This window comes from Dermochelys coriacea, chromosome 2 (assembly GCF_009764565.3).
Source record: "Dermochelys coriacea isolate rDerCor1 chromosome 2, rDerCor1.pri.v4, whole genome shotgun sequence".
NCBI classification, from domain to species: domain Eukaryota; kingdom Metazoa; phylum Chordata; order Testudines; family Dermochelyidae; genus Dermochelys; species Dermochelys coriacea.
In genome coordinates, this window is record NC_050069.1 from 187495558 (window position 1) to 187567646 (window position 72089).

At 41.4% G+C, this 72089-nt stretch overlaps 1 protein-coding gene across 1 annotated transcript; it reads right to left on the minus strand.

Annotated features, from left to right (window-relative positions):
• Positions 1–2803: 2803 nt before the first annotated feature.
• Positions 2804–58591, minus strand: TMC2 (transmembrane channel like 2). The gene is made up of 19 exons (XM_038391424.2): positions 58584–58591; positions 57456–57854; positions 55273–55428; positions 53148–53238; positions 52050–52131; positions 51809–51915; positions 46464–46562; positions 41171–41313; positions 39355–39502; positions 34628–34816; positions 29291–29470; positions 22833–22985; positions 20388–20516; positions 15831–15898; positions 14558–14797; positions 11277–11402; positions 7338–7416; positions 6077–6197; positions 2804–3352 (listed from the first exon to the last, which is right to left on the minus strand). Exons 1-19 carry the CDS (start codon positions 58589–58591, stop codon positions 3123–3125), a joined length of 2748 nt encoding a protein of 915 aa, XP_038247352.2. The 3' UTR covers positions 2804–3122.
• Positions 58592–72089: the final 13498 nt, after the last annotated feature.

Sequence of the window (72089 nt, forward strand, 5' to 3'; positions counted from 1 at the left end):
TCAGTCATAGTTGGCAACCCTAATTACATGAGATTGGTGGCAGGTTGTGCTGATATTTCCTTCATCCCCTCTTTATGCTGTCTCATGGGTATTTTTCAAGTGATAGTAGAGATGATCGGGGTATCGTGTAAGAAAAATTTTGTTTTTGGCAGTAGGGCAGCAAAGTTGTGTCATCTTATAGAACATTACCTGTGATTATATTGTATCCTGTGAAGCCTGGTAGGGGTGGTACCAAGTGGAGCATATAGCCCTATGAGAAGGTTTCGGGGGGGGGGGGACGGCCCCCCACCCTTGTGCCATAGCAAATGACACCGCTGGAGCTGATATTCCTGTGTGTGCAATAGACCCATCCACTGGGATCAGGTAGAATATAGTCCCTGAACAGAAGTGCAAGGGAGATGTTACTGTAACTTCCCTGAACCTCACAAATGATTCAGGTCAGCTCTTATTTTAATCATGTTGGCATTCCTGGTTCCAATATGAACAGCCCTCACCTGGGAGAAAACACTTTAATAGCCAGCACACCAGCACCTCTTACATCCTTATGTCCTGAGCTTCTGAGAGCCACAGGACACCCATTGTGCCCAGCATCTCTGGATGCTTGCCAGTAGTCAAGTAGCTCTGCATTCTGCACCTTTCACAGGAACTGGATAGCATTTTGTATGACAAACGTGATTTATCTGCCCTTCCCAATCTCTTTGCCCTGGTTACTTTTAAACCACTGTAGAATGACAGAAGCATTCAACATTGTGTCTAATCACCTCTTCTTTCCTTAGCTATTGCCCCCTTTGGTGACTGGTCAGCTGGGGGGGTATGGGCTGGACTTCAGCAGAGCTTGCAGAAATTGAAAATGCCTGCTGAGACCAAAAGCACTGCCTTTTGGGCTGGACTGTAAGGTGCCCATCCAGCCCTGTGTGTTTGTACGGGACCTAGAGCAGGGGGGACCTACTTTCTGTTGGCTGTGGCTATGATATAAACAATATCCCTCATAGTTCTAAAGTTAATTTAAAAAAAAAAGGGGGGAGGGAATCTTTAAAAGATTCTTGCCCTCCTCTCCTCAATCTTTCAGATTTTCCTTATACATCAAAGGAGGCTTCTACTAAAGAGGGAGTGAGACATTAATCCATCTTTTTCCCTTTGTGGGTCACTTGTATTGAGAATTGAGGCCACCCAAGAGGAACTCAGCCTGATTTTCAGTCCAAAACCTAACATCACCCCTAAAACGTCCTAATTCGGATTAACAGGGCTGATTGCATGTCTGCTAAATGCACCTTGAAAAATGTGACCGATTCCTCCTGTGGGACTTTGGTGGAAACCAGATTAGGTCCAAAAGATTCAGAATTCAGTTTTGTTTTGTTCTTAACTGGGGCATTTGTGAGAGTTTTAGAGGCATTTAAGGTGTTCATGACTGAGCCTTTTTTCTTCTGACTGTTGCAGCTGCTCTTTAGGCAGTTGAAAGGCATTTTCTTTTGGCTCTCTTCTGAACTTAGCTAATTGGGAATCTCTGCAGACTTTGTGCAGTAGTAAAGGCTCACCATGCTGCTTTGCGACTGGTGGTGTTGACAATGGGGTGAGAGAAGATTTTTCATCAACATTGTGTGTAAGAGCAACTTGCCTCAAAGAGCATCGAGCGAGTTACAGAGACGTTTTTCAGCAAACAGCCTCCCAATTCCTAGGAAAAGGCACAGTGCTGTTGGGAGACTGTAATCTGTCCACCATCACAATGTATTTGGGGAAGGCAAAACTTACTCACTTGCTTTTTGCTACTCTTTGCCTTAGATAATCACCATTTCTGAAAAATAATGGATTTGCTATTCCGTCTGGAGACTGCCCCGGCCCATGGAGCAAGACTGCCAGGAGATGCACCCCAAGGCACTCGCTTGCCACTGCACTGGTGGCCCTGGCGCTGCTGCTGTTCCTCAGCCTAGAGGCGATACATGGGGCGGTCACCTGCCTCCCCACTATCAAGAGTTACTCGTCTCTGGGCTGAGTAGCAGCAGCAGAGCCAGAGAGAAGGGGTGTAGGGGGAGGCCTTTGAGCCTGAGCCTCTCAGCTGATTCAAGTATAAAACTTATAGCAAGAAATTTAGGATTCTATTGTTACTCAGAAGCATGGATTCATTTTCTACAGGATTTAAACAACAATGCACAGAGCGCCCTCTTTGCACGGCTAGACTGCCTGAATTGCAGGCTGGGATGGGATTCTGTAAGCCCAGTGGCAGCACAGCAGTATGACAATGACCCAGAAAGGTTTGATATCTCAACCACCAAATCTAGGGAACTCCTAGCATCTAGCTCTGGTGGATCATGGTCTAGCTGACCCCGAAATGGCTACTGGCATTTCTGATTAAACAAAAGATAAAGCTGACTCTTTTTGAGACAGGCCAGGTCACTTCCAGTCTCCCAAACATCTTGGGCTACCCCACCTTTCCTCCCCGTGAGAAGTGAACCTGCCTATTTGCAGTTGCAAACTGCAAGCGCAGAGTGTGACACGAATGTGAAAAGAGGGACAGAGAGGGAATGGTGGTGGTGGGAAATAGGGTGTAAACTGAGCAGAGAGCTGGAAGAGCCAAAACCAAAAGGAGTAGAGGGGGGAGTAGAGGGAGGAGGGGCCAGGGTGGGAGATGGGGAGAAACTGTACTGGATAAAATACTGTACACAGGACACCTTTTTGTGCCAATCTGACTTTTTTGCAAGATTCTTCTTTCCCTAACATGGACTTCTCTATAGTTAGAAAGACATTGTTCTTTTTTTTTATTTCAGAACTGAACTGCTCTGGGGGAGGGGAAATTTTGATTTAAATAACAAAGGGGAGAAGTTAAAACCTCTACGGGGTCTACAAACTGAAAGTCTTTCAAGAGACTAGCAAATATCAAACACCAAAAGAGGTACTCACAATGCAGGTGATATTGGCCCTGGGGATAGGTACGCAAGAATTATCAATACTTTCACTGCCTCAAATGTGCTACCTGATTATTAAATAAAGCTGTTTGGAGACAGAGCCAACATTTAATGATCAATGTGCAATAATTTCTTAATAAGACTAGAATTGTTTGAATAACGTGCTAGATACAATGGAAATAAACAATATGCCTATTCCCAAACAAAACTACATTTGATGTTTTAATGCGGCTGCCCCCTGCCCATTCCAGGGTACGGTCCCTGCTGGTAAGCCCCAGGTTTTGATTGTCTATGGTGAGATGCCCTTAAACTAGGCTTCGGTGGTCGTGTTATCACACAAGGTGATGGTGCAAGTATTTCTCCTCTCCCAGAGCTGGTGTGGTTGCTGTTTCTTGCTGTACTTCCTCGTTTCTCTGCAGGGCTGTTTCTTCTGGTAGAGTCTGATTTGTTCTCTTGTATCAGGAAAAAAATAGATTTTAAAAACAGGAGCCAAGGTGATTAAAATTATTTAATTTAAAACAAACACTCCTTCCTCACCTCCCTCCATAGTTGGTCCTGCCATCACCCTGTTTATACACAATAACCCTATCTGTATGTGTGTTCTTGTAGAAGTCCACACTAAGAAACCAAAAGTATAGATGTTAGCACCCGTATTCTGGCCAACATCCAGTTTAGAATCTACAGCCTGTCTGCCTAAGTTCCCTTTGCAGTTTTATTTTGACAGATATAAAAGGCAATAGTTCCGATGTCCTTCCTTCATCATAAATAATACACCTCTATCTTTGTGCTTATTATGCATTTGTAATATTGGTTTTTATTATATATTTTCATTAACAGCCACAATGTGCAATGTACTTTCCTAACCTAAATAAAGGCACGATCCCTACTATAAGGAAGGATGTATCACAAACTGATTTGAGAAATTTCAAATTCAGTAGGACAGAAGGGGGAAGATCCAAGAGATGCTAATGTGTTTAACTGTAACCACCAGCTAAAATTAAAATGATAAATAGCATCAACCTTCTTTATTCACTGTCGCTTCGTTCAGTTTCATCAAGAGTTACTCAGCTTGGCACAGGGCCTTTTTTAGCAGTTTTAAAACATGTTTCCACTTCAAATTCTTGATACTACCTAGCCCAGAATTCACTGGTTTTTTTCAGAATATTCTTGAGGCAATATCACCTGACACGATAAATAGAGATTGGGCCTGAATCGAAACCCTAGATGCAAACTCTCCAAAATGTTGGGCAACTTCAGATCAAAGCATTGCACAGGCCCATTTGTTCTTCTCCTGAATGAGCTGTGTTACGGCATGTGTAGGAATAGCTGGCTGTATGCATAGGCTTAAGGATGGCTTAACGTACTCTGCTAGCACACCTCCAGGCAATGTGTTGGAGATTGGATGCTCTTCTAAAAGATATGCTCTAATTCAATGAGGAATTAATTCAAGGAATTCCTGTGGCCTGTGTTATACAGGAGGTCAGACTATATGGTCATAATGGTCCCTTCTGGTCTTATGATCTATATGTTTTAAGTCCTGAATAAGTAATATTGCATTCAGTGGTTCTATTACAGAGAAATAACTTCTTTTGCCAACAACCCACATTTGGATGATTGTTTTGTTTTTTTAAAAAAAAAAAACCTGTTCTCACCCGTCCAGATTTGATTCCTAATTCTGCTTTTACTCCCCAGTCTGAGAGGAGTTGGGGTTGCTGTTGAGTCAACAAACTGCTGCCCCATGGAAATATCTTGTATCAGTAGCATCTCCTATAATAATTCCCTTGGGAAGCTGTGTTGAAAGGATTCCTCTCCAGTTCTCCCCAGGCACTGGGTAAGGTGAGGGATACCAAGACCTTTGCTAAGGCTTTCTCTACACTACCACTTTTGTCAGGAAAACTTGTGTCGCTCATGGATGTGAAAAAACACACCACAGCCAACACAAGTTCCACCGGCAAAAGCGCTCGTGTAGACAGCGCTATGTTGGCAGAAGAGCCTCTCCTGCTGACATAGCTACCGCCGCTTGTTCGGGGGTGGTTTAATTATGCCAACAGGACAGTTCTCTCCTGCTGGCATAGAGCGGCTACATGGGAGACCTTTCAGCAGCACAGCTGTAGCAATACAGCTGTGCCGCTGTAAGGTCTGTAGTGTAGACATAGTCTAAGGTTGCACAGAATATGTCCCTTAAAAATAGACTTCTTGATTTCTCCAGTATTACAGGGAAACTTAGTGAGACAAAATCTGCCCTTAGTTATGCTCATCCAATCCCCTTGTACTAGTGTGTCCGAGGACAGAATTCAGCTCAATTTCTTTATGTCCACAGCCATTCCATGGTAAAAACTGAGACCGATGTCAATTTCTAGCAATATCCTGGACAAATGTCACTGAATTAAGTTTAAGTATTTTAGGAGTCCATTTTATTAAAAATTACATGATGTGGCGTTGTAGGGTTCTGTGTAATGTTTCGAGGACACTGACGAATATAAACCTTGGGGAAATGTTAGGGACAATACGTGTGAAGTAGAATTCCTAGGAAGTACTGGGGAGGAAGGGATTGCAACCTCCCACCAACTATCTCAGCCTTTGCAGCTTTACTCTCAGCCTTTGCAGCTGAGGGGTGACATTTTGTCTGCTGATCACTTGTTAGAGGAGGACAGTTCAAAAAGACAAACTAGATTCTCCAGGCCCCAACAGACACAGGAAGGACATTTGAATCAATAGCCTGAGTTTAAACTAACACAGGACCGGCCCCAATCCTTAGGGAGGGGTTGGAAGGACTGATGGAGATTGCGGGGGAGGGAGGCGATTTCTAGTACGGTGTGGTGTTTTTTCTTTTTCTTTAATATTTTCTCTGTAATGCACCTATCTTTGCAATGCTTCTACCTTGCTTAGAAAAAGCTGTGTGATAGCTTAACTGTGCACAGTTACACTATCAGTCTCTGAAGAGAAAGCAAGCGGGTCTGCTTAGGCAGTCTGTCTTTTGCTGGGAATAACACAGTGCAGGTAGCGAACGGTTCATCTTGGAGATACCTGGTCACGAGGGGAGAGAGACGCGTGTCTCGCTCAAGAGAGGCAGCAGCCAGGGGAGCCTGAGAGTGGGTATTCTTGCTGGACCACTGAGGGGAAATACAGGTGCAGTTGCCCTGAACTGTGACAAAAATCTCTCTAATATGTTTTACCTTCTGCTGGTTTGGGCTGACTCACGCTCTTTGCACTTGGAACCAGCAAGTCGTCTAAGTCTTGCATTGCAGAACTAGTTTTAGCTTTGTAGTTCCTCTTGTGTTTCTCCTCGTCACGTTGCTGCACAAATTAATACTGTTAGATTTCATTTGCAATTGGAGACATGATTTGTGAAATAGCGGCTTGGTGTCGTGTTTTCTGAGGGGGTGTTACCTATGCACGAAGAGTCACAACATTTGATGAGGTCTCTGTCTCTGAGTAGCAATGTCTTCTCTTTCATGGCCCCTTTCTGTACTGATTCATGATCACTTGTGTCGCTATGGAATTGATTTGTGTAGCTTTAAAGAGCTCATGTGCCTCTAAAGGCCACATACAGTGGATCTAAGGTTTGGTCCATATCATATTTGAGAAGTTATATAGACACACACAGCTCATATTTTAAGCTATTGGCAGAGCTGAAGTTGACATTTAGCCTTAATTTTTGGAGGCTGCTAATTCCTGAGTGCTCATTTTCTCACCCTTAATGTTACATCAATCCCTAGGTATATTTCATGGAATGTATTTTATGTGGCATCAATTTTTTTTATTCTTCTAAGATTCTGTGTCATACCAGTAAAATGGCAGATACAGCCTCTTGCAGGGCTAGACTCTCAAGAGACCTGGGGTCTATTCCTAGCTCTGCTCCTGGCCTGCTGGGTGACCATGGGCAAGTCACTTCACTGCTCTGTACTTCAGTTTACCTTTATGTAAAATGGAGATAATGATACTGACCTCCTTTGTAAAGTGCTTGGAGAGCAACTGGTCAAAGATGCTATATAACAAAGACCTAGGTGTCATTGTTCTTGTTAGCAAGTCTGTTTGCTTTGTAATTTTTATAAAGCCTACATGTTTCGTTGATAGCATTTTATCAACCCTGGTGAATCTCGGCCTCCTTTTGGCATTCACTATACTAACATTAATCACACTGAATTATTTGGGCATGGAATTTGTTATGTAGGTATAAAATGCAGTTCTAGGGAAATTTCATTTTAATTTTAGCATGAGTTAATATCCACTTATTAGGAAGCGTTACTTAACAGTATTGTAATTAGATACTGAACACTGCCCAAGTGAAATGCACAATAAAGAAAATTCACTTTTTTATCATGCAGTTCCATAACATGGTCTAAAATGAAAAGCTATTTAAAAATAATACTCTAGGTCAAAATGCAAGTGCATAGTATTTTAGAAACATCTGTACTGGATAAATCACATACATACCATTTTCATTTTCTTCTTCAGTTCTGTGTTGGCGTGCTGATATGCTTCAGCCCCAGCATTCAGATAGTAGATGGCTAGGCTACAAATATTTAAAAAAAAAAAAAGATATACTGACAGGATAGTGGAGACATAGGCCCATCTTGGAAGGGAGGTGAGCAGAGAACTCCTCCTGCTACTGCATGTGCATGGATCAAGGGATGTGATCAAGTTAAAAAAACACTGAAAATTTTTTCAAAGGGGCTGAATTACACAGAGAACCTCCCAAATAAGCTGCATGGGTTTGCTCTCATTTGACATGTTGCTTGCCAATTTTGGAAAATATAAGAGTTGTGTTAGAATCGGGCTGCTGTCTGATGCAAAGCACAAGCAGCAGGACCAGTGGGAAATCTGGCATTATCTGTGAACTCATAGAATGCTCATGGCCAAGTCACTACTGTGTGTTTTGTGGTTGGGTGGGAGTGGGGAGGAGGCACTTACTAGATAGTGTTTCTCCAGTTAAAAATCTTTAAAGTTATCCCTGGCTATGAATAGGATTTTGGGGAGGCACAAAGCCTAACTCACTGGCAGCACCCTAAGTCTCAGAAACCCTTCCTCCCTATTCTACCTTCCACAAATGACCTTCAATCTATTTTCCCCCAACTCGCTCCATCATCCCTTCCCCAGTCACTGCACTCAGATGGGAGTTAAATTGGAGACGATTATACAAATTGCCTCTTCCCCCATGCAATAAAGGAAGTCTCCCTGTCACAGACTGTGTGGGTTCCAAAAGCCTGCAGCTCTGTTTGTAAGCTTATTGTGCAAAAGTGATGGTGGGCCAGTGAAGACTGGGAAGATGATACTGAAGTTATCTAGTGATAAAGACTAACCCCCAAAGGCTACATTTAAAGAGCCAAAGGACTCTCTGGTGTAGCTCTGCTAAGTTCATGAGAGTCACACTAGGGATGAACATGGCCTGTTTTGAGCAGTCATTACTCTCACAGCAGCCCCACACATACTGTAAGAGAGAACAACAGCGTGCTGATGTGGATATTTGTATGGCTTCTTTCACTGTAGTGCCTGAGCACCTCACAATCTTTAACATCCCCATGAGCTAGGGCAGTGCAGTTATCCCCATTTTACAGATGGGGAACAGAGACACAGAGAGGCTAAGTAACTTGTCCAAGCTCACAGGAAGTCTGTGGCAGAGCAGGGAATTGAGCCAAGCTCTTCCAAGTTGAGGCTAATGACCTAGCCACTGAAGAGTCTTGCTTCTTCTACAGGGTACCGCTCCAGTCCACAGCCTGCAACTGAACTGTTACTTATAGGCAAAGGTTGGGAAACCAGTGTAAATCAGAGCCAGTTTTGAGTGGAGTTGTGGGCTTTGGGCTTGATTCTTTTTCTCACAAAGAGGACAAGCCCCCAAAAATAAAATAAAAGGTAGGAGCCACACTAGAGGGAATCAAAAGCCAAAGGCATCAGAGGAGATGTACTGGCAGTGTCAGGCAGCCTTTGGCTCACAGAGAGGTACATATTTTAAAACATGCTAAAGTGTCTGGGACTGTCTCATCCCCACTGCTGCCAGCCAGCCAGTAATATTTTGGTTGTCAAAAGTGTCTCCTCCTGCTTTTGCAGAATGATTTTATTCCTTTAAAATCCAAACATCATCTGCTCAGTGACTCCAGACCATTCCTGGAAAAGCACCATCAATTTGCTGCTACTGCTTTAAAAAAAAAAAATCTAGTATAGAACAAGTAATATTGGAACACCAAAGCTTACTGCCAGTTCATAATTTGGCTGTGTAGCTATGGCTCAGATTCAGTGAGCTGGAAACCAAGTTAGAAGGCTGTTTGTAGGGTAGATTTAAAAAGAGTGAATCCAAACACTGCTAGACAGGGCAAGTCTGTCGAGGATGACTAGTTTCTTTTGAAATCTTTTTTTAAATCTGTTGCTTTTGGTTCTAAGGCCCTCCCTGCATGTCTGGTTTTGACCTGACTGCACTTAATTGCCTGAAGGAACCATGTTTTTGAAAATATTACTGGGATCTACTCCTTCAAAGCCCTTGTGGTCTTCACTGGCTCTCTGTTTTCTCTGTCCCTTATTCTCCAGATCTTTGAGTTACTCTGAGTAAATCAATTTTCCTTTTTGCAGATTCCAGTTTCCTTTTCAGTCCTGTGGCATCCCTTCATTAATAGTGGTAACCATCTTCAAATCTTGGAACTTCTCCCCATTTAGCAATTTATTTAACAGATGAATCAATAAATGTGAATTTGGTTAAATATTTTTCCCATCAGGGCATTAATGCATTCCCACACTACTTGTGGCATTTTGTCAGCCTGTGTTTCCTCTCTCGCATATTTGTTGCAGTTGTTCTGGATTTGCTCCATTTCCTCACTGCACCTTATGGCTCTGAGTGAAATTACTGTGCGCATTTTAGGACTGATCTGCTCAGACAGCTTTTGATCCTCACTTAAGGGGACTTGATGGAGGGAAGAAGAGGAGGGGGAATAACATGAAAAAGGGTGGTGGAGAGGGCTTTCTGAGCAGCTGCATCTTACACATTATCATGTGATTCATCCCCCAGTTGATTTTTGTGACAATGTAAGTAACTTGCACTTAGGCGTGTGTGGACTGCTGTCCCAGGCTAGTGGCTGGTCCACATACGAGGTTTGAGTTTGCTACTGCTTTCCATAAGGTGGTGAGTTCTTTAACTCCAGCAGTAAAGGTCAGATTTTTCAGCTCTGTAGGTCCTGATTTCAAATTCTACTATTGGCACAAGTGAGGGTGGGTTACCTATCCATAAACCTTGTTTAAGTAAAATAGCTTTCCCCAGAAAAATGAGGCAACTAGAAGTAGAGAGGAAACCGAGACAAAACAATTTCACTTAAAGTGTAATATCTACAATGTACTCTCTGGCAATTGAGGCAAAGAGTATAAATGAATTGGAGACATCTCAAATTGTTTCTGGAAAAGGAAGGGGGAATTGTGAGAGTGGGTGGAGGGGGAACAAACTAATTCAGTTCTTAAGAAGGGAGAGCACATTTTATGAGTGGCTGCCTGCCACTGAAACCAAGCTAATATAAATTTATGATTCACCCGCCACATTTTGCAGAGGTTATTTGTTGTATTAAGGTTGCATTGCAGGTTGCCTTATCTGCTTTATTTAGGAGGGAGAGATGAAGTATCTTTCAGAGCTAAGTGAAATGCTGGCAGCTGCATTTTCTCTTTTTAATCTTGTTATAAATTGGAGCAGGATCAATGTAAAGGACTGGACCCAGTTTGGATCTATCTAACTGTATGTACAATAGCAGGGGTGGTGCTAGCAACTAATGGATTATAAGGAGGGAGGCAGGAAATCAAGGACTATAAATGATTCAAAGCTACCTAATTATTCCTGGAGAAAGAAGTGGATAAGGCATAAAACCAAGGCTGTGGCCACTTGCAGCCATTAATTATGGCACAATCAACGGCGGTGGTAGTTTTAGCTATGTAGATGCTTGATCACGCTACCCCTACTGAAAAATTTTCAGATGGTAGTTATGTCTCTGAAAATCTGATAAATTGAAAGGCACAGTTGTCTTATCTGCCACTTTAGTTGGCTCAGAAAAACACCAAAGAAATAAAGCAACAAAAAATAGACAAGTTAAAGCAGTGAGAGGGGTTCTTAGTTCCAGGCTACTTCATTCCTAAATCCAACTGCAGCCAACTCGGGCTGCTTTCAAGCAGTAAATCTTTTGAACTCTGCCATGCAGAATGTTCCAGACATTAAAAATGTAGAAACCACAAATAATTACAATAGTCCTTAAAGCTACATGGATTAATCACAGCAGTGACTTTTAATCACTGCTAATCTAGACTATCTAGTTGCAATCTAGAGATAAAAGGCTGTGTATCTCATTAAAACCTCATGATCTCTCAAGTCTCCCTTCCCTCCAAACCTGTATTATTGCAAATATAACTTACACCATAAGCAGAACTGCAGGTATAATCAGTCCTGGATTTGCCACATAACTGAAGATCTTGGCTATAAAAAGTGGAAAATCCTGCTTGATGGTCTCTTGGATGACATCATACATTCTTTTCTTTCCACTGGAAAGATAAAATGACCAATTACACACTGTAGCTGGTTACTGAAAGGCCATAGTAGTGCCTTGTTAAACAACTTTAAAAGATTTTTATAAAGAACAATAAAATTATTTCATTGTCTGTCAACATTTGTTTGCTACTAAGACTTTAGATATTAAAATACTGTTGAAGTGACTTACTTACAAATATCTTTCAGTCCATCCACTCTTTCTTGAGTTCTAATGATCTGTCTTTAGTGGTATTGATTATGTGAATGACCTCTACAAAGGTAACTTGCTTCAAGCACTAATATATATGTGTATGTTACCACTCCTAGTTACTTCATGAGCTCTACTTATTTATTTCCCTTGAATCCACACAAATCCTACAGACTTTAAAAAAAATAATCAGAGATTTGTGACTTTCATATCACATTGAAGATGGTCTTTTTGTTGTGGAGATAGCTCTGCTTCTGCAAATCAATGCTTTCTTAACTAATGAGCCAACTTCAAGAACAGCTAAGTAAGATCAAAAATAGCAAGCTGTGATTATCACTTAATAGGAAGCCCACTGAAGGAGTACTTTTAAACTAGACTGAATAAAGCATTAGAGAATATGCTGTGTGCAAATGAAGTAATCATACACAAGAAAGGGGACAAGCTAGATAAGCTAGGAGGTTTCTTTCATAGCATCCAACACTTACAGTTCAGTGTTGGATTCAAAGACTGACCATTTCTGTGGGTAGTATTAGCCATACTCATAATCCTTAGACTCACTGTATTTTTGGTTATTTAGGATCTAAAATAATTATTCTGGACTCCAATTTGGAAGAAGTCACAGTCCATCCTCATGACAAAGGTCAACAGAGACAGACAGAGGCTGAACCAGTGCCACAATTTCACTCATCTTCATTAGTCAAGTATGGTACATTACTAGCCAAATCCTCAACCTTATAGTGGGAGCTGGGCTGAGAGGGTTGAACAAGGCAGATAAGAGTGGATTTTGAGAAAGAGGCTTCAAGGTTTGAAATAATTCTTTAATGCTTCAGACAATGCTTGGGGATTGTTGTGAATTGATTTGTGGACTTTGAAAATCTCTTATGGTTCAGGTACACCACTCACATATGCCTATATACAGATTCTGTCGTTGAGAGTAGTGCATGACTGTGTGCAAGTACCATAGTTGGTGGTATTGGGCTTTTTACTTTCATGTGTCCACGGCTGGTCTTATAGTTGATTGCGCTCAGTGCCAACTTTCATAGATGCCAACTCGGGGGAGGGGAGGGGGAGAGGAGTGCTGCTCATGGGACATGATAAATGTTTTCTACCTTGGGCAGCAAAAAACCAAGGGCCAGCCCTGCATGTGACTGTAATGTCTGTGAAAGGTGTTGGCTCAGTGGCTCTGGAGATTGAAGTACTTGTGTCTTATAAACCAGGTACAGCATGAAGAATGAAATGTTTCCTGCATTGTTCCACTAACATCAATCAATCTAGGATGGGGTGGCCAACCTGTGGCTCCGGAGCCACATGCGGCTCTTCAGAAGTTAATATGCGGCTCCTCGTACAGGCACTGACTCCGGGGCTGGAGCTACAGGGGCCAACTTTCCAATGTGCTACACTATGCTCACTGCTCAACTCCTGGCTCTGCCCCAGGCCCTAGCTCCACTACACTCCTTCTCCCCTAAGGCCCCCACCCCTTCCCCTGAGTCTGCTGCATGCTTGCTCTTCCTCCCCCACCCCCAGCCTCCTGCACACCACAAAACAGCTGATGGTGGCAGGCGGGAGGCGCAGGGATGGAGGGTTAGGTGCTGATCAGCGGTGCTGCTGGTGGGTGGGGCAGAGCTGATGTGAGGGGGCAGCACTGCTAACGTTTTACTGTGGCTCTTTGCCAATGCACATTGGTAAATTCTGGCTCTTCTCAGGTGCAGGTTGGCCACCCCTGACCTAGGAAATGGAGGGCCCACTTCAGGGGCGGCGGGTGGAGGAAAAAGGGGGAAAGTAGTTCAGTCATCTCTCCTGATCTGCCAAAAAGTTTCCAGATAGTCTGGTAACTTTTGTGATATAGAATCCTGCAGTGGAAGGAGATTGCTAACTAATTTCAACATAACCACTCAACAATCATCAGATGGTAACAAGGCACAGTTGCTGGTTCCCTATGCTAGACTGAACTGGCAACCTCAGCATGAAAGGTTCTGTATCTCCTCACTAGTTCCCCTGAGCCACCTATTAGCTGATGATATACAAGTTACATAATAATGGGTGTTTGTGTATGTGAGGGCAGGATTGAGTACACAGGGCTGGATATTGTGATGTACTTTTAAAGGGCAAGATAATTAAATCCTGCTAGTATGGTCTATAAATGAAGAACATCTTGGTATTTCCTCCCATTCTCCAACTCTCCACAGATTTCTACTGACATTCTCCATTAGCAATTGAAAAACCTAAAACAGTGCAACTAAAGAAACAATTTGTTCCAATCTGGCTCCTTGCTGAGTCAGACTCTCTGTGCACCAGGAAATAATGTTACTAAATCAAATCAGAGCTCATGGGCATATTAATCCAGTCCCTTGAACACTTTGTGTGGTGCTAGTTTGGAAACACAGGGAGAAATAGCATTAATAAAGTAGCAATAGAGAAGCTCAGAACAATCTGGTTTCTGTTATTCCTCCACCAAATACTAAAACGATCACATGTTGTGGTAGCTATTGACTATAGAGAAGCCCTTGAAAGATGGCTTTGGGACTCCTCTTTGTTTGTATAACATTGAAATGTGTGTCCGAGAATTTTTGTTCTAGAGCACCATAATCAGACACACATCCATCCTCCATGGATCTGCTCCAAAATCCTCTGTTGGTTCCTACTGCACTTTTTCAGGAGGAACGACAGGAATAGGTGTAGGGGTTTTATGGGATACTTTGGTTTTGGAGATGGCAGGAGACTCAGTGAATTCTGTTATCTGGAAGATAGCAGACGTGAACTAGGAGTAGGTTCGTCACCCCAGATGACAGTTTGTTTGCAACACAGTATTGGTCATGATGCACTGGTGCATGTTCTAAAGAAGAATGTAACTAGACCAGAATAAAAGTATTATACAGTCCTTGTTGGGCAACATGCCTAACTTATTACAATATTTTGTGCATACAAGCAGAAGAAGAATTCAGGCTTGTGGTCATTTCATACCTGAATGGTCCACAGTCAAAGGAAGGAGGGAGGGACATTATGGTGTAGGCCACTGGCAGTAGGCTTAGGAACAGGATCAACAGCAAGAGTCCCATGTAAAAATTATTGGATTTGGATGCTTTGAACACGCGTTCATGAGGGACATTGCTACTCATAACCGCCCAGCACTGAAAATACATGGAGGTTAGTATGCGCAGCACGTTTATGCCAATCAGTCCAGGTGCATAAAAGGATCCCATCCTAAAAAAAACAAAACAAAAACCAGGAACACTATTTACCTAGACTAGGGTTTTACTTCAGGATCAGCAAATACATTAGCATAGCTGATGGGTATACATGGAAATGATTCCGGCTAGGTCAGTTTATGCTACTCTCCTTTCCCTTCCACCCTCCACATGAACACCGTTGAGGAGAAAATGACCACTCCTGAAAGAGCATCCACCCACCGCCGGATTAAGGTGCACGAGGCACATGTGTAGAGACATGAGTGCATCAGAATCTAACCTTTCATTTAAAACAAAGTTTCTAGCCTCCATGGTTGGGAAAGAAAAGCATGAAAATGTGAACTGAGTATATCTAGTACAGAAACATCTGCCTAAGTCTGCAGACTGCCTCCAGCAGACGGGGCAGTAGTAACCACTAGAGCCAGCTATTGATCACCAGAGCAGACTAGGTTCCTGCTGCTTTGAGAGGACACCTGTCACTGCTCCCAACACTATGGATGCAGAAAGGGGCCACTGCTGGGTGATGGCTGTGCAGGTCCCCATGTTGGGCTGTGCCTCTGGCCCCTGATTGCCTTATTCCAGCCCAATCTCCCACTCAATTGATGCATCTGTTAATGGTCAAACTTGTACCACCTGGTAACACGCTCAAAGCATGCAGATCTCCCTCCCCAACAGAAAAATCAAAAAGGCTTATAGTGTCATCCTGAAGAGATTTATAATCTGGGGGGAAAGGTCAATTTTATCATCCAAAAATCATCCTATAAAAGGAGTAGGTCAGGGTCTGCAGTACTAATTTCCATTTAAAATCAGCCAGATATTTTTGTGTGGATGAGGAATGGGCTGGGTTTTTTGTTTTGTTTTTAATAGCAAGGAACATTAGAAGTCAAACTTTTTTAAAACAAAACAAGTCCCCCCATGCAAATCAGTCCATCCAGTTTGGAAAGTCTAGGTGCATTACCAATCTCTTGAATTCTTAGTGCTATTAAGGACTTTTCCATTCTAAGGGTCGGGGAGCAGGGGGAGAGAGTGGAAAAGCAAAGATATCTTACCAGATCATTCCTTGATTGAAGATCAAGCCCAACACGTTACCACTAATATCAAACTCTGCATAAGAAGGCTATATGAAATGAGAGGGGAAAATAATTTATGTATAAAGTATCTGCTGTTGCTTGGTCTGCCAAGGTATAAAGGTGCTCATTAAGTGTTAAGGGATTCCAAGTACAGCCTAGATTCCCTGTCTATTGAGTAGGTAACCTGTGCAGCTATGAAAACAAAGGGGCAGCTATGCACTGTGGGACACCTCTCCTCTCTTGGCTTGCTGAAAGCTGGAAAGGCCTCTGGTGGTGGTTACCAAGTGTTTGGAGTTGCTTTGCTCTTGTTTTGAATCTTTGAATAATACAGTCAGCTATGAGGAAAAGGTCTACAGCGTGCAGGTTTATTTTACTTCTCCAGCTGCTGTATCGGCCCACTGGCCTAGTTACATCTTGGCAAGATGTTTAATGTTTGAGTAGTTATAACAAGGTTGAGAGTGAAAAATATGACAAGCACTTGCTTAGATTTTCCAGAAGCAGGCTGTGATGTGGGGGCTGGGGAGGGGGTAGTTCTGAGAGGACTTGTGGCTTGTCCAATATGTGGTATCATTTTGTACTGAACTACCTAAATACCAAAGTTGTCTGTAGTTGGTCGCAGAATATGAGAGACACAAGGCGGGTGAGGTAATGTCTTTTATTGGACCAACTTCTTTGGCAAAAGAGTAAAGCTTTCAAGCTCCACTGAGCTCTTCTTCAGGTCTTTCACAAACAGAAGTTGGTCCATTAGAAGATATTATGCCTTATCCATCCTCTCTCTCTCTAAATACCAAAGGGCAGAATTGCCTTGTGTGAAACTGAGTCTCTTGATGTTGTAGGAGTTGATAGTGCTGTAGTATTCCTATAGTATAGATATATATTTGATCTACTGGATGGTGGCATTCAACTCCAAGGGGAAATGGTGAAAGCCTGATTGCCTGGGATATTAAACTGGACAGAAGAAACAATAGAGGAATATGCTCCAGAGTACAATTCTGCCCTGGATTCAGAAAAGGGTTCTGGTAAAACAAACTAGACAAGCTAAAAGGTCTTTTCTCTCTCTCTCTCTCTCTCTCTCTCTCTCTCTCTCTCTCTCTCTAATGTTTGTGATTCTGTAAATTGTGTGTGTGTGTGAGAGATTTTTATCTATTAAAATGCTACAGGCAGGTCAGACATGATGCATAATTTTGTTTTGTTCAGTAGAAATGCTGATCCCTGAGAGAACAGCATCTTGTTTTTGTGAGGCTGCCAAGGGAACAGTAGTCCTACAACAAAGTGTAATTCAAAATGCTTAGTCTAATGCCATGTCTAACTACAAAGTTTTTGCCAACACAAGTTACGTTGACATGCAGCTGCTGCAGTTAGTACACTACTTGTGTGTGTGCATACATGACTCCTTGCATTGGTGTAGCATGTACTCACCAGCAGTGTTTGTGTTGATTCACAGTTGTGTTCACAGAGCGGTGTAACCTGGACAGGTATCCAAGCATGCAACTTGCCACTGTTCATCACACTCTCTTCTGGGTAGTTTTGGCAATGCATAGTGGGTCAGAAATGACTCACTCAGTGGTGAGTGGGGGGTGAGGGGGTCAACTTCCCATAATGCAATGTTCTCCATCCATAATTTCATCTCTGTCCCATAATTTTAATGCCTATTTTAAATTTCCTCATGAACCTGCGCAGTGCTTGTCACTGTCTGCCCTCTCTGACAGAAACATGGAGCCTGCATGGCTCTGCTCTGTTGTCATGAGTGTTGCAAGCACAGGGTGCACGATCCTTCAGTATTTGTAGAACTGCAAGAACAACCATGGGGAACATGATGACTTCTAGGTAGTCAGTTTGCTGTGGGACATAGTGATAACTAATTGAAGGCTGTTGGCAGTGTTCATGTTCCTTTTAATTATAGTGGAATACCTCTCAATGGCTATGGCTAACAAACTAAAAGTAGGTTTCAGAGTAGTAGCCATGTCCACAAAAAGAAAAGGAGGACTTGTGGCACCTGAAACCTGTCATTATGCAAGGCACTGAATTTAGCTGTATAGAGCGGAAATCTATCAATTTCATGAAAAAACTCGTACAGATACAGACAGACATCATCTTCCTTTCCAAATGCAAACAGATGGACATCATACCAAAAGGACTGAAGGTAAAAAATCCATTACAATCTACATACCACACAGACTATGCTGACAGCTTGTGCCACACACTCTCAAAGAAACTGCGGAACCACCTGATCAACATCCTCTACAGCAAACAGAGAAAGATTAAGAATGAGCTCTCAAAGCTGGATACTCTCCTAAAACAACAACCTTCCACACAAACTTCCTCATGACTGGACTAAACTAAAAGTAGAAGCTCCTAAGGCAACAAACATACGGTCTTCCCTAGGAAACCAAATTGTGTAGGACAGGCTTAAAATTCTCTTTGCAGACATAAGAACATTTACTTTGTAAACTATTCCAGCTAACAAATCACAAAGCGTTAGATTGCTGCCTTTAAAAAAAACAACAACCCATATACATATGGTTGTGAGATTTGTTATTTTTCCAACGGGCTCCCAATACCATCAAGTTCTTGGAGGCTACACCAGTGCTACTCAAACTGGTGGTCCGCGGACTAGTGCCGGTCTGCGAGCACATTGGGGAAAAATATTTGCCGGTCCCCCACATCAGATAGCTTGAGAAGCATTGGGCTACACCGCTACATATGAACAGAAATGCAATACTGGGGAAGTCTATGTGCCCAGTTGTCTGTATAATTATAATGTAGCACTCACAGAGAATCAGCCTCTTCATTTCCTTGAGGGGTAAAATTAGGTACTTCCATCTTTACTCATCAGACCTGATCGAATAGTTCATCCTCTGTCATACAACAATTGCATGGTACTTTCTTTAGCCAATAGTTTGGGGCCAGCACTTCACAAGCCCATTAGCCTCCCTCCCTAGGTAAGGAGACGCTTCTGTCTGTGTCACAGTAGGATGAGGGGTGGGGGGGGGGGGAAGAGGAGAGATGCTGTCAAAATGGAAGTAGGTTGCACCCTTTGTTTTGTATTATTCTTGTTGTTAGGTTAGTTTGTCATCAACAAAAGGCATCTGGACAGCCTATTCCTCTAAAAAAGGAGGAATATAGGCAGTACAGTATCTGGGCCATTGCAAAGTAGCCTAGAACCCCTCTTAAATCATGCCCTCTTCTACTTCAGTTGTGCCTTTTAAATTCCCCACAGGCCCTCTGCATTAGGGTGTTAGTCATCATGACACCTCTAATTTCAGTAATTTCTGAGGTATCTCATCTACTAGCTTGTATTTAACACTGTAAAGCATCTAGGGTTACAGCTTGTATACAAATAAAATATAAATTGTTGTATAAAAACAGAAAAGTAATTCTCTACGGCCCCTGGAATGTAATGATAAACAGATTTCTGCCTTCCATTAAGCACATAGGCTTTAGGGTACACCCCACAGTTTTAAAACCCTGGCTCCTGGCAGGAGGCGATTGTATCGGAAGCTGGTGGGAGTTGCCCAGGCTGCTTGGGCGCCTGACTCTCCATGCTGTGGGAGCTGGAGTGTTGGCTGGCTGCTCCCTGTGCTGGGCCACCTCTGCATGGCCAGGCATCCTCCAGGCAGGGTGGGCGCTACAGCTCTGAGCTGTGATCCTGATGCCCTCTTGCCTTTCCCGAAGGAGTCAGCTCCTGCCCGCAGAGCCCGACTGCCATGAGATGCTCCCACGGCACTTGGTCACCACTGTGGAGCAGCAGCAGAGCCATGAGCACCAAGGCAGCAGTGAGCAAACACTTTGGGGAGCATCTCATGGCAGTCGGGCTCTGCGGGTAGGGGGTGTCACCAGCCGGTGCCAGGCTCCTTCAGGGAAGAGGCAAGAGGGAGTCAGAGGTGCAGCTTGGAGTTGCCTGGGGAGTGCCTGGCTGTGCAGAGGCAGCTGGCTTGGGGAGGGTAGGGAGGGTGGATATAAGTGGTGTGCATTATACTCCTCCATGTTGCCTGAGGTGAATTCTTGTACTTACTGTTTGTTCAGCCTGCATGCATACATACAGCACAAGGAATACTGTATTCAAGGGCAGATAATATTGCATAGAATTCATATCGTTACTTAAGGTATCCTGCCTCATCCATAGTGGGCACTATAAATAGGGAGGTCCTGGGGCTTGAGAAGGAGACCTAAATGTGGAAGACTTGAAGGTTCAGCTAAGTGAATTTCAATCTGCAAGTGAACACATAATTGATTCCTTGTGAATTCAGTTGCATGGTTTAGTTCATGAACAGCAAAATGGACTGAATCTTGCAGGGTTCAGTCAGTCCTTATCTTAGTAGGACTAGAGCAAGGTGGGTTTTTCTTAAGTTTTTGTTTTGTTTTTTTAAGGTGAGCTTTATTGACCTGCAGAGAAATGTTGCATGGACACACTTCATGAATTAAAATATCAAATTAGATTGTAATAAGGCTTGATGCATTAAAAAAACTATTATCAAATGTAAATAAATGGCTAAAAATTGCTTATATCCTTTCAGCTTTAGAGCACTGACTTACAAATCCAGCCTCAAGGTCCCAGCACCAGCAGTAGTTCATAAATCTGACAAAGCAAGCACGCATAAAATCTCCCACCAGGATGGTTACGTAGGTCACCAGAATATCAGACACTGTGAGTCTTACAAATTCCTGCAATTGAACACAAGGAAAGAGCAATTAGCTACTGTAATTTAAGTGGTGCATCATAAGACTGTATCCTCCCTTAATCTGTCTCTCACCACGAGTACCCTGTAGAAGTTGGCTCTTTTCCCTGTCTTCTGACTTTTGGTAATGCTCACTAGCTGTGTGTTTCAAGAAGCACAGGCTGCATTACAGCCACCAACTATCAATTGCTGGCTGGCCTTCTTGATCTAATTTTGATTATTTAGGGCTAATTTCAGTTGTTTTGTTCTCATTTTGGTTGTTTGGCTTTAGAGTGCAGATGCTGGGCGCTATTGGCGGGATATGATATACAGGAGGTCCGACTAAGGCCAGAAGGGACCACCAGATCATCTAAATTCTATGGCAGTGTTGTTGTAACTGTGTTTGGCCCAGGATATGAGAGAGAAAATTTGGGTGAGGTATTATCTTTTTAATGGGACAACTTCTGCTGGTGAAGGATACAAACTTTCAAGCTGCCCAGATCCTCTTCTGGAAGTCTGGGAAAGTTAATCAGATTGTCAGAATTTAATACAAGGTGGTATTGATTGTTAAGCATAAGGAGTTAACACACATTGCAAGAAACCATTCAAAATGAAGTGGGCAGGTAACACCTGTGCAGTCATAGCACAAAGGAGAGTTAGTGGATTACAGATTGTTGTAATGAGACATAAAATCAGTGTCTCTATTGAGTCCATTTTTTGTGTCTAGCAGAGTGTGGTGTTTTTTTTTGTTATGAATTTGGGCTCTCTAGCTTTTTTTTTTTTTTTTTTTTTTTAAAGGTGTTGTGCAGTTTCCTTTGAGGATGAGGACTGAAAGGTCCAATATAGAGTGATTGTTTTGTGAAAGGTGTTCACCCACAGGTGACATTCTGGTTTTGTCTTGCATTATTTTTCTGTGTGAGTTCATTTGAGAGTGCAGTGATTGTCTCATTTCACCTACATAGTTGTTGGGGCATTTGATGCACTGGATGAGGTACACTATATATTGTGATAGGCTTGTGTAGGACCCATGAATCTTGAAAGGTGTGTTGTGGGGGGTGGGTATTGATCATCATAGCAATGGAAATATGTCTGCAGGTTTTGCATGTGGTGTTATGACAAGGGCTGGTGGCAGTTTGAATTGGTGGGTCCTGGTCTATGGAGAGTTTGCTTCAGATGATGAGGTTGGGTGCTTGTTTTGAAGTCCAGGAGAGGAAGTTCAGGAAAAATTTCTTTCAGGATGTGGTCCCCATCAAGTATGCGTTGTAATTGTTCAATATCTTGTCTGGGCTCCAGTGTGGGGTGGGGGTTGATAACTAGGGATGTATGGTCAGTGGCTTTTTTGCTGTATTGAAGTAGGGTCTGTGAGGAATTAGAGTGCTCTGTTCCATGATGTGATCTACTTTTCTGGTGTACTGTCCTTGTTTTGGTGAAGGTGGTTTTAAGCCAATAGAAGTTGGTCCAATAAATATATTACCTCACCCACTTTGTCTCCCTTATACATTGTGATCCCAGGAAATAGGAGCAAGTCCAGTGCTAATTTAAAACATACACATGCTGAGGTGTTTTTTTCTGATTTACCATATAGCATTCTGCAAATATGCTCACAGAAAACTCTCTGAATTAATGTGGCTTACCCCATAAACTATTCTATTATGAATTTCATTTTTCTGAACAAGTTGTGCTAAAACTTCCTTACAATTTGTTGGTTGGTTTCAGAACCTCCCTTTGCATATCACACTTTATCTACTCTTTATATTAGATACTGGGTGAAAGGTGAAACATAGTGATTAATAATAAAATAGAAATTACTCTTTAATGTATGACCAAACAGATAATACAGTCTACATTACCAATTGCAATAGCTTTCAGTTCTGGCTGCTCAGTGTTTCTGAAAACCAACCTTTTTGAAAGTATCCCAAGTTGGATACTTGGTGGCCACTCTTGAAAATTTTGCCCCAGCTGTTCAGAGCAAAACATTCAGTTGGGAACTGAGCCAGGAATAGAGCCTGGTCTCATGACAGCCAATGCTCTGCCCACAAGATCAACCTCCTTTCATAGAGCTTCATCTGTGAGGGGAGGAATGCCTGTAATTTCCTCTGTCAGTGGTAGTTTGAGTGCTTCCATCAGCTATGAGGAGGTAGTTGGCTCTTTGCAGGCCCCTATGCTGTACAGCAGTGCTACTGCTTGGAAGTTTTTTAAAGCACCCCATATTGGTCATTTGGGCAGAAAACTTCAGACTTTGGTAAAATTAAAAACAACCAAAAAAGTATCCACTAAGAAACTTCTACATATTATCATTGCTGAGGTCCCCAAAACTGCTTACAATGCCCACAGTTGTCTCCCAGCAAGGACCTCTAGGCATGTCTGCGGGATCAATAGGAGGTGGAGTAACCGCACTGTCATTCATTGCAGATGAGTTATAGTAGCTAAGCAGGGTCCAGTGTGTGATGTTCTTTATCACTACTTCTTCAGTCAGCTAAAACAGAAGAGACACATGCCACTGAAAACCTCTAGTGTTGGGCCTAAACTAACATACCAGATCAGAGCACACCTACACCTAGGGCAAATTCAGGCTCCAACTTAAATCCAGATAGATTAAAAACTGTACAGCTTGGGCCTATCTAATGTGGCCACCACCATGATATGTAGGTAGTGACCTACAACAAAATGTAGCCTCTGGGTTCCAACACTAGCACTAGTTCACACAGCAAACAATAATAGCAGCTGGGCTTATCTATGTAGAGACCTAGTGTGCAATAAGCCAAGCTGTGAATTTACAGCACACTAACATGCACTAATTGGTTGTGTGGACCCTGCTACTGCACATACAATTTTGTAGGGCATTTGAAATGAGAGTACTAGATGAGTCCTAGGGAACTCATTCTGCTTCCTTTTTTAACAGGATGGATAGCAGTTTGATGATTAATAGAGATGGTTCCAGTCTCCTCTGCCGTATAGAACCACTGACGCTCAGGATATAACTAATTTTGTTCAGCACAATAATTGAAAAGTTCATACTAGGGCTTAAGTGGGGCATAAACCTTGTGTTCTTCTGTGGAAGGGTAGATTTTGCTTTCACTGAAAGCACTTTTTAAACAGGCCATGTGTGAATGGAGAAAGCTGGAAATAAGGTTTGAATGAATAAAAAGTTGCCTTTGCAAAGCCTGCTGCTGGCAGTGCTCATACTGGGCCAGATTCTGTTCCCCTTGGTCATGTTAACTAGCACCATATCCATGGGCAGCTCTCTGGTTGTGAACAGGATTTCTTATGTGGTAAGATTTTATGCAGGGTGAGTAAAGGCACCAGAATCTGGCCATTGCTAACAGAAAAATGATACGGTTGTGGATAGAAGAAAAGGAGTACTGGTGGCACCTTAGAGACTAACAAATTTATTAGAGCATAAGCTTTCGTGAGCTACAGCTCACTTCATCGGATGCATTTGGTGGAAAAAACAGAGGAGAGATTTATATACACACACACAGAGAACATGAAACAATGGGTTTATCATACACACTGTAAGGAGAGTGATCACTTAAGATAAGCCATCACCAGCAGCAGGGGGGGGAAAGGAGGAAAACCTTTCATGGTGACAAGCAAGGTAGGCTAATTCCAGCAGTTAACAAGAATATCAGAGGAACAGTGGGGGGTGGGGTGGGAGGGAGAAATACCATGGGGAAATAGTTTTACTTTGTGTAATGACTCATCCATTCCCAGTCTCTATTCAAGCCTAAGTTAATTGTATCCAGTTTGCAAATTAATTCCAATTCAGCAGTCTCTCATTGGAGTCTGTTTTTGAAGCTTTTTGTTGAAGTATAGCCACTCTTAGGTCTGTGATCAAGTGACCAGAGAGATTGAAGTGTTCTCCAACTGGTTTTTGAATGTTATAATTCTTGACGTCTGATTTGTGTCCATTCATTCTTTTACGTAGAGACTGTCCAGTTTGACCAATGTACATAGCAGAGGGGCATTGCTGGCACATGATGGCATATATCACATTGGTAGATGCGCAGGTGAACGAGCCTCTGATAGTGTGGCTGATGTGATTAGGCCCTATGATGGTATCCCCTGAATAGATATGTGGACAGAGTTGGCAACGGGCTTTGTTGCAAGGATAGGTTCCTGGGTTAGTGGTTCTGTTGTGTGGTGTGTGGTTGCTGGTGAGTATTTGCTTCAGATTGGGGGGCTGTCTGTAAGCAAGGACTGGTCTGTCTCCCAAGATCTGTGAGAGTGATGGGTCGTCCTTCAGGATAGGTTGTAGATCCTTGATGATGCGTTGGAGAGGTTTTAGTTGGGGGCTGAAGGTGATGGCTAGTGGCGTTCCGTTGTTTTCTTTGTCGGGCCTGTCCTGTAGTAGGTGACTTCTGGGTACTCTTCTGGCTCCCAGAAGTCACCTACTACAGGACAGGCCCGACAAAGAAAACAACGGAACGCCACTAGCCATCACCTTCAGCCCCCAACTAAAACCTCTCCAACGCATCATCAAGGATCTACAACCTATCCTGAAGGACGACCCATCACTCTCACAGATCTTGGGAGACAGACCAGTCCTTGCTTACAGACAGCCCCCCAATCTGAAGCAAATACTCACCAGCAACCACACACCACACAACAGAACCACTAACCCAGGAACCTATCCTTGCAACAAAGCCCGTTGCCAACTCTGTCCACATATCTATTCAGGGGATACCATCATAGGGCCTAATCACATCAGCCACACTATCAGAGGCTCGTTCACCTGCGCATCTACCAATGTGATATATGCCATCATGTGCCAGCAATGCCCCTCTGCCATGTACATTGGCCAAACTGGACAGTCTCTACGTAAAAGAATGAATGGACATAAATCAGACGTCAAGAATTATAACATTCAAAAACCAGTTGGAGAACACTTCAATCTCTCTGGTCACTCGATCACAGACCTAAGAGTGGCTATACTTCAACAAAAAAGCTTCAAAAACAGACTCCAATGAGAGACTGCTGAATTGGAATTAATTTGCAAACTGGATACAATTAACTTAGGCTTGAATAGAGACTGGGAATGGATGAGTCATTACACAAAGTAAAACTATTTCCCCATGGTATTTCTCCCTCCCACCCCACCCCCCCACTGTTCCTCTGATATTCTTGTTAACTGCTGGAATTAGCCTACCTTGCTTGTCACCATGAAAGGTTTTCCTCCTTTCCCCCCCCTGCTGCTGGTGATGGCTTATCTTAAGTGATCGCTCTCCTTACAGTGTGTATGATAAACCCATTGTTTCATGTTCTCTGTGTGTGTGTATATAAATCTCTCCTCTGTTTTTTCCACCAAATGCATCCGATGAAGTGAGCTGTAGCTCACGAAAGCTTATGCTCTAATAAATTTGTTAGTCTCTAAGGTGCCACCAGTACTCCTTTTCTTTTTGCGAATACAGACTAACACGGCTGCTACTGTGAAACGGTTGTGGATGTTTTTCACAAGGATTCAAGGGAGTCTTTACTGATTTCTTTCACAGTTATGATTGCTCACTTTATCATTCTCAGGGCAGAATAAACTTTCTGGATTCCTTTTATTGTTCTCACTTTAAAGTGTTTTTCAGTGGATCATTTTTAGACACTTATCCCCTTCTATGCTCTTTATCAGCCATCAACACACTAATTGGATAACATTAAAGATAGATGTAAAAACTATAACTGAGGTGGTGCATTAATAGAAACTGCAAACAGTGTCAGATAAAAATATTCAAGTTGTCCTAATGTTCAGCAATTACAGAAGATAATCTCTCCGTTCTCATGCATAATAGAAGTTTGTGCATCTCTGATAGCCTAGATTGGCTCAGTAGGGTTACTCAAGTTACTAATTTCTGAGAATGGTAATATAGAATTCTATTTCCAAACTGTGGTTTAAAACTTTCATTTTGAATAATGAATGAAAAACTGGAATTCATGCATGAAAGTCTTAATTGAATGGCAACTCCAACCAGTTGTTCAGAGGGGTTGATTGTGAAATACCTTTTATGTACATATGAATGGAAAAAAATCAGTAATATCCTATAGCAAGGGAGCCTTTTGTTCATGTTAGCTTTAAGAATTATGATCACACATGTTGGATTCTAGAGCATATTATGGGTCTTTTTTTCTCTTTCATTGTCGTGCTGCTTACCTTTTCATTGTCAGTAAAAAAGAAAGTTATGCCATTGTCTACGCTCTGGAAAAGCTACGCCCATACTTTTGGGGACAGCGTTTCCACCTGTAAACCGACCATGCTGCACTACAGTGACTTCATACTGCCACGGGAAATAACAAACTTATTCGGTGGTCACCAAGATTTTACTTTTGACATACAACACATCTCAGGAGCTTCTAACAAAGTGGCTGATGCACTCTCCCGTGACAGTTTCCCAGAATCAACTGGTTAAAATTGTCCTTGAGATGTGGAAAATATTGTTAGTCTTTATATACTTGGTAATATATTTAGAGGTGCATGTGTCTTATAAACTGTTTTCTCCTAGAGCTCCAGGAAGAAATACCAGCCAGCGTTTCACCCTATCTGTGATTTGGGGGGGGGGGCGTGCCATAAATATAAAGGGAAGGCTAACCACCTTTAAATCCCTCCTGGCCAGAGGAAAAACCCTTTCACTTGTAAAGGGTTAAAAAGCTAAGACTACTTCGCTGGCACCTGACCAAAATGACCAATGAGAAGACAAGATACTTTCAAAGCTGGAGAGTGGGGGGAACAAAGGATACTCTTTGTGTGTGTGTTGCTTTTGCCAGGACCAGAGTAGAAATGCAGGTCAGAACTCCTGTAAAACGTCAGTAAGCAATCTAGTTAGATATGCATTAGATTCTGTTTTGGTTAAATGGCTGATAAAATAAGTTGTGCTGAATGGAATGTATATTCCTGTTTTTGTGTCTTTTTGTAACTTAAGGTTTTGCCTAGAGGGATTCTCCGTTTTGAATCTGATTACCCTGTAAGGTATTTACCATCCTGATTTTACAGAGGTGATTCTTTTACTTTTTCTTCAATTACAATTCTTCTTTTAAGAACCTGATTGCTTTTTCCTTGTTCTTAAGATCCAAGGGTTTGGGTCTGTGTTCACCTATGCAAATTGGTGAGGATTTTTATCAAGCCTTCCCCAGGAAAGGGAGTGTAGGGCTTGGGGGGGATTTTGAGGGGAAAGATGTTTCCAAGTGGGCTCTTTCCCTGTTATATATTTGTTAGACGCTTGGTGGTGGCAGCAATAAAGTCCAGGGACAAAAGGTAAAATAGTTTGTACCTTGGGGAAGTTTTAACCTAAGCTGGTAAAAATAAGCTTAGGGGGTTTATCATGCAGGTCCCCACATCTGTACCCTAAAGTTCAGAGTGGAGAAGGAACCTTGACATGGTGGCAGAGCGGTGGAATTAACTTGAAATCATTTTGAGATCAATTTGAGATTTGTTGAACCAGAAGCACAGATTTTTAAAAAGGAAATTCTTTTTTTTCCTTTGGGCTGCTGGAAAGCAGGTTTTCAGCTGAAAGCAGTTAGGGTTTTTTTTTTTGTCTCTGCTTGGGGGCCAGAGCAGAGACAAAAGGGAATTGTCTTTTGTGAGCTGGAGTTTTCTCTACCTAAAGGCAGGGTAATTAACCTCCTGCAGGGAAATTCACAAGTCTTCACAGACCTGAAGAGGTTTTTTTTAGCTAAGAGCAACTAGAGAGGTTTTCTGTCCATTTGCTTCTGTTCACCAGATCTCAGATTGATCTCAAAATGATTTCAAGTTAATTCCACCGCTCTGCCACCATGTCAAGGTTCCTTCTCCACTCTGAACTTTAGGGTACAGATGTGGGGACCTGCATGATAAACCCCCTAAGCTTATTTTTACCAGCTTAGGTTAAAACTTCCCCAAGGTACAAACTATTTTACCTTTTGTCCCTGGACTTTATTGCTGCCACCACCAAGCGTCTAACAAATATGTAACAGGGAAAGAGCCCACTTGGAAACATCTTTCCCCTCAAAATCCCCCCCAAGCCCTACACTCCCTTTCCTGGGGAAGGCTTGATAAAAATCCTCACCAATTTGCATAGGTGAACACAGACCCAAACCCTTGGATCTTAAGAACAAGGAAAAAGCAATCAGGTTCTTAAAAGAAGAATTGTAATTGAAGAAAAAGTAAAAGAATCACCTCTGTAAAATCAGGATGGTAAATACCTTACAGGGTAATCAGATTCAAAACGGAGAATCCCTCTAGGCAAAACCTTAAGTTACAAAAAGACACAAAAACAGGAATATACATTCCATTCAGCACAACTTATTTTATCAGCCATTTAACCAAAACAGAATCTAATGCATATCTAACTAGATTGCTTACTGACGTTTTACTGGCGTTCTGAACTGCATTCCTGCTCTGGTCCTGGCAAAAGCCACAAACACACACAGAGTATCCTTTGTTCCCCCCACCCTCCAGCTTTGAAAGTATCTTGTCTTCTCATTGGTCATTTTGGTCAGGTGCCAGCGAAGTAGTCTTAGCTTCTTAACCCTTTACAAGTGAAAGGGTTTTTCCTCTGGCCAGGAGGGATTTAAAGGTGTTTACCCTTCCTCTTACATTTATGACAACAGGCGAAAGGGTTTTTCCTCTGGCCAGGAGGGATTTAAAGGTGGTTAGCGTTCCCTTTATATTTATGACAGTACATATGAATGGAAAAAAATCAGTAATATCCTATAGCAAGAGACCCTTTTGTTCATGTTAGCTTTAAGAATTATGATCACACGTTGGATTCTAGAACATATTATGTGTCTTGTTTTCTCTTTCATTGTAGTGCTGCTTACCTTTTCATTGACATCATCCATTAGGGCCAATAAAAAGGTATATAGGTTTCCGAGAAACAGAGCAAAGATACGTCCCAGCTGCCATTTCAATCCAATGCGAGGATGATACTCCTCTAAGGCAGCAATGGTTTCAAACAGTGGAGGACAAAACATTCCTAGCAAGGACATAACAATTTCAACCTGCCAAATGAGGATACTGCTGTTAATAATAACAATAATGATGTTATTTTCAGCACTTATCAAAAGTAGGTCATACAGTAGTTCGTATATGAAGGCCGCTTCACTTCCTATGAAGAGGAAGCTGACATCTCTTTTCAGAGTCTGCAATTTTCCATTAACGCAGGTCAGGAAATGTATTGTGATAAAGTTTCTCCTCTACATTGGTGGGTCCTGTGCTTATTGGTGGATTTGGTCGCCTCAGAGATCACAGTAGCCCTCAGTTTGGCCACTTTCATGGCTCAAATCTGCCGTTCACTCAGATAACCTCATCACTGGCCAGCATGGGGAAAAAAGAGTAAGAACAACACCCACAGTCTCTGCTGATCCACCATGTGGATCGGGGAACAGCCTAGAGACCTTCCCCTCCAGTGGAGCCTCCTGTGTTGGATCAGGAGTTGGAAGGTTTGGGGGGAACCCGGGCCCGCCCTCTACCCTGGGTTCCAGCCCAGGGCCCTGTGGACTGCAGCTGTGCAGAGTGCATTCTGGAATAGCTGTGTGACAGCTACAATTCCCTGGGCTACTTCCCCATGGCCTCCTCCCAACATCGTCTTTGTCCTCACCACAGGACCTTCCTCCTGATATCTGTTAAAGCTTGTACTCCTCAGTCCTCCAGCAGCATGTCCTCTCGCTCCCAGCTCCTTACTCACCTCTCACTATCTGGAGTTAAACCCAGTTGCCCTGATTAGCCTGCCTTAATTAATTCTGGCAGCTTCTTAATTGGCTGCAGGTGTTCTAATCGGCCTGTCTGCCTTAATTGTTTCCAGAAAGTTCCTGATTGTTCTGGAACCTTCTCTGTTACCTTACCCAGGGAAAAGGGACCTACTTAACCTGGGGTTAATATATCTGCCTTCTATCACTCTCCTGTAGCCATCTGGCCTGACCCTGTCACATATCTTTCCCCATCACCCACTAAACACCACGGGGTTGGGCAACTTGGGACGTCAGGCAGTGTACCCATGACAAGCCATCTGCATTGCCATGGTGGCTTCCAGCCTGGTGTTGTATGGTGAACTGGAAAAGTTGTAGGGACAGGAACCATCTGGTCACTCTTGCGTTCTTCTCTTTATTTCGCTGCATCCACTGAAGGGATGCATGGTCAGTCACAAGGGTAAACCATCATCCCAGAAGGTAATAACGTAGTGTTTCCATGGCCCATTTCACAGCTAAGCACTCTTTTTCAACCATGGCATACTTCTGCTCTCTCGGGAGGAGTTTCTTGCAGAGGTAGAGGATTGGGTGTTCTCCATCTCTGACCATCTGTGATAAGACAGCTCCCTATCCTACTTCAGATGCATCTGTCTGTAAAATGAATTCTTTGTTGAAGTCTGGGGCTATAAGCACAGGGTTACTGCAGAGGGCTGTCCGTAGATCCATGAATGCTTTCTCTGCGGCATCTGTCCACTTCACCATGTCCGGACCTCGGGCTTTTATCAGGTCTGTCAGGGGACTTGCTCTGGTAGCAAAATGGGGAATAAATCGTTGGTAGTACCCCACCACACCCAGGAATGCCCGGACTTCCTTTTTCTGATTCGGCCGGGGCCAATTTTGGATAGCCTCTAGTTTGTTTTGTTGGGGCTTGACCATGCCCCTTCCTACAATGTAGCCAAGGTATTTAGCCTTGGCTAGCCCTAGAACACTCTTGGCTGGGTTGGCTGTGAAGCCAGCCCGTCTTAGCATGTCCAGAACCGCTTCCACCTTTTCCAAGTGGGTTTCCCAGTTGGGGGGTGTGAAGAATCCAGGTATGCCGCTGCATAACTGGTATGGGGCCATAGGAGCTTGTCCATAAATGCTGGAAGGTGGTAGGTGCCCCATGCAGTCCAAAAGGAAGAACAGTATATTGAAACAGACACTCTGGGGTAGAGAATGCCGTCTTTTCTTTCTCATCTTTGGCAAGGGGAATCTGCCAGTATCCCTTTGTTAAATCAAGGGTGGTCAAAAATCGGGCATTGCCCAGGCGGTCAACTAACTCATCGATATGGGATATGCATCGAATTTGGATATCTCATTCAGTTGGTGAAAGTCATTACAAAACCCATTCGGTTTGGGCACCAACACAATCAGGCTTGACCACTGACTGTGGGACTCTTCGATGACTCCCAGCTCCAACATCCTTTTTACCTCTGCCTTGATCTCCTCCCTTTTTGCTGCTGGGACCCGATAGGGCCTTAAAGTTACCTTTGCCCCAGGGTCTGTGATAATGTGGTGATATGCTTCGGCGGTCTGACCTGGTTTGGTTGAAAACACATCCTGGTATCGGCTGATCATCTCAGTTATCTCTTTCTTCTGGTTTGGTGTCAGATCAGTGGATATCCTGATCCACTCCTGCATGTTATTTCCCTGGATCGGGGTGTCTTGGGCCACTACACATGCCTCTCGTTGGTGCCAAGGCTTTAAGAGGTTAATGTGATAAATTTGTTCTTGTTTCCGGCATCCTGGTTGCCGCACCTTGTAGGTTACTTCCCCCACCTCATAGGGCCCCTGCCATTGGGCCAAAAGCTTGCTTTCTGCCGTGGGTACCAACACCATCACCCGATCCGCTGGTTGGAACTGTCAGACTTTTGCCTGGCAATTGTAATGGGTTCGTTGGGCCTCCTGTGCCTTTTCCAAATGTTCCCGTACAATAGGGGTGACCCGGGCTCTCCGTTCTCGCATCTGCAACACCATGGTCAATTATATTTCTCCCCTCATTGGGTTCCTCTTCCCAGATTTCTTTTGCGATATCTACCATGCCACGGGGGGGGGGGGGCGTCCATATAATAAGTCAAAGGGGGAAAACCCAGCTGAGGTACTCCCGGATTGCAAAATGACTTCAGTTCCTGGCATATCTAATTACTATACCTCCTACAGTCCCAAAGTCTGAATGACCTGGGATGATTTGTGCATTTTGCCAGAACACTTACGTTGTTATCAGAGAGATGAGGTCAACAGAAGATGCTCCTGTGACCCCAGAGCTTACTAACCACTACTCCCATTTACTTTAAAGAGAGCAGAGGCCTTTCAGAATGAGGTCCAATGCTATTTTAATGTAGCAAGAATATCATAGAAACTAAGCTGTCAGCCTGTGCATAAAATAATCTTTATTTTTTAAAAAAATGAGTGTCTCCTTCACACTTTTAAGAATATGTTGCTGACTAGGATAGAAACATACGTGGAACTCAGTTTTCTTATGAACCCAGCAATGATGCACAGTTTTTGACCTTGGTCACACAAGTACAATGCCCACTGACTTTAGGGGGAGTTGCACTTGTGTAGTCCCTGGTAGAATGTGTAGGTTTTTCTAGTACCTACCTTAGTGAGAGAGGGAATGCTGGCCAGAAGTTGGACATCAGGAATATCCCTTTTTCTTTTCGGAAAAATGCCCTGATTTCTTAAAATATCATCAGAAAAGCCTCAGAGGTTACAGCTAGTTAAAAGTGTTCCCTCAGAAAAATTTCCTGTTGGAAAATGCTGATTCGACTAAATTGAAATGTTTTGCAGGAATGTATCAATTTTGTCAAAATTCTCACAGGAAATTATCTAAACATTTAGTTTGGATTTCATCATATAAACTTTTATATATTCTAAATATAACAAAAGTTGAAATGATAAAGTTGAAATGAAACATTTTGAGAAGGTCAAAACAAAACACATTCAGGAATACATCATTCTTTGAAAGAGTCCAAGATTTAAACTTTTTGCCTCAAAATGTAACAAAACCAAATGTCAAAATCTCGGCATTTCCCACAGGGTGGAGATTCTATTTTTCAACCAGCTCTATCAGCAGCGGATAGAAGGGAGCTCAGTTTAACCTTTTATCTGAGGGAAGGGCACCTCTAACAGTCAAGGGATCCTTCTTGTACAATATTGCATCTCAAAACCAAGTTTGAGACTTGGGGTAAAATTTTCCAAAGCACCTAAATCACATAAGCCCCACTGAAAATTAATGGGACTTAAAGCTTGGCTATACTTGTGAGTTACAGCACAATAAAGGAGCCCCAGGTGCACGAGCTCACTACCCGTCCACACTGGCAAGGCACGTAGAGTGCTCTGACTCCACAGCTACAGTGCTGCTAGTACTCCATCTTGGCGAGCGGAATAAAATTTGCTGTGCCCTCATGGAGCGCTGCAGCGCCAGTGTGAACGAGGTGTTGCATTACTGTGCTCTGATCAGCCTCCGGAAACGTCCCATAATCCCCTTAAGTCAAGTGGCCACTCTTGTCATTGTTTTTGAATCTCTGCAGGAATGCAGATATGCCCTTTGAAAGCTCCGTTTCTGACAGCTGGCTGCTCATCTGCTCTGAGACAAAGCAACCACTTGTGTGGAATGCTGTGTGTGAGAGAAAGAGAGGCACGGGAGGAGTGGGGGGGTCTGCTGCTGTCTGAACTTACAAGACAGCATGCTGACGTGCTCTCAGCCCCCCAAAAACCCACTCTCTCCTCCACCCCCCCGCTCCATTTGGAAAGCATGTTGCAGATACTTGCATACTAGGATAGGTGTCCATAATACACTGCTTCCAATGCTGCTGCAAGTGACACAAATGTGGCCACGCCAGTGTGCTTGAAGCTGTCAGTGTGGACAGTCTGCAGCGCCTTCTCTACTGTGCTCTCCGGAGGCTGGTTTAACTCAAAGCGCTCTACATCTGCAAGTTTAGCCATGCCCTTAGTTACTTAAGTCACTTCAGCTATGTCTACACTGGAGGTGGGGGGAGGGAACAATCCTTGTGAGAGAAAGTCTCAGAGCCTGGGTCAACTGACTCAGGCCTGTGTGGCTCAGGCTCTGGAGCTAAAAAAACTGCAGTGTAGACGTTCCCACTTGGGCTGGAATCTGGGCTCTGAAATCTGGCAAGGTGGGTGGGTCTCAGTACCTGGGCTCCAGCCCAAGCAGGAATGTCTACATAGCTATTTTTAGCCCTGTACCACAAGCCCAAGTTAGTTGATCCAAACTCTGAGACTCACTCCCCCTGCCCCGCCCCGTGTTAGATGTACACTTTGGTGCTTTTTAACATCTTAACCTTAATCCTGATGTGGGACTTGAACCCACAATCTTTTGTCCTAGCAGCTATCTTCATGCTAACAATTATTACACTTTTTTCCAAGGAAAGTTAATATTACAGAAAATCAGAAACAAACTCTTCTTACCTCATTTCTTTCATACCATCCAATGCTTTGCATTTTTGAAAAAGTCTGGGACCGTTTAACCACAAAATAAATGAGGTAGCCACTTCCACACAAGCAACATATGATAAGCACATTTGCCAGAACCCGAAGGAATCTTCTTAGATGGATGTTCTCATCCTTGTTACTTTCTTGCTCATCCACAATAGACTCCTTTATAAGTAGATACATTTAAAGAATTGTAGCAGATACATAGATTCATAGTTTAAAACCAGAAGGGACCATTAGATCATCTACTCTAATTTCCTGTATATAACCGGCTATAGAATTTAATCCAGTTACACCATGCTGTTATTAAGGACAATGCCTTGTGCTTGACTAAAACATATCTTCCCAGAAAGGTATCCCATCTTCATTTGAAGACATCCGGAGACGGAGACTCTTTACTTCCCTGGGAAGTTTGTTCCAATATTCCAGAAGATAATAATTACCCTTACTGTTAAACATTTATGCCTTCATCTTCCTGCCATTGGTTCTCATTATGCCTTTCTCTGCTAGATTAAAGAGCTGTTTAGTACCCTTTTCTCCCCATAAAGAAGGTACTTGTACCCTGTAATCAAGCCACTTCTCAATCTGTTTTTTGAGAGCTATGACTGTGAAATCATGGCTTTTGGGACATCTAATAAACTCTTTTTAAAGCATTCCCCCAATTTTCATTCACGTTTTATGTTTAAAGATTTCCTCTCAATTTCACTCAGTGTTTTCCTCAGCTTTGGGAAAAATTTGGACACTGTGAGTCTTACAAATTCCTGCAATTGAACACAAGGAAAGAGCAATTAGCTACTGTAATTTAAGTGGTGCATCGTAAGACTATATCCTCCCTTAATCTGTCTCTCACCACGAGTACCCTGTAGAAGTTGGCTCTTTTCCCTGTCTTCTGACTTTTGGTAATGCTCACTAGCTGTGTGTTTCAAGAAGCACAGGCTGCATTACAGCCACCAACTATCAATTGCTGGCTGGCCTTCTTGATCTAATTTTGATTATTTAGGGCTAATTTCAGTTGTTTTGTTCTCATTTTGGTTGTTTGGCTTTAGAGTGCAGATGCTGGGCGCTGTTGGTGGGATATGATATACAGGAGGTCCGACTAAGGCCAGAAGGGACCACCAGATCATCTAAATTCTATGGCAGTGTTGTTGTAACTGTGTTTGGCCCAGGATATGAGAGAGAAAATTTGGGTGAGGTATTATCTTTTTAATGGGACAACTTCTGCTGGTGAAGGATACAAACTTACGAGCTGCCCAGATCCTCTTCTGGAAGTCTGGGAAAGTTAATCAGATTGTCAGAACTTAATACAAGGTAGTATTGATTGTTAAGCATAAGGAGTTAACACACATTGCAAGAAACCATTCAAAATGAAGTGGACTTTTTGAAGCATATATTTATTTCTGGTGGGGTTGCCTGGATTGACTACTAATCAGATCGTGATTAGTAGTCTCTAGGCAACCACCAACTTCCAGTCCAGGAATGAAATTGTCTTTCTTTGTTATAGTGAGGTCCATAATTAAGTTTCTTCATGTTTGGGTACAATACTATCTGCATTGGAAAATTTTCTTATATATACAATTTTTTAGAAACTCTAAAAACCTCTACTATTGGTCACACGGAACCTCCAGCATACATATCCCATAACACAATTTTTCTTTTCACACATGATAGCTGGGTGTTCAGGAGTAACTCATCCTGTTCTCTGGTTTGATTTGGTGGTCTGTAACAGGTCCCCACCAGTACCAACTCCTGTCCTCTGTTAATTAGTTAGCATATTAATCCAAATGCATTTAAGATCCTGTCCTTCTGAGTTATTAACTAAAAAGGTGTCATTAATGTAGAGTGCTACCCACTTTTACCCACTTTTACTTTCTAAACAGATTGTAACCAGTGATTTTAACATTCCAGTTGTATCAAATTTCTTCTCATCAATGAGAAATTCCAATTCCTCTTGCTTGTTGTCCAGACTCCTAGCATTAGTATCTAAGCAACTGAAAAATGTTTTTCCTTCAGATTCTTTGTCACATTAGTTCAGCTTGTTGTCCACACTGTGAATTTGAGTTTGAAGCACATTTGCCTTCTTAGCACCCTTCCCTTGCCTTGTTCATTTATTGCAATGTTTGCATGGGTACTTATCAGACCACTTGTGGAACAAATTTGTGCTTTCAAAACCAGGGAGATTTCTGTCCAAGATGTTTGTTTAGATTACAGCTGAGTAAAATCATTGTTTCAAAGCATTACAAGGGATTTTACCCACACTCAATCTTTTTATAAAAGCCATTTACCCCGACTTGATGTCGCATTTTTCTGAATTGTTAGGATCCTACATCTTCCCTACCTACCTGCTTACCCATACAATAAAGGAAATGGTCCAGGCTTTTCAGGATTGAGCCAAAAGAAATTAAAAACAAGAAAACCCACTACTTTGGCAGCCTGAGCCAGTAATTTTCTCTGGAGAGTTCTCAAAGGTTTACCAGCTTCAAGGATGAACTTTTCAACAGCAAATATTAAAATAGAGAGGACTAAAATGACTAATGCAAGCATTCCAGATGCTGTTTGCCTGCTGTTAGACATTATACGCCCTAAATCTAATACACCTTTAAAATTGGCTCTTCTGTTGTAGCATAGATCCTTTTTGTTTTTATCTATGCTTGATGCACATGTGACCTCCCTCGTTCTCCAAGGTCTGCTTTGAGTGTGACTAATGCAGAGGATTAAGTTCAAGAAATTCAAGGACTTTGTGATGTAGGATTCAGCTCAAGAATTTGTATCTTAGGAAATTGAACATAACCTTTAATTATTGACTTCTCCTTCCACAATAATCTATGCATTTGGTTTTCTGTGTGTGTAAAACCATTTCAGATATGCTGATACCTAAATTGCTCTTTGCTCCTCTCAAGAATTCTAGAAATATTTTACCCAATCCATTTTATATTGGCTCTTCTATGCACAGAGTTCATCTCAGCTGGTTGACTTTTTAATTGAAACTTGTTTTTAATGAAGAAACGGCTTTTTGACCAAAATGTTAATGGAAATTTTCCATAACTCCAAAACTGAATGGGGGGAGGGGAGAACAATGTAAAGTTAAAAAATAATCATTTTTGTTTGGTTTTCAGTTAAAATGTTCAGTGTTTGCTTTTCAAAACAAAAGATTGTTAGCAAAACCTGATTTCTTTTAAAATTGAAAATAGTTTTGAAAAATTAATAACTTTTTTCAATTTTTGGCTTATGGATTTTTATTGAAAATCGAAAATTTTTCATGGGATATTTAATTTTTTTTCTGCAAATAATTGCCATTTTTCAACCAGCTCCACAATGGATTTTCTCAATAATTGCTTTCTCCATAATAATTTTCTTTGGAATTAATACAATATGGGCCAACCTTTTGTTCTCAACTAGAGCAGTATAAATTCACAATGACTCCATTAACATCAGTAGCGTTATTGTGATTCACACCAGTATAAAGCAGGTGTGAAGTATGAAGCAGAATTTGACTGCTATTGCATAACATGGTAGTCAAGACCCAAATGCAAATGTTCACACACTCCTTGTCTATCCCCTCTTTTACATAAACATGTAATAAGCTAAACAAAGAATTTTTGGCAAAGAGACCCCCCCCCGCCAAAATCCCCTTCATTCAAATTCAGCTTCTATACTGGCAGATTGTGAGAGTTCTATTAGAAATAAAAACAAACACAACCTCTATATTGGAATTAGAGCTGGACTCCATACCAGATCCTTGGATCTGAATCCCATTGTATTTAGGAAAGTTCATATTAATGCATCATGGCTAAGGCTAATCTCTCTAATGAGCTCTGTGATAGAGTATCAGGACTTAGTACTTTGTGAACTAAATTCCACAGACTCTCTTTGGCAGCCAGAGCAGCTGGATCTCATTTTATCTCAGGAAGATAAGCCCTTTGATTGGAGGTGAGAGAGAGAGCAAGGAGGAGAGACAAGAAGCCCTGTAGACAAAAGCCCTGAGGATCACCATAGGTGCTGGAATTAAGGGTGCTGCTGCACCCCCAGCTTAAAGTGATTTTCATCATATGCAGGGTTTACAGTTTGGTTCAATGGTTCTCACCATTCCCACTATACAAATTGTTCCAGCACTCCTCGGGATAACCAGCCTATGAAGGAGCTTGGATTAAGTTCAGTATAGAACTGTTTATAAGCAAAATCCTATTTCTTAAGCTGGGTCTCCAAGGCAGCAAACTAAAGCAAATGCCAGCAAGGGCATGAGTTTGGACAAGAATCTATCGTGTGCATGCTGTGTTGGGAAGGAGTGGAGGATCCCATATTGTTCTTGAACTTGGGGAAAATTAGCATGTGGATCCAAATTTCTCAGCTCTGCTGCATCTCTAACTGAAACACACGAGAGGGCATACTGGAAAGATCAAGCTCCACAAGAGTATCTCAGTCCCTTGCAATTGAAAGCCACTCACTTATTCCTCACTGATATTCCCTACTCCATTCCCCAGAGGAAAGTAAAACAGCTATAGTCTTCCTAACCTAAATATAGAGCTCAGTTCAGCACAGAACGTATGAACTAGAATCACCATGGTTAATCATTTTATTCCTGGGGACCCCTCAGGATGCTATATAGGTTTCCAGGCTATTGTCTAATTTTCCCCTTGAAATGCTACTAAGGTGGATTCTGATAGCATCTCCAGAGGCAGAGAAATTGTATGTCATTTGGATATTACCTTGAAGCTGGTTGTAATAGATGCAAATTTGTTGTCTGCAGTTTCCGGGTTGCCAATGAGGTAATCCCAGCTAGTGAACATTTTCCAGCTGAAAGTGAAATTGTTGTCATCCCCATCTCCTGTGTTTTCGTTGGCATTTCTGGCCATCCTGTGTGATGACACAAATGGCAATTTTCAGAGTAACAGCCGTGTTAGTCTGTATTCGCAAAAAGAAAAGGAGTACTTGTGGCACCTTAGAGACTAACAAATTTATTAAGCTTTCGTGAGCTACAGCTCACTTCATGAAATGCATCCGATGAAGTGAGCTGTAGCTCACGAAAGCTTAATAAATTTGTTAGTCTCTAAGGTGCCACACCTTTTTACAAATGGCAATGTGTTTACTTGCAGTATATTGTTCAGCCACTAGAATCCCCTGTGTGCTATATAGAAATTCAGACAAGTTGTGATTCCTGGTAAATAAGGTAAACAAAGCTGGGACTCAAGTTATGTGGCAGTATCTGGTTTGTGTCTGGTTGTAGCTGTTTTCTTTAAATAAATACCTCTGGTTTAAGGAGGACTGAGTCCATATATCATGATGCAGATCCACTATTCATTACAAAATGATAGCTATATTGGAGGATTTTTAATAACAGTAACATCAATTAAATTTAGGGGATTCATAAATAGACCAGGAGCAGAATTATTTGTATAGTGCCTAGGACAAATAGTGCCATGCCTAGGCACTATGGCAATACAAATAAATACCACCATCATCATCAAACTATATCTGTACTATTTTGCATGCTATTTAGATTAAGGAAAACAAGTTTATTGTGCTGTCAGATATACCAGCTACAGCATGATGTTCCAAAGAGATTTCAATGGTTACACAATGCTGGAATAGTGTACTTGCAGTAAACCAATATGTGTGTGTGTGGGGGGGGGAAAGCATACTTGTTAATCAACACAGGAGCAGATACATCTTCTATTGTTTCTTCTCTTTTATTTGATCCCTGAAATATTTTGTAATTCCTATTAGAGTTTCCAGCATAAATCCCTCCAGTACAGATGAGACAACAGATGTTGAGATTTTATGGTAATATTGTAAATGTACAGTACATCTGAGTGTCTGGATATATTTCTGTGCCTCATTCCAACAAAGGACTCAAGATTTTGTGTGCACTGAATAACAACATGCCTGTTTCAATAAACATAAAAATCCATTTGGCTTACACTTTCCTATAGGAAGGAAGGATAGTCTTGTGGTTAACTCTCATGATGTGGAGTCAGCAAATAGTCTGTGCAAAAGCAGGAATAGAACTTCTTTCTGTGTGACCACAGGTAAGTCACTTAACTCTGTATTTAAGCCTGTATTTCTCCATCTGTGAAATGAGGTCAGTAACATCTATCTCCAGTGTTTTGGAAGGCTAAATTAAATCTTTCTGAGATTCTGGACTAGAAGGTGATAGATTAGTGCAAAACATTATTATTCTGCCCAGTGCAGATTGATTTGGGTATGCATCTGCTTTGCTCATTAGAGTTTGGATCTAATGTGTACTCATTATGAACACCACACAGCTCCTATTGGCATCAGTGTGAGGTTTTGGGGGTGCAAGGAATGCAAGTGTAGGCTCTTTGGTGAAGTAGGTCCTAAAAGTCTTCTGAAATTGTCACATGAATTCCAATCACCTGGGAACTGGACTGAAAGTGCCATGCCACGTCCCTAAATCTGCTATTTTAACAATAAGTGGTGGAGAAAGGTGAAATGCAATAGAGATTAGTTTGAATTTCAGAGAAGGGGGGGGAAATAACACTAAACCCAAAGAACTATACTTACGATCTTATAACAACCATCAGGCTGTAGCCAAATACACTAACTCCAACCATGAAATATGCCATTGGTAGCCTGTATTTCAACCAGCCGATTGTCCGTTGATTATTGTAGTAGCCATAAAAAAGAGCAGAATATTTGATATAACCCTAAAGAAAAACAAAACAAAAAAAACCCACCAATAAGTTTGATTCCTTGTCTGTTACATGGATTTCTCCTACAAGAATGAAGGCCATTGCATTGTTTTAACCTTTCTTGTAAATGTTGCAAGTTAAAATAGAGTCATTTTAAGATGAAGTTTTTTAGTTCTACTTTTTTGGGTTAATCTTTGCTTTTTAGCGACTAGCTTCTGAAACACCACTCCATTGCTATCCTTATCAAATGCCTGTGATACATACACTCTGCCCCTCTACTGACCAGAAGAACCTGTCTAGGTGAGTGGAAGCAAGTCAGAGGGTGAAATTTGAGGTCTGAGCTGAACCTGTCTACCACTGAGGCCTCGTTCTCCCCCTGGGGATGACTGCCTTCCTGTTTTACATGTCTCTTTGATGTAGTTGTTAATTCGTGCCACTCTTGGTTGCTAACATAATCCTGGACTAAACATCCCAATTTTCTGAAAACTCTGAGGTGAATCCAAAACAATCGCATCTTCCCCTACCCCAGGTCCCATCACACCCACTTGAAATCTTTTCTTCTAATTGGAAAATGATTGACTTTCACCCCAGAGCATCTCCTTTCATGGCTTAGTCTGTAATGCAAATTCACCTAAGTCTAAAATCAAAACGACCTTGACTCTTTTTTCCATGAAACCACTACTCCGATGGACCATCAGATCTCAGGAAATGTTCTTCTCGTTTTTGAAATGGAGCTGTGTTTTATTACATACACAAATGGACATTCACTGATCTCCTAGAAAATCTTATTTCTTTGGCATCAGCAGATTCTTCCCCACTTTTCTGTAATAGCCGATCCATGTTGACGTGTACTATAGCATATTGTACATCTTGTACATCTCTTTTGCTTTGGCTGTTCTACCCTTTAACTGAATATTTACTGGATAGTAGAGACCTGGCTACAGGGCTGGATTAACTCTCCTGTGGGCTCAGGGCTATTAGATTTTTCTGGGGCCCCTGAGGGTTTGGAGTAGGGGAGTGAGCTCAGGCTGGGACAGGGGATTGAGGTGCAGGAGGGGGTGCAGCTCCAGCTTGAGGGGGTAGGCTCTGAGGTAGGCCAGGGATGGGACGGGACAGGGGTTTGGGAGGCAGCAGGAGGTTCGAGGTGTGGGCTCTGGGTGAGAGTTTGGGTGCAGGAGGGGGCTCAAGGCTGGGGCGGGCATTGGGGTGGGGGTGTGGGGTCTGGGAGGGTGTTTGGGTGCAGGAGGGGGCTCCAGGCTGGGGTAGGGGGTGTGGGGTGTAGACTCCAGCTGGGAGGTGCTTACATCAGGTGGCTCCTGGCTGGCAGCACAGCAGGGATCCCTGCCTGCCCTGGCTCCGTGCTGCTCTGCTCCACGAGGTGGCTGGCATGTCCAGCCCCTAAGCAGAGGGGCCAGACCATGCTGCATGGTGCATGCTGCCCATGCCCACTGGCACCACCCCTGCAACTCACATTGGTTGCAGTACCTGGCCTATGGGAGCTGTGGAGCTGGTGCTGTGGGCAGGGGCAGTGCATAGAGATTCCCTGAACGCCCCTTGCTAGGGGCTGCAGGGACACATCAGTGAGCCATTGCTTGCAGCTCCAGCCCCAGGGGAAGGAGGCAGGGGCGCTGAGGCTTGGGGACCAGTGTCTGGCTCACATCATGGAGACTTGCCATGGACCGGATGAAGAAAAGCAGCAGGCCGCATCCAGCCTGCGATGCCCCGTTTAGCTCAAGGCCCTGGGCTGCAGCCCCTAAAGCCCCTGCATTAATCCAGCCCTGCCTGGCTACAACATTCTGGAAAGCTCCCATCTGTGCTTCTGATCAGGACTTTGGAACAATGAAAGCAATATCCTAGGCTGTACACAGGACCCAGTTTAATCAGTTCTTTGTAAAATGATGGATGCATTCAGTAAATTGTTTCATGTTCTCTGTGTGTGTGTGTGTATATAAATCTCTCCTCTGTTTTTTCCACCAAATGCATCCGATGAAGTGAGCTGTAGCTCACAAAAGCTTATGCTCTAATAAATTTGTTAGTCTCTAAGGTGCCACAAGTACTCCTTTTCATTCAGTAAAATTGTTAGTTATTCATGTGCTTATTAATGGGAATTTTCTAGTAATCCAGGCCACAACACTGGCTGCACAGTTATTTCTTCATGATTTCCAGTAGGTGGTGGGAACACTACAATTCTGAGTATAACGCCATAGGTACAGCACGACCTTTTGCATGTCTCTGCCATTACTGGGGAGTCTTTGAGAGCAGAGCAGCAACACAGCAACTGGTATGGGAGCAACACAGGCCCTTGAAAATTATAGCAGATTATATTATGGGGGAGGGATAGCTAGTGGTTTGAGCATTGGCCTGCTAAACCCAGGGTTGTGAGTTCAATCCTTGAGGGGGCCATTTAGGGATCTGGGGCAAAAATTGGGGATTGGTCCTGCTTTGAGCAGGGGGTTGGACTAGATGACCGCCTGAGGTCCCTTCCAACCCTGAAATTCTATGATTGTGTGCGGTGGGGAGGAGTAAAGAAAACAGCCTTGTAAAAAAAAAAAAGAGGATCATTTTGGAGTTTGTTAGTGCAGAGTGAAACTCAAGCCTGAAAATAACCTTCCTAATGTTGTTTTAGCTTTCTGGTCCCCGGTGAAAAATTGTACGGAACATCACACCGCATGTTTGTTTGTTTTTAAAAATTTTTCCTTCTGTGATGCATGTAGTCTTATGTCCAAATGAGATCTATTCTTTTCTACTGCTGTCATCAATTATGCAACCCACTTGCTTCCAGAGTATTCCCTTATTTGTTACTGTGTTGAAAAATATTTTTTCCAACATTGTCTGTTAGAAATCTGCTTTACAGGGATTGGTGATGTTGAAGCTTTTTCTCTTCATTTTATTCCCCATTGCCCCACACGTATGGTGCACACTGTAGTAATAAAGGGTGAGTCTCTGTGGATGTTAGTCACAGCTGCACAGTGTGGACATGTGCCAAGCAAAAGGCAAAAATTTGGCAGCTAATTGTAGATCTGCTCTTTGCCCTAGCATGGTCACACATGACCCCATCTCAGAACAAATTTCCTTAGTTGTTATGTGCAGAATTTATAGACATTCAAATAAAAATACCAGCTGCAGGTCAGCAAAAAATTTCCCTCTGTCTTGTGGTGGGTTTTTTCCCCTAACAAGACAGACTAAAGATTGCTGCTACCTTCCTTTTTTAATTTTTAAAGATGCACTGCTCATTCTACACAAACATACTCAGATTACCAATAATTAGCCTTGAGCTTTGGTAAGTTTTAAATGCTAACAAGTGGGCTTAGGGAGTGGGGAGAATAAGTCTAAAACTCCAGTAAGGTCCTCAATTAAAAATGAGTGGGACAATATCACAGCTGTATCAGGTTGTTCAAAACAGACATTTGAAGACGTGCTAATAAATTGACCTACTTTCAGATTAGTGGTTTTTAGAAAACGTTGATGATGAAGATCTTTCTGGAAGTACCACCTTCAACAGTAGTTCTCAGCAGCATTGGATAGTATCTTAAAAACACTTTCAGAAATACCATCTTTTATTATCTGATCTCAGGAGAGGTATCATACAGAACAGAACTTATTCACCCTCCTGCTAGTTTTCTCTGAGGGCTGATTTAGTAGCTTGAAGGTTTCCTAAAGGCACACAAACATGTTGGCCTATATTTTCAAGTGGAACTACTGATTTTTTGGGGGTGCCTCAATTTTTGGCTGCCCAACTTCAAACTCCTTTCAAGGGACCTGATTTTCAGACAACAGGGGCTCAGAATTTCTGAAAACTGAGTCCTTCAAGGTGCCTCAAGTTGGGCACCAAAAAGTGGAGGCATTGTTTCACTAGACACACTTGGAAAATGGATATTTCATTTCCTAGTTTGCTCCACTTTGTCTATTCAGCAAACTCTTACAGTGCCTGCCACTTTATATCTGATAAGTGGCAAGAGTACCTCTCCAACCTTCTTCTGGCCCCTCATTTCATGCCTATCTTTCTTTCTCCATTTATTGCCATTTATGTGAAGATGCTTTCTGCTTAGACATACCTAAATTTTAGAGCCAGTGCACACATGAGTTTGACATTCTGGCCCCCTTGGGAAAACCTGAGCTGCTATAGGATGTGGTGCTGGTAACTAAGTTGAACTCTTCCCTCTGAATCAATACTGAACCTATGCACTAGTAATTAGTGAAGTGATTCTTGTTTGTACAGAAGTTCTGGATTTTTTTCAGGATGAAAGTCACTATATAAATGTAAAATGATGATGATGATGTGATAGTTGGTCTATATTGACTTGCAGTGCAGCAGAGATGTAATTATTAAGCTGTCTTTATTTTTACAGAATCTTTCCTTGCCAGTAAGTCTAAGTCACTTATGTGAACTATGTCAGTAGTGCCAAAAGTCACTGCTATCTGATGATTTATTCAGTGGCATATGTGAAATGAATTGCTTTCACTCCACTTATTAGGAGACAGTTATCCTCACCACAAAATTATTATTGCAAATCAAACTAATAGGCCTGCCTGTTGTAATTCTAATAAAAGAAGCCAAGGATTGAGATATATATAATTTCAGTATCCCAGCGCTACAGATAATTTTGTTTTTCTAAGGTATAGAGAGAGCAGGTGTCTGATTCTGATTTCACTTCTTCCAATGAAAGACTGATATAATTCCATTGACTTCAGTGGATTTATTTGTTTTATCTTTTTGTAAAATGAGTATTAAATCTACAACTTGAACAGCCACATGCCCTGGAATTGTGCATGTGCACCCATTTTTTAATTAAAAAAAAAAGCAGCAGCTTTTTCATGCAGAACCAACAATTGCATATATATGTGCAGTATGTGCATTCAAAACACATTTATGTATGGAAATGTACTAAATCCATATGTAAACAAATGCGCACACACAACAGATTTTGGTCCAAAATTTTTTGGGGATCCAAAGCCCATTGATGTCAATGGGAGTCATTTCATGTCCTTGTCTGGGAAAGAATGTGTGTGTGTGTAAAAACTATAAAATAATATGATTTAATCAACATCTGGGACCAAATTAATCACTGTAAACCTGGCAATTTCAATGGAGTTACATCAGGGATGAATTTTGTTCCTTTACATATTAACACGTCTTATCTAGTTTGGAAGAGTACAATACATACCTCAAAATCCCAGAGGACAGAAAAATCCATAGCGGTAGCTTGCTCAGCTCTGGGTACAGTTTTTCTAGGTATACTTCCATATGGGATTCCCATCAAGATCTAGATGAGGTTTATGAAGACATGTTTATAGTATAGCAGAGTGTATATCACCTTTCATTTTTCCATTAATTTAAATATTTTCCTTGTAATAAGATACAATCAGACAAAGGGAAGTTTTTAAAATGGTGGAACAAATTCACAAACAGGATTATTTAGCAAAAGTTATAGAACTCCGATTGCAAGAAGTGACTCAACCTGAAATAGCACATGCACATTTTATGATCCCCATAAGCTTCCTAATGCTTCCCAGGACTACCAAAAGTGCAGAAAATTCTGGTGTTTCATGATGTGTGTAGATTATGGCTCTGATTCACCACATTGTCTTAACATTAGCTTAACTTTGGGCATGTGAATTGTGCCATTGAAGTCAAGTTACTGAACGTAAGCTCTTTGCTGAATTGGGATTTGACATGGTGAGTGTGTTTTCTGCTGCCATGTTACAATGACTTGCTGCAAACTGCTCTGAGAATTTGGGAGATTTTAGAATGACTTCTTCTACAATTTAAAAAGTAGTAGTAAAAAAAGAGACTCTCTCGAGCAGTAGGTTGATGTTTTACCAGCCCTGATGTAGCTAGTTCTTGTGGGAAGGGTATAAACTTCCAGATCTGGAATCAACTGTGAATGACATGAGTGAAGAAGATGGTTACCTAATAGAGAACACTTTCACAAGAATGCCGAGAGACGCAGTGAAGTCCTAGTCCTACTGAGGTCAATGAGAGTTTTGCCGTTGACTTCACTGGAGCCAGGATTTCATCTAGAGCCTGATTGTGATCTCAGACTGGTGTAAATGAGGAATAACTCCTAGAACTAAACCAGTGCAAAACTTGCGTGAGATGAGAATTGGGCCCTATATTGTTTAACCATAACCCTTTTACTGCTACTACTTTGATGTTCATATACCACGTATATCGTAAAGTCCATAAAATGTGATTGTAGTTGTGATGAGTACATTGTTAAAAATGAAGAAAAAAACCAAACCAAGCCACCCACCACACCTAAATAAAAGGGAAAAGTCTTTAAAAAGGGCTAAGAGATGGATTTGGAGACTCTGGCAAGTAAGATCTATTCTGCAGGAATAAACATAGGATGGAGGAATCTAAATTAACTTGCAACCAATTCATGTCTTCTCTGGACCAAATTCTATTCTTGCTTATGCTGGCATAAGTCCAGAGCAATTCCAATTATTTTAATGGAGTTACTTCAGTGTCTAAGAGAGCAGAATTTTCCCTCCCCCTCCATCTCCCCTGTTTTCTCTTGGTAATCTAGTGGTGATGCTGTTGATAAAATGTTTTCTATGTAACCTGAACTAGACTTATTCAAGAAGAGCCATTGGCTGCCATGCAGATGGCTCAAGGATAATCAAATGCTCCTGGGCGGTCAAAACTTGATCTGAGTACATGCAGGATTCCAGATACTCCTTTGTTTTCATTGCTCAGAGATACTGATGATGTTGGCATATCTCGGTACATGAACACTGGTAACCAGGAGTTGGTTTAGGGCTACAGTGAAAATGGCTTAATGCTTTATTGAATATATAGATCATGAAATGCAGCAACTAATAATGGGATGGTTTAACTTCTTGCCTTTTTTTTTTATTTTTTTCATCTGTTACTAAATTGGTGATGTAAAGTGCAACCCGAGGATAGATGATGTTTCTTCATATTGTTTGGATATATTTGGTGTCATTCAGCTCTCTCTTCAGTGTGGTGTTGTAAATAAGGAAAAGTGCTTGATCTGGGTCTTTAGTGATCCAGAATTCCAGAACTGCCTTCTCTAGATTCTGATGGTGGAATGGAAGGAATGGCCGGCCATGTTTGGGGGCAGGGGGATGTTATGGATCCTTTCATCTAACTTTTCTCTTTTGATGCCCCTTTAAAAGGGTTTGCCCTGATCTAAAGCAAAATTGTTCTATGATGTAGTGGTGGAATGTCACACAAATCAATTGTTAGTGGAGGATGAAGCAGAGCATTGCTGTGGTTGGGCTTGGACTTTGACGTTTTCATGGTCATATTTTCAAAATGCTCAGCATTGGCCTAACTCCATTCCCAGTGATGTTAGAGTTGAGACAAATTATGAGTGCTTCATAAAATCCCACTGATCGCATATACTGTACCTTTTTAGGGTAATTTATTTTCTTCTCCATGTCACAGCACCATCTGAAAACCCTCAGAGTGAATTTTCCCCAAGAGTTATTGGAATAAGGCCTCTCTGGCTAACTACTGCCTGGGAAATGGACTCTCCTAGAGAGAGGAGCATGGCTGCACAGCAACAGCTTCAATTTAAACTTCACTTATTTGGATAGAAGGCTCCTTTGCCTTGAACTTCATGGGTTACCTCTCTCTAATGCAACAAAGGGATTAGCTCTATCCGTTGATGCAGTATTCTCCCCTCAAGCTGAAACCAAGATCAGCTGAGGGGCATTTGTTCATGCTTACAGATTAGCCTTAAATTTATACAATACTTGAGTTATGAAATCTCAACATGAAGCAGTTGTAAATGGCAGGGGTCAGGAGGGCAGCTGGTATCAGGAAGGTGGCATGAGAATAAAATAACACCATGGCATCTCCCAATAGCATTGTGCAGGATAGGACTTACAGCAAGACCAAGATTTATCAGAATTGATTGGTAACCCTTTAGTTTAAGGGTTGTCTATGAAGGAGTCATAAAGAGTTAATATATTTATAAGTAGGCTATGGCCAGTGCACAGCAAAGTCTAAATGGCTCATAAATAGCTTAGAATACATTTGCAGCATGAAGCAGACAGACCACATCCATCGCTTCTAATGCATTTGTTTTGCAAGGGTTATATACTTAGTTTTAAAGCCATTTATAATTAAATGGTTATTCCCCAGCTCCTGTATACATTGTAACAGTTTAATGCACCATGAATAATATACATACTGTATAGACAAAACAGTCACAACTACTTCATCATACAGAAATGTACAATTCGTAAATAAAGAAAATGCATTTGTATTTTGTATTGTATTTATATTGTTCACTTTTAATGGTTATGCTTGTCCATGCTCAATTTGAATTGGTTTTATTTTAGATAAAGCGAACAACAAAATTAAAGAAGGGGAAAAAAGTGCAATCTCTATCAGTGACCACACATTGTCTTTCCTCTGTAATAACCTGCATTGAACAAGAACATCTGGCAGTCCGGGTGGATAGCAGAGCCCTTAGACACAGCACACAGAAACTGAGCCATTATATAGCTAAATACACTCCTCTGTTTTTAAAAGGGGCATAACTAAGTATTTCCATGCTCTTTTTTGGCCAAGCCTCCTCCAATAACAATGGAAAAGAGTAACAAGAAAACCCTTTCTCATGAAGAAACAACTGGCTGACTTAAGATGTGGAAAATGTGGGTATTTTGGAAACCGACAATTATTGGTTGTTAGAGGATTTGGCAACTCTTATTTATTTTATGCGTCCTCTTAATTTGAAACAACCTGAGAAACTATGCAAAACTTAGTCAGACTTACCACTTACTAGTCAAGCAGCGATGTCAAATTAACACCAATAAGAACATTAGCACCAATAAGAACTTTAAAACCACATCATTAAGTATTTTGTACTTACATTTTATAACTCCTCAATAGGCAATCATGTAATTAAATATTACCAGTATGTTGCCTTTATTGTGAGATATATTTACAAGAATGTCAGGATTAAGAAATGTGTTTGACAGAGTCATATTGTCACTATGGTTTTCTTAATTACTTTTGGGAATGTACATCCTGGATTTCTTATAGATATGGTGGCCTATACTTGAAGCCAATAGACTTCTTGAGTTCTGTTTTTCACTCAGCCCAAAATTTTCAGCAATATGAGCCTAAAGTTAGGCTTCCAAATCCATGTTTAGTTGCTTAAGGGTGGGATTTTTCAAAGGGTGTTCACCCTACACTTGCCCTGAAAGGGTTAATGCAGACTGAGAAGGGGGTTAATTAACCCAACAGGTCATAGCTAGGGGGAATCCAGTGGCTAAGCAATCCCCTGATTGAATGAGGAAGCCAGGCTGAGGAGGAATGAGTTGGACTGGGAACTATAAAGGCAGGAAATTGGCAGCAGAAAAGGGGTTGCTGGGTTGCAGTCACTCCCTGGGAGAAGGGAGGTATGTTTGGGCTGGCAAACCTGGGGGTGGGAGAGTAAGAACGGTAGCAGAGGAGTCATGGAAAAGCAGCAAGGTCAAAATGGAACAGGCCTTAACTGCTGGCTAGAGGGTCCCTGAGCCAGAACCAAGAGTAGAGGGTGGGCCCAGTTTCCCCTGCGAGCCACTGAGGGAGTGGCATGACAAAGCAGCGAAAGGGAAGGCTGCCTGAGCCTGTTTGTGGGAAGAGACTTTCCAGCCCCAGAAGGGGAAACGTTTGGTGACCTGGCTGGAGGGTCAAGTCACAAAGAGGCAGCAGCTTGTGGAGTGAAAGAGGTGCTGCTGACCCAGAAAGAGAGACTGAGAGACAGTGTGCAACCGCGGGAAGGGGTGATGGGAAGCAAGGAGGAATAGCTCAGTGGTTTGAGCATTGGCCTGCTAAATTCACAGTTGTGAGTTCAATCCTTGAGGGGGACATTTAGGGATCTGGGGCAAAAATTGGGGATTGGTCCTTCCAACCCTGATATTCTATGAACTCATGAGCTGTTCCCCAGAATAACCAGGAGGAGATGCCATCCTGGTGGTGAGTGGAGGACTTTAAGTGATAATCAGGCATTGACTTCAGTGGGGCTTCTGGTCTTAAGTCTCTTAAGATGCTTTAGAAAATCTCTCCCATTGGTGATAAATATGGATTTAGGGACAGTGACAAAAGCCAACATTTTCAAAAACAGGAGCCTAACTTGCTACTATAAATTCAAATAGGTGCATAAGGTGTATCTCCTACCATATTTTAACTAAGGCTAAGTAAAACTGAAGTTTATTCTGTCATTCCAAGAAGATAGAGCATCATGAAGTGATATTATCCACAGATCTATCAGTAAGGCAGCCCAAGGCCTCTGTGCTTGCATGAGCAGTATCTTGCTCCTAGTGAATGTCAAAATGAGACTGATGCAGAAGATAAGAAATTGATCATGAGTTAAGATAAGGATGATGACATGACTGGATGTGACATTACCAGATGTAATAACACTGGAAGTAACAAAGTACAATTGGAAATAAGTAACAATATGACATCAATCTCATTTTGACGTGTATTATGGACAAGATACTATTTGCATGAACCTGAATGCAGGATTGGGGCCTAAACTCTTACCTCTGGAATTATAACCAGTCCAAATATTAAACCAAAAAGGACCAGATTTACTCCATACATCCATCGCAGAAATATGAAATAAGAAGCTACTGAGGAACCAAAGTGACCTTAAACAAAAAGAGACAGTGATTAGTACTGTGGGTGGGTAAAATTCTCAGTTACCAAGAGATTATTTGAAGTAACAAAACAGTATAACAAAATATCTTAGTCATGTCTCAGTCTAAATGGAAGTTGCACTTACTCTCCACTTCTTTTATCTTCATTTCCCAAGGTATACACTGTGTCTTAAAATTGTCAAAGTCTCTCTTAAATTTCACCCATTTCTGAAACAAGAAAACAGTGTTGCAAATAGAGATATAATGTTAAACTGGTCATGAGGAGGAATCTGGGGTTGCTTTGTCTAAGAAGCTCCTAAAGTTAATGCTTAGTTGAGTTATTAAAAATTGATGGCAAACTTTAAAGCTAGAGGTGAGCCTGAACCAAATTCTGGAGTTTTCCATCTGTGTCTGACCTTTTTTTACTTCTGTAACAGTCCACATGAAAACTCTGAATCCAAACACTTCCAAACTCAGATGTTCAAATTCAGGTCCTGAATCCTAACTTTGCTAGGTTTCTGCGGGATCAGAGTTAGAGTTGGGATTTAACCATTTATAGAGAGAGAGGTTGAAGCTGCAAACCCAGATCTGTGTGGGAGGCTTTGATTTGGACCCATTTCTATTTAAAAGAAGGATTCATTTGACAAATAGCAAGCCTGATTCTTTTCTCACTGAGGTCAATGGGAACAGGACATGATCCTTTTATTTTATTTTTTTTTAAAGTCTCAAATCAGTGGAATCTCCATGAAAGCAAAAACTTAATTACTGACTCTAGTCTTGCAAGGAGAAGTCACAATTCTCCATGTTCATCTTCCCATTCAGTGGTCCAATTTGTAAACTGGCGCAATTCCACTGAAGCAAAGGGTACTATGCCTGGATTTGGCTGTCTCTCCAATCCTTAGCGCAATCAATACTTTTATAACTTGTGAGAGACCACACCCAGAAACCCTCATTCTCCCCTGATTTTACCTGCTCTGCAACCTCCTGTACTGTAGGGAGGCTGTATGAGGTTTAAGTTGGGCAGAATTTGGCTAATATCTTGCATATAATCGTAAACATGAATTTGGTTAGGAACCATGAGAAAATGCAGCTATTCAGAGAATTAAAATACATACAGGGAGTGCTATCTCGGTTTCTTTAATGGTGGTTATTTTGCCCAATGTGAGTTTATTGCTTGTAGCCAAAATGCACTGTATTAGTGACCAAGCATCCACTCTTCTATTTGTCATTACGGCAGCACTTACCTTTGCCATCATCATCTTGTATGCGTAGAATTTTTTCCCCTTTCCCTTTCCCAATGCTCCTTCAAACTTCTCTACAAAAGCTTGTGCCTCCCTAATTCAAAAATACAAAGGTGATTATGTTTACGTTAAAACATTGAAAGAATCTTCCCCAAGAAGGCACTGGGTGCAGAGAATGTTGTACAGTAACTTTTAATTTATGTGAATTGTGCTGTTAGTAAAGGGAGGAAGACAGTGAGAGTCAGGTGATCTGGATTCTATTCTCAGCTCTGTCAAACATTTCTGGTGTGATTTTTGGAACAAGTAACTTAATATCCCTCAGTTTGAGTTTCCTCATATGTAGACCTAAGGTCACCTGGTTTCGTTTCCAACAGCATTCATATTCTGGGTCTTCCTTCCATACTGATGGTAGAAGTCTGGTTCTTCCTTCTATACTTTCTTAACAGTGCAGCTGTCCAGAAGGAAAGATGATCTTGTAGTTAACACATATGCCTGGGAGGTAGGAGGTCTAGGTTCTGTTCCTGGATTTCTTAATGTGTAGCCTTGGGCATTTGTGGATATGTTTCAAAACTCGGATGCCTAAAGAGAGGCCTCCAAATTTGTATTTAGGTACCCATGTTTGAAAATGTTGACTTTGTTTTCTTTTTGTTCTAGTTCCTCATCTGTACAATGGGATTAATACTTACCTAGTTCACAGCAGCTGTGTTTATAAGTCCCAATTAACTAATTATAAAGCATTCAGAGATCCTTGGATAGACTAGTATTATTATGTACTCCAACCTATTAATTAAATATTCTTGCACAGCCAAGGTAATGGAGCAGTTTGATTAAGTAAATTAGAGTGGGTATATGTGCCCTCCTTCACTCTCAGTTGTTCTTTGCAGTTCTTTTGGGGAGAAAGAGGTGAGTGTGTAGTCAAACATAATCCCAGGCAACCTTTCAGCTGCTAAAACACTGTATAATAATGTAATACTTTATGCCTTTTTGTAACATTTTTCACACTGAGGGTCTTCAAGGTCTTTACAACTAACAGACTGACCCTCCCAACCCACCTGGGAGATCAAAAATGATTAGTCGCCTTTTACAGATGAGGAAATTTAGGTACAGAGAGCTGAAGTCCCCCAAGGACCTAGGTCAGGAGAGGCAAAGGGAAGGACCAGGCTGCTGTAACTAATCTGTGGGAATCAAACTGTGGGAATCAAACTGCATGCTGCTGATGTGAGAGGGGCTAGGTTTCTGAAGGTCAGATTGGCTCTTCAGAGTGAAAGAGAGGAGCAGATGACGGGAGATGCCACAGCTACTGCCTGCTTTGGCAACATGGGTGGCTGGCGCTGTGAATAGCCTCTAGGCAAACACAAAACAACTCACCCTCCTGTGGGTTCATGGGGCTTTTTGCAAGATTATGTTGAGGAGAGAAATTCTCTCTCCTTGGAAGTGGACTTTAGGTTTGGTTAAAATCCCTCTCTACCATCATCAGTGCTGGTCCCTCAGCCAATTATCAAGGAGTTCTGAGCCATTCCTTCATTGATATTGACTGGGGGACCCAAAATCTGTTTTACAAATCTCACAGTTTGCTCATTGTATTCACTGTAAACATCTGCATTGCTCACCCGTACAGTGTGGGATGGCAGGCAATGTTATCTTGGCTGTAAACAATACTGTATTTTTCCCAAGTCACCTGCAAGCAGTAATGCTCCAGGAAGTGTAAAGTAAGATGGAGACACGCTGCTCTGATTGCTATATAACAGTAGGCATAGCAAAGAAGGGTACAGAGTTGGTTTTAACAGGAAGTCTGAAAGTCATTCTCTGCCTTTAAATAAAAAGGCAGAATGATGCCATCCTGGGTATCAGTTGAACAGATTTTGCTCATCATCTGTTCTCTAGTTACAGAGACTGACAACAGAATCCTGCCTCTAAGCGCTTCTCATTTAATCCCAATCATGCTGGCTAAGTTCCATTGGTTGCTTTTCCAAGACTGGGTTCTTGGGATGATGACAGCAGCAGCAAAATAAGAATAAGCAGCAAAATTTAATCCTAAAATGTTATGTGCATCAACAATTATTAAACACAAGATCTAGTTTCAGTGGTTCCTATTGTGAAAACTAAAGCTAGGAATGGACTGGGCTACCTGAGCAATGCTAATTTCTTCACCATACGCCAAGGTTTGTTCCTCATGGTAGATATTAGTTTTTTCTTTTCTTCCACCTGTTCCTTAAGCCTCATCAGTTCTTCTTCTGACAGAGACTCTTCATCAGATGAGTTGGAAGCAGATGAGGAAGAAGAGCTAGGATGAAAGTAGAGTAAAATCAGGAAAAAAAATCACACGCACAATGTAATAACATGTAGTTGTATATAGGACCATGTATACTTCAGGGATTATAAAGCACTTTGCAGACCAGTGAGTTAGACACAGGCAGTGTTCAGTACCTGAACAAAAAATGGAGCAGCCATTATGTACTTCACAATAACAGATAGAACTTTGTATGCCATACCATGTTTGGAAGTGGGGGAGAATGTTGGTCAGGACTAGAGCTGGTTGGTAATTGTTTGATGAAATCTAATTTTTTTGTTTTGTCTTTTTCAGAAAATGCAGATTGAAAACTTTCAGGAAAGTGGCGTTTTTGAAAAATTTCCTGTTTCAAATTTTTTTTTAAAATATTTTGAAATTGCTGAAATGTCCCATTTTGCCATCTTTTTCCAAAGCAGGAGTTCCATTTTTTGTTTTGGTTCAAAAAACTTTTCATTTTGAAATGTAAGTTAATTTATGGTAAGTTTATTTAATAAACATTTTAAAAAAGAAAGACAGAAATTGAAATCAATCACTTTGAAATTATCGAAACAAAACATTTTGAATTACCTGATCCAAATTTGGTTTTGATTTTCGGTTCATGTGAAATTTTCGAAATCTGAAATTTTCATGGAGGAAAACTCTACTTAGGACACTGATTTTTTTCTGTCTCTCTTTGAAAAATTCTCTGGGATCTTTAACTTTAATCTTGATATCTACTAGAGTGGGTTCAGATGGTATTTTCCCCACTCAGTGCTGTCCTTCAATATCAACGCTGCATATGATGAATCCAAACCAAGGGAGGAAACTTGAGCATACACCTTTCTGGCCCAAATTGACTGTGCTACCAACTAAATTGACACAGTAATGGGGTAGTCAAAATGATCCAGTTTCTTTAAGATGCTCAAGTCAAGGAGAAGATTTTGGGCAAATGCTTCAGGTTACAGAATACCAGATGAAAGACATTGCCTGCCACATTTCAATTATAAAAATAGTTACCTTCACCCAGGACACAAGTCCTCTCAGAATGGTGGCCTAGGAGGAGGTGTGTGTGCTTTATATAAACACCAGACCTTGATCAGTCCCAGACCAGCTTCTCAGCTATAAATCAGCATAGTTCCAGTGATTTCAGTGGAGTTATGCTGATTTACACCAGCTGAGAATCTGACACATGTATCTTGTCTTGGCCTTCACTTATAAAAGGCTCAATTCTGGAGCCTTGATGTTGAGTTGTCCTATTGACGCTCCTTGCCTAAGAACTGCTCAAAGTAAGTGTTGCAAAATCAGACCTTAAATGAATTGTTTTATTGTCACCTAACCTAAGTTTCACTGGCATCACATGAACTGACACTAACAAACACTTAGTGGAAACAGGTGTCATTTTGGGGATTCAACCATAATTCCAATTCAGTCTTGCAGATCTTTTCTTGTTCTTATTATTGTAAAGTGACTCAACCGTCTTCATAAGTATCATGTGACCTCTTTGACTGCCAGTAGGGTTCTCACAGTTAATCAGATATGATCACTGTCAGAAACATGATAGCCAGATGACACAGCAAATAAAAAGTCTGGGTGAAGAAGAAAAGGAAATGATAAAGAAACAAAGGAAAACTAACAGGGGAATAGTCTGTAAAACCTAAGAGATCCATTCTAACCTTTTAGGATTATCATGTGTCCAGCCAAAGGAAAGTGCCTTATTCTGGCTTACTTTCTGTTGTCTTCCTTAAAAGGACTTTTTTTCTAGGTCCAATACTTACACATTAGGAATCCATTACATACTTAATTCTATTATCGTATTTGGGATAGAAGAAGATTCTGAAAAGAATCTATCTTGCATTTTAACCAGAAAAACTATTCTCGTTTCTCAGGGTTAAATTTTTGTTACAAATAATAATTTACTGTAATATGTTATAGTAAACTGCACCACTACGTCACAGGTTCATGAACCTGCTACCCAGGAAGCTGGCATTCAACAAAAATGAGATTCTACTATGCTGGTTTCTGTCTGGGGATTGTTAGAGTACCTCTCTGCCGGGTTTTTCTTCTGTTTCTTATCCTGCTCCTTCCTGTTCTTGTTTGTTTGCTTTTCTTTATTTTCTGCTTCCTTTTGGTCTTTGCCAGAAGCCATTTTCTCTCTCTTTTTCTTCCTACTTGCTGCTTCCCCTGCTTCACTTTCCCCATCACTGTCATTCATTTTGTGACTTCTCTTCTTAGTAGTTCTTTTTTGCCTTGGGGCTTCAGCTTTCTCTTCAAGCTCAGCTTCTTCCCCATTCTTATTTTGCTTTTTCCTTTCATGTCCACTTGACTTGATGGCTTCCTTGGAGTGCTGCTTTCTGGTTGCCTTTTCCCCCTCTTCATCCTCTGCAATTGATGAAAACAAGTATTTTTGGAAACAGTCTATATTGATGCAATAAAGATTTGCCCTTTATTCAAAAAGTACAGACAGAATGCCAAATCCAAACTCCGCTGGTGTCTGAACAAGCTACCATTGACCTCCACAGACTTTGGATGACAAGCAGGCTGAGAACTGCATTTAGCTTTCGTCATGTGCACACAGTGTCCACTGATGATCGTGAAACTCATGTTTGTGTGTCAATGGATCCTAGGAGCTGAAAGCTAGAAATCATTTCCAGACCCTGTTTTTTCAGAGTTAGTGGGAGAGCACGGGGGGCAAAAAACCTAACTGACTTCAAGACTAAGCTTGATAAATTTATGGAGGGGATAGTATGATGAGACTGGCTACATGCCATTGTAGGCAATCTGTGACTGCTAGCAGCAAATATCTCCAGGCACTGGAGATGGGGCACTAGATGGGAAGTCTGAGTTACTACAGATAATTCTTTCCCAGGTGTCTGGCTAGTAAGTCTTGTCCACATGCTCAGGGTCTAACTGATTGCCATATTTGGTGGTCAGGAAGGAATTTCCCCCGTGTCAGATTGGCAAAGACCCTGGTTTTTTTCCCCCCCTTCCTCTGCAGCATAGGGCATGGGTCACTTGTAGATTTAAACTAGAGTAAATGGAAGGTTCTCTGTAACTTGAAGTCTTGAAATCACGATTTGAGGACTTCAGTAACTCAGCCAGAGGTTGGAGTCTTTTACAGGAGTGGGTAGGAGAGGTTCTGTGGCCTGCAGCATACAGAAAGTCAGACTTACTTGATCATGATAATCCCTTCTGACCATAGTCTGAGTTTGACCTTTAAATATATGCCAGAATTGTGAAAGCAAATTGTTTAATTTACTCTACTTTTCTTGTAAAAAAATTACATTGTTAGCCAACACCTATGTTATAGATACCCCCCCTCCCCCGTTAATAGGCATTATGTGCATGATACTAATATTGTATATGTTATTGTTAAATATGAGTGCTGGGTCATTATGCTAACTGACTTTTATCATGTTCTTCCAATAATTCAGTTAATTCATGCCAAGTATCCCACAGCACTTTGCAAAGCTGAACTTAGCTCTGGCAAATATGAAACCTATCAAACACAAGATACATTCATTCTATGTCCTGGTGCAGGTAAGGAGTGCCTTCACCACTCTAACCTTTGGATATGGTTTCCAAAACAGAAAATGAGAAGGTACATAAAAGAAGGTTTCCAAAACAGAAAATGAGAAGGTACATATGTACATGGTACATAAAAACAAAGTAAAAGCTGATTGGTGAATTTTGGTCTTGTGTGAATTATAAAGCACTTTTTAGTTTGTAAACAACCTCACAATATATGTGACTGGTTTTGAAAGCATATTTCTATATAAGGTGGAGTGCATGCTGTGAAACTGCTTCTTGGAAGCATTGGTAACATATTAATTCTTTCTTTTGTGTATTGTACTGCTCTGTTTCTAGACAATAAGTTGGCTAGGCTTGGTGATTTGGTCTCTAGAACATTTTTAATATTGAATTTCAAGTGTGGTCAACCAATTGGCTATACTTTAGACAACAGCATGTTAATTTAATGTGCATGAAAGTGGCTTGATTCTTAGCCCTGGAGACTGAGGTCCCTTGTCAGTGCAGAACAAATACAGTATAGGCAGCAATAATGCTCTCCATGCTCTGCCTTCAATAAGCTGTAATCATTACCTGGAGGGGAATGATGTAGGGAGGAAAAGGTAGACCAGTCTCTATGTACATTCATTTTCTTGTTCTTGTTGTCAACAGAGACACTAATTTGTGATGGTTGTGATGTGGATACTAGAGCTGATCAAAAAATTATTTTGCAAAAAAGAAAAAAATATAATTTCAAAGTTTTTTCCATTTTGCAGCGTTTGAAATGGAACGTGTGTTTCTACTTTTTTTAATATTGCAACATATTTTCCCCAAAATGTTGTTAATTTTCTTCCTCCACCCCCATTTTAACTCTGTGGCAAAAAGAGGATTAAAACAAACCCTCTCTAAAGCTTCATTCACTTTCATTTTTGCTTTCTGCCACTAATTTTCCAAATGTCTCCAACTTTGGAAATGTTACACAGTGGCAAAAGGAAAAATGAAAAGTCTGTAACTCTGCCTCTCTAGAATGGTTCCAAAGGTGGAAACATTCTGAAAAGTTAGAGTGGCAGAAGGGAAAATGGGGCGTGGGGAGGGAGAGGAAGAAAAGATTAAGTGGTAAAACAAAACTCTACAGATCACCTGTTTTGCTGCATTCAGTGGCGCACACAAAAATTAAAATAAAAAAATTAAAATAGTGGGGAGAAAGGTTTTAAAAAAAACAGTTCAAAATATTGACATTTTTGGTTTAGATGAAAAACAGGGAAATTGTGAAACTACCAAAAACTATTCTCAAAAGGCTTCTTGCTTCTAATGGAAAAAACTTAACCAGCTCTAGTGGGTTCCCTTGTTCACTGGAAACTAGGCTAAGACTATCAATTGATTTCACAGAGGCCATCAGATGATGATTTTCAGTTACTATTTACCAAGTTGGATTTGAACTGTAGTCTAGAGGGTCTGTCTATCACCAAAAATCATCCACTACCCCAGCAATCCTAGTCCTTAGCAATGTCTCTTTATTTACTGTATTTGTGAGGGTATTTTTTAAAATTTTAAATCTGGTCTATGGCTTTTCCTGATTTTTGCCATGAGTTGCTAGTCTGTCCTAAATCTATCTTGGCTTTACCTCTTTCTCCTCATAGTCATATGTAACAAAGACTCATCCTTACTGTAATGACAAGAATTACATAAAAAGCAGTGAAAGGTGACAGTTTCTAGATGTTTGCATTATCCTATACATTCACTCACATCACACCACACATGGAACACAGTGCTGCCTGCTTTACTGTGGCAGACCAAGGAAAGCTTCATTCTGGGTCCCATCCCTTCTCAGTGACACAGAGATAAGGGGACAGCCAGGTTTAGGAGCATTCTCCTGCACAACATCCTCATCATCATCAAAGTCAACTACCCAGATAGGAAATCTAACTATGCATAGTAGAGAGGCAACATGGGTGATGTAATATCTTTTTATTGGACCAGTTTCTGTTGGTGAGAGAGAAGTTTTCACTCCACTAAAAGATATTACATCACCCACCTTGTCTTGTTAATATCATGGGACCAACAGGGCTACAACAACACTGCATATAACCAGGCATACCTCATTAGACTATTACCACTGTGTAGCAAGTCAAATCACAAAATAAAGCTTTGGAGAAAAAATATCTCTCATTGTGCATTTCCAAATAAGACAGCAGCTATTATTCTCCACTCTACCTTCGCTCTCTGAGTCACTTTCCACTTGTCCATCAATCTCCATTCCAACTGCAAGACAAAGCATGTTGAATAATTCAATTTGTTGTTGGGACTTTCACATACAATGTTTTACACTTGTTGTTCTGAAGTACTGGCTGAGGACTGCAGAGTGCCCTCTTTAATTATATGCTACTGTATTTTTATGCTATGAAGTCCTTAATATTTCTTAGCTCTTTGCAAGTGAATTAATAAAAGTTCCCAACACAAAAGAATATTAGATGTATTGACATGCACAAAGTGGAGCCCTAAGACGCATTTTTACAACTATTTGGTAAAACTGGTACAATATATCAAAACTGAAATGGTTGTTTGTTCATACTAACCATCTTCCATGATGATCTGTAATGCACATTTCTTTTTCCTCCCCATGATTTTTTCCCCCACAAACACAGTAGCCCTTGTACGGTGCACACACCAATTATCAGTAGGTTATTATTTCCCCTCTTTCAGAGTCCAATTATTTGTCTCCATGCTGCTGCGCAGTAAAGCGAACAGTCCAAGAAACTATATCTAGTTCACTTTGACATCAGTTGCATTTTAGCAGCAACTTCAGGATCTGAACTTGGGGGAAGGGGAAACACACACTCTACAACAATCCAATCCAAACCCTTTCTGCTCCGATCCTTTTTCGGTGTGGAAAGCACCTGTCAGCATTACATTACATCACATTATTTAAACATGAAGGAAAGCCCTTTGATGGATACTCAGCAGTATCCTACGAAATGCAGACACAAGTCATGTCCATTTTTGACCTAAGCATGTACACTAAAGCTTTGGGAGTACCTAATTCCATACTGTAATATCTTTTTTACCTGCATCGATTTATGTAACCCTATTGATAAGGGAGAAACATCAAATGACCATCTTAACCCAGTCAATGCTTTGCTTCTCAGGCACAGATCTTTGGGTCCTCTATTGTTTTCCATGTACATTCCTACAGAGGACACATAGTCTAATAAATGAAGCACAGGACTGGGTGTTAGGGCAATGGGGCTCCAAGTATGCCTCTCAGAGCTATTGTTCCAGGCTCTCTGCAGGTGCTGCGTCAGTTACCTCAAAAATGTGAACCTAGTGTCTTCTTTCCAAACCTAACAACTAGAGACTTTTTTAAAAATGAAAGTTGAGATTCTGAAGAACAAGATGGTGCCAATATGAGTGCCTACCAGCTATGTTCAAACACTGATCCCACATATATTCCTCTGTGTGCATCACTGGTTCTGCCTAATGGTGGTGGTCTTGATCATTGAGTGTATAGCTGTTGAGAGCAGGGTCAGATGACCACTTCATTGTTGGGTTAAGCATCAAGATTTCCACCAAATCACATAGCCAGTAACTGATAATTCATTCATCCTCTAAAATGTAGCTGCAGGCTCAAGCCCTGTTTGGCACACTCACAGCTAATTATATAATTTTCAAAAGTGCCTTGGAATAAGTGGCTTGGAAAGTTCACTAGAAATGCAGTTTGATTTGATGTCTTGAGGGCTTGCCTGTATAATCTTTTCCTGAGAAAGAGGTTGTCTTTCACAGAAGCAGCAATTCAAGGGCTGACTTTCTTGCCCATAGATGGCCCCTGCTGCTTTTCTTTCTCTCTCTCTATGTGTGCGCACATACCATCTCAAGTCATTAAGCCAAAGACTTGCAAATGTATTAAACTATGAAGTTCGGTAATTCCACAGTCTCATGCTATGAGGAGGAAAGAGGCTTAGCCTAGGTGCATGTCATCTGATGATTTTATAAACTGAAATAATACCAGAATCCAATTCACATCAATAGTAATCACACATTAGAAATGGTAGTCTTGTCCTCCTCAAAGCTAGTGACCATCATATATTGCAGTATCTGCCTCATTAAACTTGTTAGCGTGTGTGTAGGAAGGCATATGCAATTGCACACAATTATTTTTTTATCAAAGGGATTTATTAATAGCTATCTGAGTGATTACCCTTGCCTCAATCTTGCAGCCCTTTCAGATTAACTGCGTTCCCATCCATGATTTTGCCTAATGTGTCACAATGACCCTTTCACCTCATCTTCTACTTTGTTTGCTTTAGCAGTGTTAGATCAGATTTGCATGAAGAAAATAATCCTGTCCTGATCAGCATTATCCTCCTTGCAAATTAGAGCAAGCTTTTTTCTAAGGCTGAAATGCAGAGCACGGTAAAAATGGAAGAGTTCTGTTCCTTTTGGGGTGTGAGCACGATTTTTAATCTCTTGGGAGCATTGCTGGTTTTGTCCTCCATGAAGCCATTGATTAACACGCACAAGCTCTCAGTCCAGCTGCACCTGCTGGGTTAGTGATCACACTGTGTGTAATGTGACGTTAGCCATTGGAGATTAGTGCTATGCTACTGGTGGTGGAGCTCCAGACTGGTTAGTGTGCATGTGTAAATTGTAGCTGCACCTCTGCCAGAGAGTCTGACACATCTCCAAGGTTACCTGGAGAAAATCCATAACTGCTTCACATACAAAAATCACTTGACAGACTACTTGATATCCAGGAGTTCCCTCTTGCTAGTACTTAAGTACTAGTGATATCTTTTTCCTATTAATATGACAGGGGAAGTGGTATGAGCATCTTCATAGTATGCACATGGATGCAAAGGCATCACAAGGTTAGCGGTCAAAGGCCTTGCGACAGGAAGGATTAATTTATCTTCGCTGTATGAAGTGGCATGAATCAGGGAAAGAAAGGTCTGGCACACTGCATACCAGGACTCCCTTTACAGCGGTGTGCATGCATCACAGAATTCAGAGTAGAGAACAGACCACAAAATAGTCTATGTATATTTGACATGGATTTATATACTTGCATAATGTGGCTAATTTATTTCACATTTGTTTAGCAATGAGGATTTGAATCCTCTATTTTTCTTAGTATATGGGGTTGGTTTACCTAGGAGGATAAAATGTCTTGCATGCTTTATTTCTTCCTTAGAATTATGGGCTGGGAAAAGAAAGGATTGCTATTTTACCTCTAAGTTTGATCCACAGAAGGTATAAATTAGTAATGCACAATCAAGAACCTAAACAATTATTTATGTACATGTCAGACTTGTGAATGGAGCATGAACAATTCATAGAACTCTAATTTTTCTGCTTGATATTACTTAGGTGTCTCTCTCCTTTTTGATGACTAATAGTGTTTAACTTGTGACATTACAGTTTTAATATACTGGGATATTAGACTTTGCACCCACATCCAAGTTTTTAAATTAAAAACAGTTTGTGTTTTGAAGGAAGTGTAACTGGATCCTGGAAGCACATGTAACATGCCTCTTAATATTTAATGAGATAGTATTTCCTTTCTGTCTGGTAAACATAGAGCTTTAGCTAATTAATCCCTGTGTTATATTTATTCAATATTCATCTCATTCATAAGTGATCTGTGGTTGAGAAAGTTTCCCAATAATACTTGATTTGTGCCTACTATTATTCTGGTGAGGCACTGAAGTTGTAAATTGCAAAAGCAAGCATTAATTCCATGTTAAGTTTGAGAAATCAAACTCTCCGAAGTCCAGATATTTCAGAAGTTCGGAGTGCTTCCTCAACATTAACTCAACCATATTGCACATGCATATTGTGCATGCATATATATTATGCCCATCTCTAAACACATGTATATTTTAATAGATGTTCAGTAATACATTACAGTTTACATGCAACAAGGGAAACAATCCCTTGTTGCATGTAAACTGTAATGTATTACTGAACATCTATTAAATATACATGTGTTTGGAGATGGGCATAATCATGTATCCAAATGTCCCTGAACTTTATTTGGATAAAATGAGATTCAGATTTGATCAGGCCCTGTTTGGATTTTGCAAAACAAATCTTGACTGAGTCTTGCAAAACTAGCCTTGGGGTGCATGTGAATGTGCACATGTACAGATATTCACAGTGGTTATCACCAAAAAGTCATTATTTGCCAACTTCACATACAGTAATGTCTGATATGCTGTTATATTTCTCTTACTTAATTTCAAGGTCATTTCTAATTCTATCTCGGAAACAACAGTATGGTAACTCTTAGTAAATGTTGACTTTTTAATGGCATTCATTGTATATGTGGAGGTAGAGAATCACATTCAGTTAGCGGAATATGACAAAGAAATTTCTGTGCTCTTAGCACTTAGAACTTTTTCCTTTTGGAGACTCCTGAATTCATTGCCAATTAACAATTGACTTGCATTGTGCAGGGAGGCGGGGGTGGGGGGGATAGCTTTGTAGAAAGGGTATACTCAAAATTCTCTTATAAATGATATATGTTTGTATATTGTGGGCATTAAATTACCTCTATGGATTGCACAGTGAGTTAAACGGAGAGGATTAAGAGCAGCTAGTATAACTTTTAAAAATGCTGCATTCTGAATTACAGCGGAGTTCCCAAATCCCCACTTACTTTTGCTATATGTCTCTGTGGAAACAATCTAGTCACATAATTCTAGGAATGATGAGAAGTGGCAGGGAACAGACAAGGGGAACCATCAAATACTTCCTCTCTCTTCTGTTAGCATTTCCTGTTCTTATTCCTGTCACTACTCATCTCATCCAGAGAGCAGCTGAGAACCTCCTAGGAATGAAAACAATAAAAGGAAAGTGAGCTCCAGTATAATCTATTATTATCTATTTTATCTGAATAACAATTACAGTTAGAAAGATGTCAATACAGATAGTCTGGCAGAATTCAAACACAAAGAAAGCTGGGGGTATGTGCATGCACTAGAATAGTAGGAAGAGAAAGAGAAATAATTTGTTAAATGTAACCCAATGAAATTATACAAAACCCCATTTTATTACATGTGGAAAGTTGTGATAAGGTTATTTTTTTTTAAAAAACCCACTTTTATTGCCAATATTGCTGTCTTTCTGAAATGACATAACTACATGAAGAGATGCCTTTAGATTTCACTTCACATCTGTCTGGAAGATGTTAGCCTCCTTAAGGCCCTGATTCAGAGTAAACCTAAGTACGTGTTTAAACGCATGATTAAGAGCTGTTCTAAATCAGTATGGGCTTAAGTGCTCTCCTGAATTAGGACTTAAATGAATAGAAGTCGTGGTCTGGATATATTGGGTGGGGAAGAGATTTTGTGCTCAGGGAGCTGTATTCAACTGCAAAGCACTCTCCATTATTGGTCTGTTAGTTATTATTGGCCATAGTTAGTTAACTGGAGTTGGTACGACCATTTCCATTTTCAGCCTGATACTGTATTGACACCCAATACATCCATCACTACCATCCATCACTACCATCCTCCCCTCTAACTTTGTAAGAAGATCCTATTTTGGCCTAAAGTGTCCCTTTATCTCCCTTTTGAAGAATTTATAGGCTCCGCTGATGAATCCCCAAAGTACCAGGAGAGAGAAAATAGAGGAATTATGAAAACCATTCAGACTGCTCCCCCGATCTCCTCGTAAATGAAAAGAAACCCCTGTGTGAGAGACTTGACTGTAGACAATCTCTGTCGGGGAGACTATACTCATGATGTATGAAGAGACAGACTCATGTGGAAAGGTTCTTGTGTAGAACACTTTCCATGTGAGGGATTTATATGTAGAAAACATAATATGCAGAAACCTCTTGTGTAGAAAACGTACATAGAAACACCTGAATTAGACACTTTTTTCTGTATGAGAACTTCCCATTCGAAAGCATTCTACTGGAGGAATTCTTATACTGGGGCTCCTCCTTAATTTGCATAAGATCTCTTGGGGAATGAAGGAAACCTCCAGTGTTAGGGCTCACTGGTCTCCCAGGAGAGAGTTTGTTTCATTCTGTTAATTCTTGGGAGGTGCTCAGCTGGCTGATGATGGATGCTGTAGGGACAGAGCAAGAGCCCCACTTCACCTTCTCCCTGAGCTTTCCTGGAACAATAGCTGAACCCCACCACTCCAGTTCTCCCAGGAAGTGAAGAACCCTGCTGCTATAGTTCCCTGCTTTCTCCTAAGGAAGGAAGAGGAGGCTGGCTGCTCTTGCCTCATTTAAGTATGCTGCTGCATTTTTTTTTAAATATGAAAACAAACAATAATTTTCTTCATTTTTCTCTAAAGCTTTTTTTCCCCAGGAAAATTAATACTTCTATGTAGCAAGGCATAGGGCAAGCTTACTGATTGGGGGAATGGCGGGGATTAGGGGTTCAAAAGAAGAAGCACACTCTGCACTTCTGCCAAGAGTAGCCCTGCAGCTGTGTTCCCCTAGGACTCCTGAAGGCATAATGCCTGCCTGAGGCTCTGGTGTAAACTGACAAAACTTTATTGACTTCAGGGGGGATATTATAACTTACACTAGCTGAGGATCTGCCCCAAGAATTCTAGAAGATCCTGCGGGAGCACTGTGCTGTCACTCTATCTCGTCTGTAGGCTGTAACTTGATGCAAAGGAGTCCATGACTGTCTGTGTGTGGGTATCTGTCCCCATCAGGATGTATGTAATGCATGTTTTCTCTAGGATTGCAGGGATCTCTGGCACATAATTGTTGGGATTCCCTTTGCAACCTCTTTCCACTTGGCCTTCAAAAACTCAGTTCGCCTCCAGATTTCATCACTTATTTATCTTTATTTGGCAGACAGCAAAGCTATATTGAGTTGATCATACTGAAACGTAGGGGATGGGTATAGAGTGTGCCACACATCCAAAGTTACACAGAAAATCTCTTCCTTGATATACATTTACACACTATATTGCATTTGCTATACACTGCATTGCACATTTTGGGATTGGCTTGGTTACTTTGTAGGAACAAATCCCCGTACAACATGCTCTATACATGCACTGTTCATGTATAACCTGATCTTTACACTCCCTTCCACTTTGGGAACATGATAGAGAGAAAGCTGCCTGGCTACTGTACCTATTTCATAGAGAGAGGACTTCAGCCTTCAGGGCTGTCAGTCTGTTACAAGCCTTTAACTCACATGTGGAAAAGGCCTAAGATACAGAAAGGGGAGGAATGTGATACTCGTTTTTGTTCCATACCATTTTAGAGTCTGTTCTAGCATTTTATACAGCTGGGTCTGGTCAATGCTAACCATACAGTGAATCCTGTAATAATGCAATAAGACTTCCCTCTTGTGGCAGTAAATTTACACATCCGATGAAGTGAGCTGTAGCTCACGAAAGCTTATGCTCAAATAAATTTGTTAGTCTCTAAGGTGCCACAAGTACTTTTCTTTTTACGAATACAGACTAACACGGCTGCTACTCTGAAACTTTACATAGCAGGTTACTCAAATTGGAAAGATTTGTCACGTGTTCTGAGAGCTGAGGCCCTGTTTTTAAAGCAATGTGGGTTTTTTTTAAAGTGCAAAAGATATATTTATTTCTCCCCATAAGCTCTGCCCACTTGCTGCATCACTTCTAACTTACTGATGGCGGTATTTCAATAGCAACTGATTTAGAAATAAGGTAGACCAACATAAGGGGACGAAATAAGAGAGACCAAAGATGGTGTTAACTACTTAGAACATTAATTTAGAAACAAAAGGTTGCTGTTCATGCTCAACATAATCTCTGTGGAGCTCCTAGAGAAGTTGAGGATCAGAGTCAGGGATATTTTGAATGTTTGTTTGTAAAGGGCCACTATTTAAGTGCTAAAACTCACACACAGTGGCTACAGTGATTTCAGACCTCGAGCCTATTTGGAAACTTGTTCTTTGAATGTATTTTTTGAATGCAGCTAGCAACTATGCTCAGACCTCAGCATAAGCATCTGGGCTACACCTATCCTACAAGAAGCAGTTGTGAGCTGCTCAAAGATTTTTCTCCACCCTTTTTCTTGTTTTGAAACTAACAGAACTTGAGGGTACTCCAAACCATAATCCCACTGCCTGAGATAATTGGGAATGGGAAGGTGGGCCGGTAAATTTGTTCTGCAGCTAAGGCCCAAAAATACTATGGCAAGTTCTGATAGTACCAGTGAAATGCAGCCACCACAGAGGTGGAGAGTAGGAGTAAATGGAGCAAAGTGCACTGAACAACAGGGGGCAATCTGGGGAAAAACTTTAGCCAAAGAGGCACAAAATCTCTTCAAAAATTACCACAGAAAAGATCCAATCAGAGCAGACAGTACCTTCTTTTTTAAGATTTCATCTTAAATCTCAAATCCTGCCAGGATTTGAACCCCTGGCTCTCGGAAGTCTAAATATATAGAACTTGACACGACTACACCCTCCCTTCTTTATTTTATTTCTTAACTTCTGATGTGATTTTTGTTCCTTAAAGCTAACTTGTTCTTTCAGGAAAAGTGTGTCATCTTTGCAAAACAACAGAAATTCTGCTGTTCTGCAGGAGTAAAATGGCAGTGACTCAAAGGCCCTATCTACACTAGGAACATGCTCTGAAAATTTTCCACAGAGCCCTAGTGTAGACATGCTGGCAGGTGCCACTAGCATTATTAACACTTACTTAGACCTCCTCTAAGCAGGGCTAAATGATAGTGTTAAAATTGCTGCTGTGCTTGGTGCACATTCACACCAGGGATCCCACTGTTGCTAGTACTAGGGGAACTGAGCTGGTGTTAGCAATGGCAGGGCATTCGTAGATAATTTTCTTAGTGTATGCAAAGCCAAAGATATGACTGAAGGGAATTTTATCTAAAGCTCTTACTCCTCTTAGTTTATCTTCACATTTCAAAATGAGCTGTCCTGCTATTTTTCTTTTTTGCTAGCCATCCGTTCTCAGCCCATTAGTTCTAAACAAGCCTCTCCTCTTCCATAATCCATCCTCTCACACCTATTATTTCCATCAGAGTCTGGCAGTTCCTCAAGTGCCTGGTGTTTTGTACATAGCACTTTGGGTTCTATTGATTTTTATAAACCTATTTATTCATCCCTTTAAAGCAGTGTTGTTTTCACCCTGCTGATTTTAAGGAATTACAAAATTTATCAGTAATAGCAGAATCTGCACAACACAAAAGGACAGAACTGGGAAAAAATCCCTGGCTTTTTTTCTCCATTACTAAAACATGCACTAGAAGGAATCTGAAAACCTGCCCAAGACAGTGAATGTTTCATTTTGGCTACTGATGAGGTAATGCTGGCAACTGGCACACTTCCCATTCCCCAGCTTTAGAGAGATTTTTGCATTCCATTGCGTTAGTTTCTTCAGATTAATTAGCCAACTCTGCCAACAGCCAGAAACCTCCGGCTAACTGTCTTGTTCTGGTGCTCCAGAGACAACTTTGTTTTGGTGATTACTCTATATCCCCTCTATCCCTAAAACTGACATTGGGAGTGGAACTGGGGGACACTGATCTGCCCACAGGGGAAGCAGCACATAACCGGCATGGACCGGTCATGCTGTGCTCTCGCCCTGTCTCTGATGGAGTGTCTGACACATCGCCAGTTGGGGAATGTTGTGTGACTGTGGAAGCCCAGTCAGGCCGTGTAAGGCTAGTTGAGGGCAGTTGCACTTAAATCAACAAAGAAATCGAGCCTCTAAGCAGTGTACACTCTGATAGGAAAGTGGCTTGTCTCCCTGTTGACATTGGGTCAGGGATGGCTGGCACTACACCCTCCAGTTAGATTCAGTACCATGATGATTAACTCATGGACAATTCCCAAACAGAGTGGGGCAAAATTCATCAGACAATCTTTATTATTTATTCATCTCTTACTGAACCAATTCACTTTTAAAACACACATCTCTGTGCAACATACATTACAGAACTATGTACTACCAGTTCTCTGACTCCCTGTTTCCACCCATTATTGTCAAAAACACAACATAAACCAGGCCAGATTAAAGCAATCTGGGGCTCTAGGCCTGCCACAACAAGGGGGCTCCCATGGCCTGCCCCTCATTTGGAGTGGTAAGTGCTACCCATGCAACAACTGTCTGCTGGAAACACCCCCCATCCACCACACTTATTTGGGAGGCTAAGGCTCCCTTCCTCACTAGACAGCTAGAATAGTGGCAGCAGTAAGAGGCAGGGTGCCTCACCCCAGAGTGGGGTGGGTGAGTGTGGGTGACTTGGAGTTAACAACACAGAGAAGCATGGGGCATTTCTCCCTTTTTGAGCTATTGTTTCAGGCTGTCTGCAGACTCAGGAAGATGTTACTGAATTGGTTACATTCAGGTCAGATTTTCAAGCTTTTCTTAAGGGGGCAAAACTTTTTCCTCTGTGTGTATAAACAAAAGCTGAAACCCTGATGGAATCACATGACTCCAGGGTTCCTCGACATGGGTCTATAGTGCTTATGCCTTAATCAAGCCCTGACTGACTGATTGAAATGTAGTTTTATCATTTAGAATAGGCCATAAGCAAAAAATATCCTTGACTGCTGCCCCCTAGGATAGCTGCTGATGCTTCCTTGCCCTGCTAGACCATTCTTCTCTGGCATATGCAGTTGTTTGCATACACATTGAAAGGTTGGGTGAGGCCCTTTTAAAATATAGGGATCTTTATAATTTAATATGTAAGTATATGAATTAATAGATTTTCTTTGCAAAAACACTTTTAACAAAATCTCACTATTTCAGGCTATATTTCTTCTCCCCCTCCCCCACAACTGCATCTTGCCTCCATTGTGTTTAACAAAATACAGGAAAGGCCTGCATTCTATTTTAGCATCAAGCGAGAGAGGAGATGAAGTTCCTGCTGAATGCTGAAATATATAAAAACAATCCCTTTTCTGGAGAGACCCTATTTGCTCAGTGAATTTGTACGGAGGCAACATTGGGAATGGGATGAGTGGGAAGACATTTTCTTTGTCTCCTGACTGAGCTAGATACACAGTAAGAAATCACTACTGAATGCTGCAAATGTGGGATTTTTCGGGGGAAGGAAGCCATACAGAGGCACTGAAGCTGTGAACTGAGGTCAGCAATGCAGCATAGCCATCAAATGATAAAAATACAACAAACAAGGGGAGAGAACAGTCCATGAGTGGAAAGTTTGGCCCTAGTTCAGCAAGCTA

Bases quoted from the DNA above. Each gene is read 5' to 3' on its own strand.
- TMC2 (XM_038391424.2), bottom strand. The intron at 20,517-22,832 runs GTAAGCAGTTTT...GTTCAATTGCAG, and splicing joins GGGAGACAACTGTGGGCATT to GAATTTGTAAGACTCACAGT. The intron at 14,798-15,830 runs GTAAGATATCTT...TGTTTTTTTTAG, and splicing joins TTCAATCAAGGAATGATCTG to GATGGGATCCTTTTATGCAC.